Below are 72,089 nucleotides of genomic sequence, written 5' to 3'. Positions count from 1 at the left end.
ATTTGCATAGCAAAGCCTTCTTGCCCTGAGGTAGTGCAACCAAATCCCAAGTCATATTCTTGTGCAGAGAGTCTATCTCAAACTGCATAGCCCTCTCCCAAGAGTGACTATCATCCTTGTGCATAGCCTCATCATAGGTGTGAGGCTCTCCTGCATCTATAACCAAGACATAATGCATCGAGGGCACAAATCTATTAGGTGGACGTCTATCTCTAGTAGACCCGTCTCACGGCAAACTCTGCGATCGATCCAACACCCTAACCATGTGTACCAACTGCTGCTGCAAGCTGTCCAAGTGGCTGTGCAGAAGCACGTGGATCCTCTTGGAATATAACCCTACATATCTCTACCACCTTCTCAGGTTGCCTATGTATCTTGTCTTCAAGGAAGACTACATCATGGCTGCGAATGACTTTCTACACTTGCGGATCCCAGAGGCAGTAACCCATCTCGCCTGCATCCCCATAGCTAAGGAAAATACATTTGACACTCTTAGGATCCAACTTAGTACGGTTGTCTTTGGGCACATGGTAGAATGCCTCACATCCAAAGACACGTAGATGCGCATAAGATAGAGGTTTCCCACTCCATCTCTCCTCTGCAACCTGGAAATCCAAACCATTAGAAAGTGATCTATTTATGACATGCACAGCTGTACTGACTGCCTCATCCCAAAAGCTCTGTGGTAAGCCTACATGGCTAAGCGTACTGCATACACCCTCCTGGATGGTTCTATTCTTCCGCTTAGCCATGGGATGGGATATAGGGGATGGTCAATTGATGCTTAATACCCCTCTCGTCACATAGTTGCTCAAAAGCACATGACACATATTCTCCCCCATTGTCAGTCCTAAGGCTTTCATCCTATGCCCAGTCTGGTTTTCAACAAATACAAGCCATCTCTGAAATACATCCAAGACATTGAACTTAAGCTTAATGAGATAAGCCTAAACTTTACGCGAAAAATCGTTAATGAATGTCACAAAATACTTTGCACGACAGGGAACGAACCCACAGACATCGAATGTACCAATGTCAAGGGCTCACTCATGCATATCCTACCAGAATTCTTATGTGTATCCCTAGTCTATCTGCCATAAAGACAATACTCACATGAATTAAAACATGCGTATTCAAGGGGCGATAAGTACTACAAACCAAAAAACATTTTCATTCCCTCTAAGGACATATGGCCCAAACGGGCATACCAAAGAGATACATGTGGAATGGAACCCACTTACAAAACATGGTCAACAAAGGACCCATCAACTACAAGAGGATAGAGGCTGCCAGCTTTGGCACCTCTAGCAAGCACAAGTCCACAGGTGATCTTCTAGGAAAAATCCCAAAAAGAAACATAAAACCCAGCATCATCAAGCTGTCCTGCAGACATAAGACTGCATGTAAGCACAGATACATGACATACATCCTGTAACAAAAAAGTACTGCTATTAGAGAACTGCAGCGGTACATCCCCAATGCCAACCATAGCAAGTGACCTATTATCACCCAAGCAAACTGAACCAGAGATAGTACGATAGGAGTGGAACCACTCACGGCATGGTATAACATGAAATGAAGCACCAGAATCCAAAAGCAAGCACTGCGCATACATAATGTTTCAAGCCGAATGCTAATGGCTACCTCTCACATAGCCTACGCGCTCTCACTATTCTCGTCCATCATAGTATGGAGCCTAATGTATCTCATGTAAGAATCAAAGCAAGCATTTATCAATTTAGAAATACATTACTTATGACCGAAACCGCAATTGGATTGACAGTGATGCCTTCGCCCGAAGCTTCGTTGATGGTTGTAGGATTGCTATCATCCGCATGTGACATTCTTCACTTGGAGGCCATCGCCCGCAAGTAGACTCAAGAGATTAAGAAGGTGGAATAGATTCAAGATGGGAGAGCATAAGAGAAAATGGTTAAGTCGAGGATCGAGATAGAGGGAATTGTGCAACCTCTCAGGATAACTCTTATCTCTCTCTCTCTCTCTCTCTCTCTCTCTCTCTCTCTCTCTCTCTCTCTCTCTCTCTCTCTCTCTCTCTCTCTCTCAAGCTCTCTCTCACAATCTCTTGTAGGGGTATCCTTCTCTCTACCTCTCTCAGTCTCTCGGGATCTCCTTATGCTCCATTGTGTCTCCCCATGCCTCATATTTATAATGAACTAGAGAAGAGTGGCTCTTGGAAGAATCAGTGATCTGATGCTCAGATCATAAATCTGATGGTTGCATTGGCTCCAAAAGGGGGGTAAAACCCCAAGACACTTGATTAGAAAGCTTTCAAATCACTCATTCTTTCTCTCCTTGTTCAAAGTGTTGTCTACTACCTGTAGACTCCTATCACGGCACGCGTGATTTCGCCAATCACTTTTCTTTATTTTTTTTCTTTTTGTAAAATCTCCAAAACTAACTAAAAAATCACTTGTCTTTTCTTTTCAATGGCATCCAGTTCTATCTTTTTAGGATAATATCTAAAATATACTAATTTTTTACCCAAAAATCTAATATTTTTGAACTATCCAAACTATACACATTAATACTAGTGATTAATATGGCTCATAAGTCTCGTTCACGTTATAACTTTCATGAAGGGTAGCTACGGTCCTTGTCAATCCGAGAAAAATATCATATTTATGACTCTCGATTTTTTTAAAATATATTTTTAATTAAATAAAAAATTATTAGCTATTAACATTAGTTAGTGTTTACCTTAGTTAGTCTTTAGTTAGCAATCTTACTAACTTATTAACTTACTAACTTTCGAACTAACCAACTAACTTTTATTACGTGGAAATATTACACCTACAGAACCTCAATCCAACATCGTTGCCTCATATTGAGGTCAATCTGGGTAAAGATCCATTTAAGGCTCTTATGGTCTGTGAACAAAGAGAACTTGTTACCAAGCAAATAGTGTCGCCAAAGCTTGAGAGCATGAATAACTGCTAATAGCTCTAGGTCATGAATAGCATAATTCCTTTCATGGGTCTTTAGTTTTCTTGAAGAATATACTATGGGGGACCTCCTTGCATTAGTATACAGCCTAGTGCAAGTAAACTGGCATCCGTGATTGACAACTTCAAATTCCTTACTCAAGTCAAGGAGCTTTAGAATTGACGCTGTCACTAAGCTATGCTTGAGTTGATCAAAAATTGATTGTTCCATGGGCGTCCATGCTATGGCAATCTACTTCTTCAGCAAATTTGTAAGGGGAGCTGCGATTAAAACGTAGTCCTTAATGAAGATCATGTACCAACCTGTTAATCCAAGAAAGCTATGCACTTCTTTAACAGTAGTTGGTGGAAGCCACTCTTGGATATCCTTGACCTTTGTAGGATCTACAGAGATTCCCTCATTTGACACAATAAATCCAAGGTATTCAATCTGCCTCTTGAGAAAGGCACACTTTTTCTTCTTAGCATAGAGCTTATAATTTCTCATAGTCTCAAGGATGATGCAAACTTGGGATTCATGGTCCTCCCTTCCTTGGAATAAATCAAGATATCATCAAAGAAGACAAGCACAAAATCATCAAGATATGATCCAAAAATTTCTTGCATTAGCCTATTAAAGATGGCAGGGGCATTAGTCAATCTGAAAGATATTACTGTGAATTAGAAATGACCATATCTTGTGTTGAATGTTAACGAAGGAAATTCGATATGATAGCCTCTATATTATGTCAAACTCCCTTCTCCCACAAAGTGAATGAGGTAAGGGTACCACCTAGTCATGGAAGAGTGGACTAGGACGCTATGCAAGAGGGAGAAGAGCTTGTGAGAGAGGAGAGGAAAACTGAGAGAGAGAGAGAGAGAGCTACAGAAAATAGATGAATCAATAAGACTTAAGAGCGCACAAGAGATGGAGAACCCTTAAGACAACCAATATACACAATATCGACACCAATAGCATGGGCTTATTACACTGTAGAGCATGCATAAGCTATAGTAAGGGAATGAACTGCATGAGCTCATGAGAGAGAATGGGGAAGGCTCAATAGGGCTGAAGAAGGTCTCTTGGCTCTCTCTTGTAAATTACAAAGGAGAATGCCTCTTTAAATAGGCTTTGAGGGTGTTTAGGGAGGAGGTTAAGATAGAATAGGAATTAACACCACCAAAGCTGCATTAAGGCGGTTCCACAAATGTGGAAGCTCCATCTAGATGTTTTATTGACCAATTTTGTACTTAATCAAGTTCCATCATAGGTAAGTTGTCTCCGTTCTCCCCCTCATAGCTTGATTCTAAGAGCTCTCTTATAAAAAAAATATAGAGAATCTTCATAAAATAAGATCATATCTAGCAATAATGGAGAGAGAGTAGTGAGAATTCATACATTACTACTACAATTAAGGATGATTTGAGGGTGATTTAGGAGGGAAATTCTAATGGTTTATTAACTTGAGAGAGAGGAAAAAAGAGAGAAAAGGGTTGGGAGTCTAATGAATGATGTTTTATGGAAGTGTTAAGTGTGGAAAAGAAAGTGTGAGTGTGTTATAAAATTGGGAGGTGGTCTCCACCGCAGTTGGAAAAAGTTAGTGTTCACCATTTTGGCCATATCTTCCAACTCGTAGCTCCAAAAAATTATAAAAAAATACCAACTAAAACTTCAGCTCACGCGCTACAACTTTCATGTTGAAAAGTTTTTTTGGATCGAAGTGAAAGTATTTTTAAAAAATCTTACAAAATCATGTGCCTGATTTTTCTTCCACTAATGCTTCCAAGAAGGGTCCCATTTGTTTGAATTATCATAAGGCTCCAAAGCCATGACATTATGAGCCTCACATGCCCTTTGGATGGCTCCAAATCCATTTCATGTCTTTTCTTTTCACATTACACATTTTCCCTTCACTTTCCTCCATTGATCTTTACTCTTTACCCCCCCTTGGTAAATCGGTCCATGAAATATTTCCATCCAATGATTTCTTGGATTTCCCAAGAGCTTGTTCCCACCCTCTTCTTTATTTCAAACCTCCAAATGTACAAAATATCAACAAAATGTTAGACAAATATTTTTTTGTGATTTTCTCGGATCAAATGTCATCTTAGGAATATCTTCTTCTTTGACGCGGATCTGATAGTATCCTAACCTCAAATCGATCTTGGAGAAGATTTTTGCTCCATGCAATCGATCAAGTAACTCGTCTATCCTTGGGATATGATATTTATTTTTTATGGTTACTTGGTTCAGGCCTCTATAATCGATGCAAAGGCGAAGTCTACCATCCTTCTTCTTTTGGAACAAGACTGGAGCTCCCCAAGGAGAACTGATGGGTCGTATGTACCCTTGGTCCAATAGCTATTTGAGTTGTTCCTTTAAACTCAATAGCTTTCAAAATGGACATCTTGTAAGGCCTTTTTGCGACTAGTGTAGCTCTTGGCGTTAGCTTGATCTCATGATCCACTTCCCTAGGTAGTGGTAATTCAGTCAACTCTTCTGGGAACACATCCGTATACTCTTTTAGCCAAGATGGTTCTTCATTGGCGTCCTCTACTTGTTCGGCTTTGTTTAGCTTGATCATGTAGATGGGTAATCCTTTCCTTATTCCCTGAACTATTCGTATCACCTTAGCTAGTTGGGTTTTTGGTTTACCTGCTTCTCCCTGTGTTGTCACCGGCTCACCTTTAGGATTATGAAAGGAGACGTCCTTTTCCACAAAGAATATGGGCATCATTGGGGATTAGCCAATCCATCCCGAGTAGGCACTCATGGACTCCTGGACCCATTACCCTGAATTTAACATATGTGGGCTCATCTCCGAGTAGGAACTCCACCTTAGTAGTTTGTCTAATGCAAGTGATTTCTCGCCCATTTACCAGTTCAACAAGCAAGGTAGGTGCAGCTACAATGGCTATTCCTAACCTTTTAGCACAAGCTAGTGAGATGAAGGAATAAGTGTTGCCACAATCAATCAGGGTTTTGAATTTCTTACCTAGGTAATTTGATGGTGTTTGGATTACTGAGAACTGGCAGTTTGGTCCCTTTTTATGGAGAGCAGCATGAATGGATACCTCTCAATCTCAGCTTCCATGGATGGATCTTCTTCTTTGTCGATTCCCTTAGTGGAGATATTGGAAGTTTTTTCCCTTCCCATTGTTGCATAGTCATGGCCACGGGTAGCTCTGGCTTGGCTACTGAATTTCCCTTGGCTACGTTCTCCGCCAAGTTTGGGACATTCTCTTTTGAAGTGTCCATATTCATTACAGTGAAAACATCCCATGCTTTGATCACTTCTTTGAGTGGGGACAAAGTTACTGATTGCATTTGCCCTTGGCTTCTTCCGTTGGCCTTGTCTTTTTCCTTGAGCCCTCTTGAATTGAGCTTTCAACATTCCTGGATTCTGGTCAGACCACGGTCTATTATTCCTGGGCTTTGGTTGGACTTCTTGGGCAATAGATCCTGCTCTTATCAATGCGTCTTGCAAATCCGAAGGACGCATTGATTCCAACTGAGTATTCGATGGTGGGTTCAGCCCATCACAGAACTTGAAAATTTGTTGGGGAATGCTCATGATCGGAGCATATTTCAGCAAGAAGACAAATCTCGAGTATTACGCTTCCAGTGACAAGCCCAATTGTTTCAATTTGAAGAACTCATTCATCTTCTGAGTTCTGTATGCAAGTGGCATATATCTTCCCTGCACGGCTTCCTTTAGCTTATCCCAAGTTATTGTGTTTTCAAAAACTACTTGGTCCTTACGCCATTGCTTCCACCAGAACCTAGCTTCTCCAATAAGTTTGAGCTTGGCAATCATGGCCTGGTTCATAGGTGTTGTTCCTGCTGCACTAAAGTAATCTTCCATGGATTCAATCCATACTTCGGCATCAGCTTCAACGGTCTTCCCTTTTCCGTCGAATTGTGGTGGTTTAATCTGTTTGAGAAGAAACTTCTTCTCTTGTGCCTCCGCTAGGCTTAGTGCACACAAGACTCTGGTTCTACCCTTAGGGTTGTATCTGGTTTTGAATTAAAACCTTTGTGTTAAGATAACTTTTACATTTCTCTACACCTCTTGAATCCATGCACAAGGTTATTTTTCATCGATACTATACAACAATTCAAATGAACATAAAATTCTTATTTATTCATAAAGAAGCATAGGCCTCGAGTACAATTATTTGGGAATAGATAGAGATTGGCTGGGATGATTTTCTCTCCAATAGATACATCAATGCCAAGTTAATAATTCCCTGTTGGATTCAACTACAAGGAGAGAATAATAATATGGACTGGAAGAATGGATTCTCATAAAGCAATAACTCATGGGAAGCTCAAGAAGTCCCCGTTTGTGGAAACCATGCCGTTCGTTTCTCCCCATTACTTTAATTCTGCCAGTTGGCAAGACTTTGACGACCTCATCATAGATATAGCGGTTTTGTTCTACTTGCTAGCATCCAATGTGTAGGATCAAATTTAGACAAGCCTCATGGAAGATGAATAACTTGATGACCTTCAAGTCATCCAACCATTTTAGCCTCTTTAGATTATTTTGAAGATAGGCGAGTCAGTTGGCATCTATATAGCAATATCTTGTGCTCCAAGTCCAACGCCTTTCCACATACAGCGATGAAGGGTTGTAGAGTCGATCCAAGATCCCCATCATGTCGGATCATCGGTGATAACTTGAAGAGTTCGTAGCTATCTTGAACATGATGTGAAATACGAGAAACTGCTCCATGCCTCGTATGTCAAGAAGTTGCAACAATCCCCAAATGAGTAACAAATAAAATTATTTTTCCTAATGAATACATCACTTCTCCCTTTCCAATTTATCCTTGCCCGGATTGTTTTATTCATTGGTTTGCTCTAATACCAACTGTAACATGCCACCTATCAGCTGTCCAAGCACGTTTTAGCGATCCATCGAGAAACGAATCTAAGCGTCGCTGCCCAGCACTCCTAGGGAATGTTCCGAAATTTATCACTTGGGGTTTCCGGAGTACACCTCGTAATAGAACGCTCAATGTCAAACCCACTAGGATCGACCTAAAATCTAGGTTCCTAGGACCAAGGTCTCCTAACAGCATTCTAATGTTAGGTTTTGGACATCCTACTTTACACAAAGTTACCCAATCCGAAGCAGATTCATACTGCACTTGGTTCAAAGAGAATGGAAACAAGAGGGATGCACCACTCAACCTCTCTGCCCGTAGAGCACAGTCCCATTCCGATCCCCTAAAACGGCATGAATCAAGTTCTAACTTAACAATGTCTAAAGGTCGAATGCCAGTAGAGACCTGTGAGAAGCCTCCCAATTCTCTGGGATCACCCTACCATAGGAAGAATCTATCAGGGTTCCATCCACCCACTTCCCTCAATGGGCGTTCTTTAGTTACCTAATTAGATCCTATCACATTTATGTGGAACATTTAAAAACAACTTCCTTAATTAAGCCTTCTAGGAAAAATGGTTCGTTTGCGTAACTTATGACACTCATACAAAAAAAATCCATGCAAGTTCTTTGGAAGTAAACCTTATATTATCATCTTAACTGAAATACAAGTCTCGTCCAAAAAGGACGAATTCCGCAATCCATGGGGATACGTCTTATTTCCTCCAAGTTTCCACCCTTGCATTAGTAACACGACCTCAAGCATCTATCTCGAGTCACGTAGATCATTTGAGTAGGACCCGGAGACACGGAATTCACAGCCAGAGCCCCCCCTGGCATCCAAGTATCCTCCTACATTCAAGCTAATCCACGGAGAGACCTCTCGTGGCGGGTTCGATCCAATTCCCGTCACAGTTATTTAGAACCCCCTTGGCTAGGGTTGGCGGCTAACTGGGGGTAGCTTCGCCCACCCTCCTTGAATTCAATCTGATTCATTATTCAATTTTCTGTTGTGAGCTTGGGTCATTCATTTCTTTCACAGATATTGAATCTAGATTTACAAGCACAAACAAACAATGAAGGCAAGTGCTCTCAAGACATCTGTTAAGGTGGAGTCCTCATCTCTGATGCTAATGTCGCCTTTCTTGATCATTCCCGCCTAAGCGTCATTATTTTTCGGGGGATAGCGAATACCCTCTCCTTGGCCTCACTACTATGTATTAGGATAGAGCAACTACACTATAGTTTCATATGATGGCTCCCTTGGGTTACTATCCTTTGGTCCCCCTATCTTAAGATCTTGGTCTAGGGTTTTGTTGGGTCAATCAGTAATCATCTTTTCCATCTTAGAACTCTATCGCGTTCTAAGTTCACCCTAAGGTCTCCTCATCTTCAAGATAATGGAAACTTGTATTTACTCCTCTTGAAAGACAAACGTAAACCAAGTATATTTACCATTCTGAAATAGTTATGAGCATTGAATGTAGCTTGGTGAGTAGTCATTCTCCTTGTGGGTACTACATTCAAGCTTCCTTGTGTTAGCTTTAGGATGTTTCATATTCTGAAAATGATATACCTAACCGTGTTTTGGGTTCATCACGGTTGGCTATTGGGGTAGAGACCAAAGAGCGTGTTGACTCCAAGTCAAAATATGGTCGTAAGGACAAACCGATTTATCTGCAACTAAGGTCCTGGTTGGGTTGAGCTAAATCTTGGCTTTGCTTATTGGCCAAACCTCATTTACCAAACTATTCCTTTCAAATAAGCTCAACATTTTACATACGCATCCTAATCTACCTTTTTAGATGCATACCCCATTATGTGGTGCAATTGAAGATATTCATGATGCCACGCAAGTCCCAATGCAAGTCTTCCCTGAGTTATCGATGCGATGCGAGGTCCCTACTCATAAAAATCCCTTCTAGTACATTTATGCAACTCAGAAGGCATGACCTAATTACTCAAATGCGAGTGTACATGCATTCATTGTAAATGCAAGTTAATTCTCTACGATGGTCTATGGAGTACAGTTGACCTATATGGAATATTTATGTACCCTGACAATCTATGATGCATCTGCGGAAGTTAGATCCTAATACTTGACTTGTCGCCACTATAATCGTAGATACTCAATCTATCTCCGACAACCCATGATTATTAAACCCTTTTCGGCTATCTTTCAAGTATGCAAATTACCCGATGCAAGGTACGACTTTTTTCCTAATGATACCTATGCTTAAATATTCGATTTTAGTTTTTCTAGACACGGTAGCAGTACCTGGTTTTGGAGAGTTGAGTTAGCGTTTCCACCTGATACACCATTCATGTTGATAGTGGCATCTTTGCTTGATCCTTCTCCCATGGTCACGACTTTTCCGGTCACTTGGGAGAGCTTACGCTTTGGGGCCAATTTGGAGTTGGAGGTGACCTTCACTTTTTATAAAGGTCTCCTTGGTGCCGAGGTTCTCTGCACTCGCCTTGACTCTCGCGGTCGCTGGAGGCTATTGATGGAGTGACTACGGGACTTGCAGCAAGGAGAAGCAGTTCTCGATCCTTTGCTCAATAAGGGAGTTATTCTTGAACCACTTCTCTCCCTCTCTTACTCTTCTCTACTCTGGATTTCCCTTCCCTCTCCTCTCTCTCTCATTCTCTCCTTCACCACCTCTCCCTCTCCTCTTTCTCAAAAGTTTTGTGACAAAAGGGGGGGAAAAAGAGGAATAATGGGCCTCCAGAAAGAAAAAGGGGAGAAAAATGAGTTATAATGGATGGGCGGGTGTTGGTTAAGGGGGACGAATAAAGAAGACTACCCCCCTTGTCCAGGGGGGGATTTTATAGAGAGGGGGAGAAGGGTATTACGGGGAGGCGGTGTGATACGAGGCCCCCTTCCTCTTCCTCTATTCAGATGGCCCAAATGGCCTTTCCACCATGGAACCATTAGTTTTTTTCAGCTCTCCCCCTCATCTCATAGTTCGACTTCTCCTCCATCCCGCGGTTCAACTCCTCCTGCCCTCGTCGACCTGTGTAGTTGAACTCCCTCTCCCTCTGCCACATAGATGGCGTCAACAGAGAGAGGTAATGAAGGAAAATTTTAATTTTTAATTTTATTTATTTTTCTAATAAAATGGGGGATTTACGAGGATGCAACGGAAGATAAGAAAAAGGGGGGGTGTCATCATCACAGCAGTGTGACGGTGACATATTACACCTTCTTTGAAGATTTGTTCTTGCCTTTTTAGATTAGCATACGCCTTTCGTCGATCCTTGGAAGCTTGAATATCTTGTCTAATAATCTTGATTTGTACCTTGAGTAGGATCGGAAAAATTAAGTGAAATATGGCAATCTTGACCATATAGTTCCTAAAATGGAGTCATCTGAATACTTCGATGATAGGAGACATCATAAGGAAATTTTACTAAGGGTAGATATACAATCCACCTTTTAGGTTCCTTACTACAATATGCGCACAAAATATCCTCAATTGCCTGGTTAACTCATTTTGTCCGCCCGTTAGTTTGTGGATGATAAACTGTTGAAACAAAGTTGGGTTCCAATGGCTTCAAATAAACTTTTCCAGAAATGTGATGTGAAAAGTGAATCACAATCACTGATGATACTTTTAGGTAACCCATGTAACTTTAAAATCTCTTTTACAAAAATTCTTGCAATATTTAAAGCTTTGTAATTGGTTTTTGTTGGAATAAGATAAGCGACCTTTGTTACCATATCTACTATTACCATTATTGAGTTATATCCTCCTTGCACAAAAGATAACCCAACTACAAAGTCCATGCTAATAAACTCCCATTTCATCTGGAAAATATCAAGTGGTTGGAGTTTTCCTAGTAACTTAACAGATTCAAATTTTACTCTTTGAAAATTTAGACACTCAATAATATACTTAAGTACATCACCCTTGAGTCTTTGCCAGTAATAGCTTATCCTGACAGCATTAAGAGTTTTTGCATACCCTAGGTGTCCTGAAAAAGAAGAGTCATGTGCTTCCTAAAGTATTCTTCTCTTGAGAGTCTGACTTGAAGGAATGCATAGTCTCATTCTAAAATAAGCAAGTCCTTCGTCTTTATCTATAGAAAATTATTGATACTTAGTTTTGAATTTGGGATCTTGTTCCTTATTCTAAACTTCCCAAAATAATTGTTTATAGTCTGGGTCCTTATTTGCTTCATCCCTAGTCAACTCGATGATAGGATTAGTTGGCATTAATAACATTGTAGCCAAATTTTCTGCTAGATGTTTCTTCAGTGATTGATAAGAGCATTAAGGAAGGCTTTATGACTAAGGGAATTCACTACTACATTTTCTTTACCAGGTCTAAACTTAATTTCAAAGTCATATTCCTGCAAAATTTCAATCCACCGTCGTTGCCTCATATTAAGATCAGGCTGAGTAAAAATCCACTTAAGACTATTATGATCTGTGACTAAGAAAAACTTATTTCCAAGCAAATAATGGCTCCATAATTGAGAGAGTGAATCACAGCTAATAATTCCAAGTCGTGAGTAGCATATCTCTTTTTATGGGGTTTTAACTTTCTCGAAGAGTAAGCTATAGGATGACCTTTCTACATTAGTACGCATCCCAATGCAAGAGAGCTAGCATCTGTGACAACTTCAAATTCCTTACTTAAGTTAGGTAGCCTTAAGATAGTAGTAGTTATTGAACTATGCTTTATTTGCTCAAACCTAGATTGTTCAATTGGCATCTAGATAATGGCAACTTGCTTTTTGAGTAAGTCTGTAAGAGATGCTATAATTTTGGCATAGTTTCTGATGAATATCATATACCATCATGTTAGACCTACAAAACTTCTCACTTCCTTGATAGTGGTTAGGGCGACCAATCTTGAACATCTTTGACCTTGGTAGGATCTACTAATATACCTTTAGTAGACACTAAGAATCCCAAGTATTCAATCTTCCATTTGAAAAATGTATACTTCTTTTTCTTGGCATATAATTTGTGTGTTATCATTGTCTCCAGGACAATGCAAAGATGTGGTTCATGATCTTCTTCCTTAGAATAAGTTAGAACATCATTAAAGATTACAAGAACAAAATCATCGAGATGATGCTTGAAAATGTCTTGCATTAACCTGTTGAAGGTAGCTGGGGCATTTGTCAACCTAAATGGCATCACGATGAATTCGAAATGACCGTATCTTGTGTTGAAGGCAATTTTAGGAATATCTTCATTCTTGATTCTAATCCGATAATATCCTGACCAAAGATCAGTCTTAGAAAATATCCTTGCTCCTTATAGATGATCAGGAAGCTCATCTATCCTCGAGATACTTAGATTAATTTTTTTAACGTTAGTTTCTTTAACGTTACTTTTTTAATCATTAGTTAGTTAGTTATTAGTAAGGTTAGTTACTTACTAACTTAACCTAACTTACTTACTTAACTAACTTATTATATTACTAACTTACTTACTTACTAACTCTTAATTAACTTTACTAACTTACTTTTAATTGTGCAAAAATATTACAATAAGCGTGCATCGCTTCAACATCTTTGGTGAACCTACCATAAAAGCCAAGGTGAAGAGTCAGGTATGGATGCAGGTATAGATGTAGAGGTATAGATGTAGATGCGCAAATACTTCTTGGGCAATATATAGTACAGGTCATGGAGTACATTAACCAACTGCTTGAGCATAGATACATAGATGATGCAATTGGGATGCAACTTTTGGTCATATGTCTGATGCTCATTGAAGCTTATAAGTCCATGGTGACAGAAGACAATTCTAGGGATGAACAAATCTTTGTATACAAAAGGTAAAATAAGTGTTGGATGCCAGTGTACAGATGGGTGAGCTTGGATATGTAACTTGTGTCATTTATGAATTTTGGAAGAAATTTGAAAATTTATACAGGAGGCTTGCTACAGCAAATAAGGATCAACAACAGCAATGGGAGAAATAGAAAGAGAAAGAACAAAGGAGGTGGAAAGAGGAAGAAGCAAGAAGACAAATAGAAAAAGCATTTCAGATGTGCAAAGAGGAGAAACTAAGAATGAAAATGTAGCCAAAGGATGATGAATGTATCAAGGAAGCACAAGCCTTTGCCCATGCTTCATCACTTGCTACTGAGGTTGAGCATTGACCTGCTACAAATGTTTTTGATATGCCTACTGAAGAGTTGAGGACTCATGTAGTGACTGCCTATGCTAAAAGTATGGAGGTTGTGATTCACCCTACAAAGGATGCTTATGCCATGACAAGCGATGCTTTGGCCTCCCTATGCTGAAAGTATAGAGGTTGTGATTCACCCTATAGAGGATGCTTATGCCATGACAAGTGATGCTTCGACCTACCATATTGATGATATTTCTACAGTTACTATGGATTATTTGAGTCACCACATATTATGTTTATTTAGATACTATTGCTATTGTGAGTACCCATACAAATGCTACCTTACAAGAGTCGAAAGTGGATGGTATAGACCATGTATATACAGATTTTCTGAATGATTATGAGGAAGCCTATGAGAATCATGTACTATTGGATGTAGAAACACAAAAAGAGATTATAGAGACTATTAATGCATTGACTAGCCTATCCACAAATGCCTTGGAAGACCCATAGTGGAGGAGTTAGCCTATGAGAATTGTTGAGATGGCAAGCTCAACACGCACAAACATTGATGATGGACCGCCTAGCTAGATGGGTCTGCATGTTTACACTTAGCACGTTGGTGGTCATTATGATACTCACATGGCCACTGACTTATCACTTATTATATTTAGTTTGGTACACCTACCTACAGTTGGCAAAGACATAGCACCAGCCAATTAGTGCAGTCGGTTATGCACTGTTTGACTTAGTAGGCCACTTTCCTTTATGTTGTATCTTATCTATACTTTGTGTACATTGTATAGTGTGTGAAAGAAGAAGAAACCAACAAGAAAACGTTTTGGCCTCCATCTCTCTTCTTGTGTTCTTGAGTAAGCTTCCTCTTGTGTATACAGTGTGTGTTTGGCGCAGCAGCTCAAGCAAGTCCCCCACCACACAATTCTTGACAAGAATCATGTACTATTGGATGCAAAAACACAAAAAGAGATTATAGAGACTATTTGTGCATTGACTAGCCTATCCACAAATGCCTTGGAAGACCCATAGTGGAGGAGTTAGCCATTGCACTTAATGTGGGGACTCAGAGGGAGATTGGTACATTGCTAGATGCACATGACTTGCACGATATAGTTACAATCTCTAAGACGGTTCATGAGCTTGAGGATACTCCTCTAAAGGATGCTAGATATGATGCTCTACAAGTGGAGAATGTTTTAAGTGCTTTGTATGATGCCTTGCAAGGAAAGACAAAGATGCTTGAGGATTTGGTATGCTTCGATGTTTTGAGTGATGGTCAGAGTATGTTTGATGCACATGATGCTCCAATTATGTTAGATGTGGATCAAAAAGGGAAACAGAAGCAACTTCGCATGTGCTAGTTTTAGAAAGAGTAGGCATGGTGCTAGGTATTTGTTGATAGGTGCATTTTGAGCATGTTTATGGAGGTTCAAAATCCTGGAGTATATAAGAGTCACCCACAGACCTATGATCCTAGAGGGGGTGCTTGTATGGTGCTAGAGTTGTGCAACGAAGTGTGATTTTGATATATGATCCAAGTGGTTTGCTACTTTTTCTCATGTGCAGAGAGAAGGTTGTTATTTGGGCATTTGACCTGGGTGGATGCATTGTTGGCACATCTAGATGATATTCAAATTAGGAGGGGGAGGATGCCATGCAGATTCTTGCCCTCTATGAGAATCCTTAGAATGCATCAACTGATGGGTTACTTTCAAGATGTTTGAGAGAACATGACATTGGCACTTTAGAGGCGGCTCTAAATACCAAGGAGAGGAGCTTTGAGAACCTAAGATGGTGAGCATGAGACCACAATGGCTAATACCATCAAGAAGAGTTCTATGGTGTGATATATCCTTGCTCATCTTGTCTCCTTGTGAGTGGTAGGAATAATTAATCGAAATCTCGAAATCTTGGAAAAAAAGAGCTAGGCCATGAATTGTCATCTCTAACTATTGATCCAAGGACGCTTGGGTGTGATGAACCTTAGGCTTATGTGAAAATAAAAGAGTGGAGAGGAGAAGAAAAGTAACTCTTAATGTATGTTAATAGGCCTTGGTGTTTTATATTTGGCTAGCTTTTTATGGCTTCCATGGAGTCAAAAAGAAGAGGTAAAAACATGGCGGCATGTCATCATCTCGGGGACCATGAGCAGTCGGCATGGACAAAGAACTCAGAGAGGATGGTGCAAGGTTGGTAATCGTGACTGAAGCTCTTTAGCTTGCCTACAACATCAACAATTCAAAAGTTTGCGAAAGAGGCAATCGACACATTGTGCAACGAAGGGCAAGGAGAGGATCCTTCTAAATCATAGCTAATACAATGTACAATTGCCACATCGACACATTTACATATACATGTAAACTTTACAAATATGGTAAGTAAAGCCGTAACTAAACTACAAATAGACCTTTAATAGTTTAAAACTTAGGGTTTTTAAGGTGGAGCTACTTTTACTCATGTTTCTTTGTTTCATTTCACACATTCTCTCTTCACATCTGCATATCCACCATATCCCTTCTCCTTATTGTTTTGATGGATACTTGCATACTCTTTGACACATGGATTCATGAGACTCTCTTTGCCAACTAAGGTGAGAAGATCTTCAATCTTTAATGCATGATCTCACTGCTAAATCTCCCCTTCGAGTGTGTTGGAAGACTTTGTGACCACCATCACGACTTGCACATGCTCCATTGAGGGATCTAACATGACTTGGTGCCTCTGGAACAGCTCATGGTATTTCAAGCACAAAATAACCACAAAAAGTGATGAATAGGTGTTTGGCCCACGTGGATCCTTCACATAGAGTATGCATTATTCCTATGGGCAATGCACGAGATACAACACCTTTGGAGCTCTTGAAGCGTGATTGTTCATTGATGATTTACCTCATTGCATTGGATACATTTATAAAGGAGGAGAGAGATGAAGATAGAACTCCACAAGTTGTTGCTATCACATACATAGGAGAAGAGCCAATTGAAGAGCCGATACATGTTCAAGACACCCATTGAAGTAGATGGTGTGCAGCACTTACTTCTATCGGATGTGCTAAAATACTTGGAAATGAAGGAAGAAGAGTTACTATTTGTCCTATCAAAGATTCTACGAAAGACCTCATTGATTATGATTATGTGGATGTCCATCCAATTATGATGGCAAAGGCTGGAAGATATAATGGCACAAGCTTAGATACAACGAGTGCCATCATAGCAGTATAGGAGCAGATTACCTTGGCTTAAGAAGCTTACCTTGTGATGAATACTGAGTTTGAAGTATTACAATTCGATCTATTTGGACCAAGGCCCTAACTTCCTACCAAGAAGTTTGTGGATCCCTCTACCCAAAGAGCTAAGTTGTTGACATAGGAGGAAACGAAGATATAAGATAATCTAGCAAATGTGATATTTCTAACTATCATACATCTTTATGCAATGAAACTTGACCGTAAGGTACATTGAGTAAAATCTTGGTAAAAAATGATGCATACATCTGCAAAGTTTGGCATCTGGGGCCATTACCCTTGCCAAGATTTCATGGATGGACTCCAAGGGATCGAATACACCCTAAGGTTAAGTTTTGTTGTGTTTCGATAACTCTAAATCAATTACTAATCATGTTGTTTTATTTTACTATATCCTTCAAGATATACTATATATAGATGAGTTTACATCGAAACAAGGAGGATCTCAAGAAGTGCTCACCATGAGGAGAGGAAACAATCATGAAAATTCAAGCTCACATTTTGGTGCAATACTTTTGACAACTAGCTTGGAGAAGGTGGTGCTAGTGAAAAGATCAAAGCTTCTCTACCTCTTTGACCAAGCGCGTGGTGGAGCAATGCATGTGCTCAATACATTAGGTGACCTCACAAAAATGTCAAATCCACTTCTCCTTGAGGAAGAGCTAAAGGAAAAGCGTATCATTTCAAAGCAAAGAATGAACTTATACTTTCATCGAAAGTTGGACTCTGCTCTCCACGATGAAAAAGCCAAGGAACGAATGAGAGTTCTTGTTGGTTATCAGCTCTTTGTATTTGTCATCATTATCAAATATCACATTTATTTTTCTTGATGAATAAAAAATATTTTGCTTTGTCTTTATAAATAAATATTCATTGAATAAATGTGTGATTTGTGTAAGTTCGATAATGATGTCTGATACGTTAATAATGTACATGCATACATTAATATAATTTGACTTAATTATATCAATGTAGTATGTATACTCGTATCACGAACAGACGATAATGTAACTCGTATTCATATCTAATACTACTTTTGATGCACGTGTACAATAAACACAAAAAAAGTGCTTACATTTCAAGAAACAAAAAAAAGCAACTTTACTTAAACTAATTGAATTGTGTACACATCGCATTTTATTTATTTGTTTATTTATTTATTTATGTATGTATGTGTGTTTGTGTGTGTTACATAATATACAAATTTTTTTGGCTTTTCAAGTATAATAATTTTGTAGCACTCGCATGGCAAACCCTACGAAGCCCCTTGTCATGTCAAAGCCAAAACAATGAAGTTCATGTCTTTATCTATGATTGTGAAGCGCTTTGCATGGATGCCTGCTAGTTATATCTTATTGAATATATTGATGAGAAATCCTTCTACAACTATTTGCAAGGCCTCCATGACTATAACAGACTACTTGCATGGCAATGGGCCATTGGCCACTTGCATCCAAAGCCTTCCCAGCTCTTTCAGCCACATGTCCTGTAATATTTCTCAAATGACATTTTGAAAGAAACTTTTGGAATAAGAAGCTTATACCCACACTGAATTCTCCTTCTCTCTCAAAGGGAAATAGACCTTAGTCTCCATCTCCTCTTTTTTTATGGCGATCTTTGTGGTCAAGGGAGGGAAGCACATGCTATTGCACCAGAGAAAGATCCACCTCGTGCTCTAGGCAGGGCTATGGCGACCTCTTTGCCAAGGCAAAACAAGCGGCTTGCTTGGTGCATGCCATGCAAGCTTAAGAAGGGTGGATGGAGGAGAGACAAAGGTTGAGGATGTGAGAATTGAGGAAATAATGAAAGCAAGATGTAAAAATGAGAAAAAGAATGAACTTTTAACTCACTTAAACCTAAAGATTGGGTCAATATACCTTCATACATATGGTCCATCGTGTGATCATAAATCCATAACCTTTTATCAAAATGCAATGAAACTTTGCATACACACCCGTTGGATGGTCAAGAGTCATTTTTTTAAAACAAAAAAATACCAAAAGATCCCTTATCCAAAGTCTAACATCTAGAGCCACTTTTCATGGATAAATCCATAATCGAGAAATGAATATTGTGATTGCAAGCCCTTAGAGACTTCACACCACATAGACTATATGGAGGTATCAAGAGTAAAGTCTGCAATGAGAAATGGCAAAATTTTCAATGTTTTTTCTATTGAAATTGACCTTGCTAGTAAAAACCACAATAAAGATGCACATTGAAGTTGAAAGTAAAGGATGAGAGCAAAAACTTAATTCATATTTTTAGGTGAGTACAACAATTTTGCACTGGGACATAATCACATATCTAATGCACAATGAAAACACTATTCCAAAAAAGATAGCATTACAAACTATATTCATTCCATTGGAACGAACACATCCTTCACTGTTTGAAGGTTTCTTACAAGTTGAAAGTTTTAAGGAGTTATAATGATACACTTCACATGTATTACACAATGTTAAGCATCATTTCGTATCAAGTCTACCAAAAAGGTCTTTGTAGCACACTACAAAGCATGAAGACATTCTTTTGTGAAGCAATCGAGTCTATCCTAACCCTATGTCAAAAACCACCTCCTACTTTTTGTGTAATAGAGGTCGTGCACAATCTCATAAACAAGTCTTGAGAAACTCGCCTTTAAAATTATGAGATCAAAAGAGCCTGATATATCTTGATTTCTCTCAAGGCCATTGTCATTGGCTTCCACTTGCATTTCTTATAGAGGTGTTAACAAAGACCTCTCAAGACCGCTTGAGGAAGTTAGGTTAGGTTGAGAAGAGGGTGGTCCCTTCATAGGGTATGAAGTACCGTCGTCCAAGACTATATATGAGCTAGTAGATACTCCATAAAGTTGAATACGATAGGGGGCTCTAAGAAAAAGCTTCTTCGTGGCAACCGTAGATCTAGCCATCTTTCCAACATAACAAGAGATTTGGAATCTTAATGAATAAGATAGAAAGTGACTCTCTTATCTACTACCTAAACTTTAACTCATTCGCATAAACGCACTCTCTATTTCTCTCTTAAATAATGAATTGCATTCACACTAAACACATTGTTCATCTTACTATCCTAGTTCTTTTCGAACCCATTTACTATCTTCTTGAAGCTGTATTTCTAACCACTTGGCATGGTTCTCTTTGGCACTTGAGCCATCATAACACACTTTTTTAGTGGCTTGCAGTGATTCACTCACGTCTACAATTGATTTATCAGCATTTTCATTTGCTCTCTTCTACAAGAGTTGAGCTTTATCTACTACTATAATCCTATACCACCAAGATAGCAATTGGATCATTGTATTGCTGCCATTCACCCCTCCACCATGATTGGTTTTTCTTTGGTACCATCTCTCTTGCATGGACCAAACTCTAATGCTTCTCTTTTATGTAAAGTATGGCCCATGTGCCTCAAGGATATGCTACAAAGGCACATATTATACACGTAAAAATATGCATAATAATTTATACAAGTCATACACTTTTACATTATTGACGTAGTACGCACCATATAATGTGATAGAATTTTTACCCCATACTTCCACCTGTTTTCCTAGAAGCTATACATATCATCAATAAACTCTTGCTTATCTCCATTATTAAACACCACCTTTTAAAGCAAGGGTGCTAATTTATTGAGACTAATCTAAACCTTGGCTTTGGCCACAACCTTGTTTTACCGTTACTTCAATCAAGAACTGCAATATGCAACTTTTTCCATCCATTGCAATCTCACGGCCTACGAAGTGTGACATTCCCTTCCTCACTAATAGGTGCTAAAAGAAACTTCCTGGCCTTTGCTACTCTCAAACATTTTTTCTTTTGCAAGATACTATTTTTGCTTATCTTTTCTCATCTTTTTCAATCATTACTTGATGCTTATGTAGCCCAAGCCTTAATAACACTCGCTCCACATTCCTGCATATTGCAATAGCTTTTTTTTTCAATTGCGTCCTGTAAGCAAAGTAAATATACTTATACAAAATTTTCTCCATCAATGTATATCCTCATAGTGGGGCTGAAGAAAATGTTGAAACAAGAGTGCTTTCAAGAGTGAAAACTAGAAAGTTAAAACATGATAAATCTAAAGTTTCCAATCCCAAGGGGGAGATTGTAGACACATTTGAATTTGATAGGAGTAAAAATAGGTTTGCATGCTCTTATGATTGGAAGTAGCGAAAAAAGCACAAGGAATCCAAAGAACAATGACTTACAAAGGCAATGAAGCTACAAATGGAAATTACAAATCCTCAAAAAGGCCAAGAAGTAGCCATGAAGCATACATGGAGTGTTGATCTTAGTTGTACATTTAGAGAAAATGTATATGCTGATCCAAAAATTAAGAAGTAAAGCATCAAGCAAGAGAAGTAGCATCAACTAAAAAGCTCAAAGAACTGGTTAGAAAGGAAAATTTCCATAAAACAGGTGATGGAGGCAAAACAACAAATCTGTTCAGGGCACATAAAGGAGATAAATACCATGAAAGAAAAAAAGTAAAATGGCCAAGAGGGAAATGAAGCTAACACAACTTGGATTTGAAGACCAAAGGGACGCTTTCATCTATAACACTCTTGAAGCTTTCCATGTTGCAACAACACGGGAACGGGGGACTAGACCACTTTTTCTAATGAGTTCGAAAAGATGAGAATCCACAAAAAAGAAACTTACGAAAAGCAAAACGTTTTTTAAAAAAAGCTTAATGCTTTTCTTAAAAGAAACATAAAATGTTAAGGAGAGCTTTATACATTTTAAAAACACTCATCATGTGTATGAGAGGAGAGAACCTATAAAAGGGGGGAGAGTGAGGAAATAAGGACCCATCTCGAAGTTTGGTTTTTTATTCCCGATGTGAGAAGAGACGAGGGTCTCAAGCATGTGGACACTCGTTTGAGTTCGTTGGACTTTAAAAACTCCATGCTTTACGGTTTCATGTATTATCACAACTCCAAAGAGATATGAAGACTTTATGCAAACATTTCTTTCGAAACTCACATTCTACACATTATTCAAGGTCTTAGAAGCTCTACATTGAGCGTGTTCTTGTTGTAATCAAGTCTACAAGAGACATAATTGTTTATTTGTGCTTGTGTTTTGGATGTGTTTGTTGTTGTAAAGAATCAAAAATTTTCATTCTGTGATGTACTTAGACAAAGTCGATTCAATAACTAGCATTCCTTTTCATTTGTTTTTGGATTGTGTGAGAGGGTTATCTTTGCATATCGCTCATGAAACAATGTTGGTGCAACACTTATCACCCTTTGTTAGTTCTTCCTATCTTTTCCTTCCACCCTCTCTGTCAAGCAATGTAGGAATGGATGCTTTGCATTTGCACCATTAGATATTCCACGCATGCATTTTAAAGTTTTTAAGTCTCCTACAAGATGCCATTCCACCAAGTAAGAACCATCCTCTTCAACTGAGAGTATCTCACTATGTTCCTAATTATGAATGATTTTTGGAATGCTTGTATGTGTTAAAAAAAGCTATACCACCTCAAATGTTTCGTTAGGAACCTTAAATGCAACGAACCACTACACATGGTGTTCTAATTGAGTACTAAAGTTACCTTGGTTGCTCTTATCAAATTGTCAAGCTCTTTTCTTCAAAGTTACACTAACTCTTTTAAGCTTTACTCCTTTGACGACCTCACTTTCGTCTAGTTTTATGACAAACTACAATTTCCCATTACATTCTTCAATAGACATATTGTAGTAAATTACTATTATTGTCTACTCATTGTATAGATCTAGATAATAATTGTCCAATTCAATGAACATCATATCATATGCATTTTTTGCCTTCAAATAATAACATTTTTTTAGTTTGAGCTTGTGGAGATGACCCTTAAGATCTTGAGGGATGGGGTCCTCTTTAAATGGATCGCTAATTTCAACCCAAACAATCCAAAGGCAATGAAGAGACCTATCTCAATTGAATTTGCAGTCGTCAATGCACCTACAACCATGTCTTAAATCTAAAAGTAGTAGTTGCACCATTAGATAGAATTCTTGGAAAAAGATCCCATTAATCTAACCAATCCACGCTATCACTCCAAATCATGATTGAGATTGATTTGGACCAAGATCTCCCTAAAATCCTAGAGATCTCTAACAAATATGGAGTGCATGTTCTCAACTATCCATTAATGTATTAAAATTTTCTACTTCTTACTTCAAAAGTTTAAAACAAGGTCATTACCTAAGGATTGACAAAAAATAATACTAAATTTAACAATAAAAGCATTGATCATAATAAAGAACAAAATAATGGTGTTTTCCAATAGGTAAATAACAAAAAGGACAAAAGTATTAACAATGCTATGAGTATATCAAACAAATCCAAAACCCAAAATAAGTTTACCCCACTCTCACTTAAATTTGCAAGCTCTAAATATATAATCAAGCAAGCTAAACCTTAAACCCAAAATAAGTTTACCCTACTCTTACCTAAATTAGCAAGCCATAAAGATATAATCGAGCAAGCTTGAACCTTCTAATGAGTGAAGTCGAGAGTATTGAAGATAATAGAAAAGATGATCAAACAATCATATACTCCGATGACAAAGAAAGATTTATTGACAACTCACAACAATCTACTAAAGAAGAGGAACCTAATTCTGAAAAAAGTTTGAAGGATTGTAATCTTCTTCATTGTTTTTAGAATATATATATATCCTAAGCAAATTAAGAATCAAGACTTGGAACTAATGCAAATCGGATACTTCCTTTTATCCCTAAAAGGAATAGCACTTCCAAAAGAATATTTTCAAAAGTAGGGCACACTCCCCCAACTAAAAGTGAAAAGTAACAAAAGGAAGTATTGACTAACTCACTAAAGGTTGTCTCTAACAATACTAAGGGGTTTTCAAACCTCAACAAAGCCAATGCAATTAAAAATTACAGGTAACACAACAACCTATCACCTAACCTCCCTTGTTTGCAAGAGATTAGAGCTATGGATACAACACTATAAAGAAACCTCAAAAGCCTCTCAACTAGTATGTATAGCATTCATTATTCTAACCGCTTGGGCTGGAATGGTGGAACAGCTATAGCGGTTCACACATGGTGGGACCTCTATTGGGGTTCACCCAAGGATTGTATGTATGTTCAAATAGGTACTTAAATATAGTAACATTCAATAATCAATACTTGTTATCTTGAAAGGTGAAGAAGAAATTGCTATTCCTTCTACATATACAATTTGATGTTTTCTAAGCAAATATAAAATTTAGGAGTATATGTAGATTATTAAGTAGGCCATCATTTTAATTGGATGCTTTAATACGATTGAAAATATCCACACACAAAATTTTGAATGAGGAAGTTGTTTCAAGAAAAGAAGAAAATGTATGGTTAGACTTAAAATCTCCTTCTAAATTGGTAGAGTTAGATGTTGAAAAACTTTTTGCATGGTCTAATAAACATATACATTGCATGGTCTAATAAACATATACAAAATGCCCTTAAGAAAGTGGATTGGATAAGGATTATGTTTCAACAAGCATCCTATCCTACTTTTCTCTTTTCAACTCTATAAAGGCATTATCATGTTTGACCACTCCTTACCAACAATGAGCACATCGTAAGGGTTGGTTGGTTCTATTCTAATTGCATATTATTTAAGTTGGAGTGTGTCAAGAACAACATTCAAGGCATCTGGACCTTCAGGTTTTTGAACTTTCCCTCCCCAATTGCTTCATGTTCTCATGAAGTAAAACAAATTAAATATGCTCAAGGAAGTCAAAGTAGGTCATCAAATGAAAATAAATGCCCATACCCAAAAATATACCCATTATGCTCAAGCTATCAAGGAGGGAAACACCTCTACACAAAATGAACTCCTAAGAGTAAAGTTTGAAGTAGAGCAGAGTGAGGAAATATAAGCTAGGTAGATCTCACTTTACACCAGGGTGAGGAAATATAAGGTAGGTAGATGTCACTTTACACTAGGGATGGTGGCAAGAAGGATTCATAAACCTACCAAGGAATTGTTTAACCTACTTTAAAAGGAGGAGAAAAGCTACTTTCCCTATTCAAGGATATGATATTGGGACTATAGTAAAAGACCAAATCCACAACTTGTCCATACTGCACAAATATTTTAGCTTACCACTCTCTATTGTAGAGACAAAACTAGGGCAAGAGCTAAGATGTATATAGTAAGGGATGAAATATGCCCAAGAGACAATGAAACTTATTTATCTTCTTTCAAACAGAGTTTGACAAGGCCTATCATAAGCTGGAATGGAACTTCATCTTCCAATCCCTGAAGACATGGAATTTAACAAGAGATTTATCAAAAGTGTCATGGCTCTATTTGGAGATGCATCCTCAAGAGTGGTAGTTAATGGAGCCCTCACCCCGCCTTTCCCCTTGAGAAAATCCAAAAGGCAAGGTTGTATGTTAGCCCTCTTACTATTTGCAATATAACGACAGATGCCCTAAGATGGCTAATTGAAGCAAAATTTTAGGGAATACAATTTAAAGGGCATTACTCTCCATGAGAATCAAAAGCAAAAGGTGCTTTACCAATTTATTGATGACACAAATGGTCCTGAACAATGATCAAAAGGTGTTAAATACATTCAAAGGCTGTGTTTCAAACTTTTGTTTAAATCCTACATTAGTACAATCATGAAAAGGCATGTATTAAGAGTGTCATCAAACTATCTCTTCAAATGGTTACTAAAAACATATGTAGTATCATATCGGATGGTAAATTGTTCAAACTTCTAGAATCCCCATGGTGTTTATGGTCACGCAAACCAAAGGTGGCGCTAAATGATAGCCAAATTCCAAAAAAAGCCAAAATTTTGGATGTGTTTTTAGGTTAGCCTCTTAGAAGGAGCCATTATACTCAATTGTATCCTCATTGCCTACACTTTTTACTACCTATCTTGAAAAGGCCACACAAATCGACACTAAAAGAGCTAGAAACTCCATGCAAATCCTTCCTATGGGGGGAAGATGGGTAGATACTAAGAAACACCTTAAAAAGTGGCATGGTCAATATGTACCCTACAAGAGGGTAAAGTACGTTCAAATATCTGAAATCTACAAACCACGGCTAATAGCCTACCAAAAAAGTAGGTCATGAAAAGGACCTCTCAACCCCTTAGAGAATTGGGTCATTTTACTCTATAGAAGTGTGAATTGGGTCATTTTACTCTATAGAAGTGTGGAGCAATTCTAGCTCAAAGTCTTGAGAACTTGGAAAAATCTCAAAGTTATTAATTTGCCTTCTTTAACTATCAATTTTATGTGGGAGAGGCCTCTTCCCTAGCAAACCATCTCTAGTACTCATGGTTTTTACTCAAAAACACAACCACCATGAGTGAAAAGGTTAATTTCGCTCTTCCATGGACATTCAAAGATTGTTTGTCCGATTTCGTTTTTCCAATGATTGTATTTCCTAGCACCTCCTTTAGCATGCCCATTAAATTTCAAGAAAGAGCTACAACAATCGAAGTATATTTTGGAGATTCAATGAGCAAGCTGGATGAGTGCAAATGAAAACAAACAAAAATTTCAACTCAAGATTATTAAGTTTACAAAAACCCAATCTAGTTGAAGCCACTCAAATAAAGGGACGATTTATTCCTAGATCTTTGGAGGGAAAATCAAGCCAACACAACTTGTGAAAAATAAAAGAATTATTCAAGAAAATGAGAAACAACATTAGAGAGGATGCAAGACAAACAGGAATGTAGGTTCAAAGACCTTCAGTCCCCCATGTCCCTACAAAAATCTCATCACTCCTTTGACTAATCATGCACAAAGCAATGTGAACAAGTGTAGGGCATCAAAAATAGAGGCTGGAAAAGGGGTTGTACCCTACATGTAAGGTGTTTCTTGAGACAGCTGCCCATTTTTTCATGTCTTCATATCTTGTAGGTACGATGAGGATTCCTAGAACTTTCTCAACTACACCAATAGGCATTCGCACACCTCCTCTCATCACCTCGGAAGAACTGCTCTTGCGGAATGCAGAACGCTATTTGCAAGTAAAAATGTATTTCTTCTAACTCCCCACACTAAAATGGTCGTTTTCGTGGCAAGAGGGATCTATAGAAAGGGGACTCATCAAGCATGGCATGAAACTAAGAGAGCAGCATCAAGATCAACCACAAGGCTGAAATGGAACAGGGAATGGGGCCTCAAACTACTAGGTTTCCCGGTTTCGACATCCATGTTCACACGGAACATAAGATTTTCCAGCTTAGAAGTTATCTGTGTGATTTCCTGTACATGGAATGATAGGTTTAGGACTGCTCGCTCATGAAAAAAGATCTATGGCATTTTCTGAGCAGTGACCATGTAAAATCTTCTTCTACCTTCTGTAAATACTAGTTCAGGCATTTTCCCAACCAAGAGAACAAGAAAGAAGCTTCGAGAGTTTTCGGAGGAGTTATTCACACCTGCATCTCTGGTGGGTTTCACCGACCCTGCAATGCGTAAAAGAGCCAATCCATCAGCCTGCATCTGGCGGGACGATTCGGTAGCTGAGAGGCCATGTGCTTGTTTGGATGTAGGAGGCTGGTAGGGAGGGGCATGAGGTGGAAGCAATGCCATGAAAGAAGAGCTCCTCCTCCTCCTCTCAATCCACCACGGCATTGCTTCTAATTCATGCCCCTCCCTCGCAGTAGAACAACCTCGAGCTTCAGACTTGTCAGGGCCGAAAAGATGCTCCTGCGAGGGACAGAGACCAGCTCGATCGCACGCAGGCCGCGACTGGAGATAAGGCATCGGGAACTGCGATCTTCGAATGGGCATCGTTGGTTTAGGGATTTAAGGAAGAAGTGGGGGTTGCTTTATACTGGTTGCTGTGTAGGGGGCTTAGGGTTGGGGAGTTTAGGGTTATTAGGTGCATTGTTAGGTGCGGAGGAAGAGACTTGTTGCTTTGGGGAACCCAAAGATTACAACTTAGGATTTGGGGATCCCCACGATTAGAACTTACGACATAAGGCGTTAGACGACCGGAAAAGGGGAGCACAAAGAGTTCAGGGGTGCTATCTCTCTCTCTCTCTCTCTCTCTCTCTCTCTCATAAGTCCATATAGCCATCATATTTTTTGTGTGTGCACTCACATACAAATAAATATATACACATACGTATGTATATACATACGTGCACGATCACTCTTGCACACACACATGCTCAAAGGGGTTATTCATCAAAGTAATAAAGTCAAGAGTAGGTGCACTTTCCGTGGCTTCACATGCATGTGTGTGTGTAATATGATTAAAAATATCCAAAACAAATTTTTGAATGAACATCAAGTTCTTTTCAAGAAAAGAAAAGAATGCATGGTTAGACTAAAATTTTCCTTATAATTTAGTAGCATTAGATGTTGAGATATTTTTTTCATGGTCTATAAAACATAAAGGGAATGCCCTTAAGAAAGCTAGGATGGACACAACTTATGTTTCGACAAGCATCGTGTCCTAAGTAGCTCTTTTAAGGTCTATAAAGACATAAGCACAATATATCACTTCCCCATCCAACTAATCCTGCCAACAATGAGCACATCATAAGGGCTAGTTGGTTCTACTGTAACCTTGGATTATTTAAATTGGATTGTGTCAAGAATAACATTCAAGGCATCTATGGCTTGGCCTTTTTGAACTTCCCCTCCCCAAATGCTACTACATGGTCTCATGTAGTGAAGTAAACTTCAAAGACGCTCACGAAAGTCCAGAGTAGGGCCACCAAATAGAAAAGAGAAATCCATAACCAAAAATATGCCCACAGTGCTCAAGCTATCAATGAGGGTAACACCTCTACACAAGAGGAACTCCTAAGAGTTAAATTGAAGTTAAGTTGAGAAAATACATGCTAGGTAGATCTTGCCTTAAACTAGGGATGGTGGATAAGAAGGATTCATACACCTACTAAGGAGATGTTTATCCTATTGAAAGGGGAGAAGGAGAAAAGCTCCTCCCTCTCTACTATGTAGAAAGAACTAATGCAAAAGCTAAAATCACAAAATATAGACATAATGCTATCCCCTCCCCTACGATTGCCCTACTAGAACAGAACCATCTTTTATTATGTTATAATTTGAGGGCCAACTTTTCTTGATTGGTGGCCTATTTTTTGCCCTAGTCTCTCTCCTCAAACCATTCATCACTTGCAACTTCCTAAGCATGTCCCATTGAAGAGAGGAAGCCACAGTCTCTCGCCACATAGCCAATCAGTCACAATTATATTCGACCGTCTCATCTCTTGGTACATGATTTGCATTTTCTCAACATTCATTTGAGTTCTTCTTTGCAATATTCTTCTTTTCTTTTGCAAACTTTTTTCTTTCTTGTATTGTGTAGTCTATTAAACTAAATTCTCATGCTTCCATCACTCCATCCACTCTTGACAAATCTCTCCCCTTTAGAGCTTAATAACACCATAGATGACCTCAAGAGAGGCAAGTCCCCAAGTCCTAGTGATCTTCCCGATGAGTTTTTTTGCACATTTAAGGAAGTCCCAATCCTCCTACTATTGGTTGTATGGAAAGCACCACTCTCTCATGAGGCTATCCCTCCAAAGCATGAATGCAAGGGTTATTGTGTAGTCTATCAAAACAAATTCTCATGCTTCCCCATTGTTGCACCCACTTCTAACAAATCTCTTCCCTCTAGAGCTTAATGACACCATAAATGACCTACAAAGAGGCAAGTCACCAAGTCTTGATGATATTCCTAATGAGTTATTTTGAACATTTAAGGAAGTCCTCGTCCCCCCATTATTCTTTGTTTGGAAAGAATCACTCTCTCATGAGGCTCTCTCTCCATAGCATGAATGCAAGGGTTATTAAGCTTATACAAGAACATGATAATATATCTCAACTCAGCAACAACTAGAGACCCAATAAAAGGGAGATTCATCCAAGACTTTTAAATAGCTCTTTGAAAAGGGATGAAATATGCCCAAGAGACAAGGCACAATCTTTTCTTCCTTAAAATAGAGTTTGACAAGGGCTATCATAAGCTAAAATGGGACTTCATCTTCCAATCCCTGTAGGACATGAGATTGAATAAGAAATTTATTTTATGTATCATGGCTCTATTTGGGAATGCATCTTCAAGAGTGGTTGTTAATGGGGCCCTCACTCCTTCTTTCCCCTTAAGAAAATCCATAAGGCAAGGTTGTACATTAGCCCTCTTACTATTTGCAATATAGCTACTAATGCCCTAGGATGGCTAATTAAAGCAAAAATTAGGGCATACAATTTAAAAGGCATTACCCTTTGAAAAAATCAAAAGTAAAAGGTACTCGTTGACGACATGAATGACACTAAACAATGATGGGAAATCCCTGAATACATTCTAAGACTATACTTCAAACTCTTGTTTGTTGCTAGATCAGTATGAATCATAACTAGGTTAACAAGTGCAGCTCAGTAAAGGAGTATGAAGTTCTATATGCAATTCTTGCATGTTTGTTATCGATGGTGTTTAGACATGTGTCATGTTTCGAAGTGAAGTATGTTTGTAGATAAGTTTTTGCATTGTTTAAATACATGGAGGATGTCGAAAGGAGAATATGTATGCATATGTAATTCGAGTCACTGATCATGATTTTGAATGTTTACATTTCTTTTGGTATGTTAAATGAGGTTTCTTCTCTTCAAAAAAAAAAACTTTTTACATCTTGCTAGGTGTCCGTATAGGTTGTTGTACCCTGTCATGGTTGCATTTTTCTTACAAATGGTGGTCTGCTCAAAATTCCTAGCTTTGTTTATGCTATCAATTGTTGCTTCTATGTTAACCTCGAAGGTATCCTCAAATGGCTAGAGTGTTTCTATGTCTTTCTTCATTTTCTTGACGGGATTTCTTTGGTGTTGTTAGATTCTTTTCTTGATGTCCGTCATCTATCCTATGTACTCCTTTCCATTTTCTAACATCTTATGTTGTAGATGAAGTACTTGCTTTTGTATCTATGCATTGGCGCTTCAGGATTGGCTCGTGGGACTTGGTTTATGGACGATGCGTTTCTTCTTGATTTGCTTCTATCTACATTTCTATGAGATAAGTTGATATTGTTAGTTTTTTTTTAAAGTTTGAGAACAAGTCATGTTTTAGAACTTGCCTGTTACGTAGGTTATATCACTGAACGGATTGAAGTTGGAACCATTTTTCTGGGTGTAGACCTCTGTACTCAGTAGGTATGTGACCTTCTCTATCGTTATTGCAACATTGTCACGACCGTGAGTGTAATGGTTATTTCTCATGTAATCTTCTAATGTGTAATTGCCTTCCTTTTTCGTGACTTCTACCCAACTGGTTGAGCGAGATGTTAAATTTGCAATGCAACAGCTCAATTGGGTACGTTGCGATCCCATTCGTTCTTGTGTCGAGTAGCACTTGGGCTATGCTTGTTCGTAGTGGATTGTCAACCACCATGTCTTCGTACTCAAGTTCGAGTCTGTCAAGTATGTATTTCAGGAATCCTACATGCTAAGTGCATGTGAGTTAGCATTATTGTTTGTAGTAAAAATTAAGGTTGTCAAGTTTTAGGAGGTTGTGTACCAGTTGCGAGCTTGTCGTTTAATGCAAGTCGTTGTTCGTTGTTGTTGAGAATTTGAGTGCATGTGGCCATTAGTTTTTGGAGGTCATTGTACATTGCAAAGTTGTTGATGTATGTTGATGGCTTTTGCCCAGTGACATTTGCCACCTCATCCGAAGTCATCTTTGCCTTGATGAATGTTGTGTATCTATAAAGGAGAAAATGAGGAAAACACATTTATTTGTTAATAAATCTATTAGTTGGAGATGAGAATTTGGAGAACACATTGGTCTATTAACAAACAACATTTGAAAGAAGGTATAAAAGTTTGATTTATTACTTGCTACAAGAATCGTATGAGATTGTTGTGTGATAGAATCTGTTGTGTTTAATCTTTTCTTTTTTTTGAACTATGTTGTTTCTTCACTTGAGTCATGGTATCAAGAAAGGTGTCAAAGCAAATGCAGATGGATTTGGAAGGCCGACAATACACAAATTTCCTATAGAGGTTCACCCAAGATTTCTAAGTATAGTCAAATAGGCACTTAAAGATAGTAATAATCAATAATCAATGGCCTATCATTTTCTTCAAAGGTGAAGATGAAATTGAGATTGTTTTTATAGTTACAAATTGTCTTGTTTTTTGTAAATATAAAATTTCGAGGGTCTATGCAGGTTATTAAGTGCCCCACCATTGTAATTGAGGACTTTAATATGATAAAAAATATACAAAACAAATTTTTGGATGAAGGTTAAGTTCTTTCAAGAAAATAAAAAATGCATGGTTAGACTAAAAAATCTCCTTATGATTTAGTAGAGTTAGATGTTGATAAATTTTTTACATGGTCTAATAAACATAAAGGGAATGCCCTTAAGAAAGCTAGGATGGACACAACTTATGTTTCAACAAGCATCGTGTCCTAGGTAGCTCTTTTAAGCTCTATAAATACATAAGCATGTTAGACCACTTCCCCAACTAGCTAACCCTACCAACAATGAGCACATCATAAGGGATAGTTGGTTCTATTGTAACCTTGGATTCTTTAAATTGGATTGTGCCAAGAACAACATTCAAGGCATCTATGGCTTGTTGGCCTTTTTGAACTTCCCCTCCCCAAATGCTACATGGTCTCATGTGGGAAAACAAACTTCTAAGATGCTCACGAAAGTGAAGAGTAGGGCCAACAAATGGAAAAGAGAAACCCATAACCAAAAATATGCCCCCTATGCTCAAGCTATCAATGCAACACGTCTACACGCAAGAGGAACTCCCAAGAGTTAAATTTGAAGTTGAGCAAGGTGAGAAAATACATGCTAGATAGATCTTACTTTTATACTAGGGATGGTGGATAAGAACGATTCATACACCTACCAAGGAGATGTTTATTCTACTGGAAAGGAAAATTGAGAAAAGCTACTTTCCCCACTTGTGGATGATGGGTGATACTTGGAGTAAAGTAGAAGACAAATCTCACAACTTGTCCACACTACACAAATACTCCTTAGAAATTTTTAGCCCCTCCCTCTCAACTATGTACAAAGAACTAGAGCAAGAGCTAAAATCACAATATATAGACCTAATGTTATCCCCTCCCCTACAATTGCCCTACCAAAAGAGGACCATCTTTTATTATGTTATAATTTGAGGGCCAAATTTTCTTGATTGGTGGCCTATTTAATGCCCTAGGCTCTCTCCTCCAACCATTCATCACTTGCAACTTCCTAAGCATGTCTCATTGAAGAGAGGAAGCCATTGTCTGGCCACATAGCCAATCACTCACAATTATATTCAACCGTCTCATGTCTTGGTATATGATTTGCATTTCCTCAACATTCATTTGAGTTCTTCTTTTCAATATTCTTCTTTTCTTTTACAATCTTTTTTATTTCTTGTATTGTGTAATTTATTGAAATAAATTCTCATGCTTCCATCACTCCACCCACTTTTGACAAATCTCTCCCCTTTAGAGCTTGAGCTTAATAACACAATATATGAGCTCAAGAGACGCAAGTCCCAAGTCCTGGTGATCTTCTCAATGAGTTTTTTTGAGCATTTAAGGAAGTACCGAGCCTCGTACTATTGGCTACATGGAAAGAACCACTCTCTCATGAGGCTCTCTCTCCATAATGTAAGTGTAGGGAACAACGTGAGAATGACAATACTTTGAACTTAACCAACTTGATCAATTTGTCACCATGAAAAATTAGGGGAGAGAGAGAGAGAGAGAGAGAGAGAGAGAGAGAGAGAGAAAGTAGAGTCGACACCATGTTGGGAAGGGAACCAATCCCTCCCCTTTTCATTAGGAATTTATTGAAAACAAACCCATAGGTAACAAGCGCCTGAACCATATACAAAAGGGCTGATTTGCTGCAATTTTGAAAAGTAGGGTTTTTGAAACCCTAATTTTTGCAAACTCCGAGAAACAAGTTGATTTTCTTCTTTAGTGCTTGGATTAGACCAAGCTAAGTAGAAAGTGTTTCTTCAATGAGAGATAGATAGGAGAGTACAAGGCATGCAATGGAAATTTCAGCATGAGAGCTTGTTTCAAATGAAGAGAGAGTCCTCCAATATATAGGTGTGGGGCTTGGGTGCTCAAAAGTGGAAAGTAGAGCTACAACTGACAAAGCAATTGCTAAAAATGACGTGTAGGGACACTTGTCTCTTCAAAATGACACATGTCCTCTTCTAGATGCCACATATCACTTTTCTAGAGAAAGAAGCTTCCAAACCTTCTACTCTTCTCAAATGGTTAAGAATTTGAGATCACTGCTAAAGACAAAATTGTTTCTTGCCAAATTTTAGAGCCTTTTGACCTGAATAGAATTTCCATTTGAGCAACTTCCAAAAATAGTAACCTCCTAAATTTTAAGAGTTACCAAGTTTAGCCTTTGAAGAGCTTCATTATATAGGTTCACTAGTTTATGGTTTGTTTCTTTGATCATGGGCATCTGATTTCACTTTCTGAAACTATTCATTATATAGGCTTCTAATCAATGTGAATATTTGAGTGTAAAAGTCTTAGTTATCTAAGCTTTCTAGTCAAATTGACTACCTGACTAAAACTTTGTCATATTTTGAAACTCTTAAATAATAAAAATTGCCTTTCAAAGTACATGAGCATAAAAGTAAATTTGGAATTATTGAACCAATATGTCTTGGTAATAATTGATATACAAAAGGTTTGTTACACATCACATGAATGCAAGGGATATTGTTTAGTCTATCACAACAAATTCTCATGCTTCCACCATTGCACCCGCTTCTAACAAATCTATTCCCTCTAGAGATTAATGACACCATAGATGACCTACAAAGAGGCAAGGCCCCAAGTCTTGATGATCTACCCAATGAGTTTCTTTGAGCATTTAAGGAAGTCCTTGTCTCCCCACTATTAGTTGTATGGAAAGTATCACTCTCTCTTGAGGCTCTCTCTCCATAGCATGAATGCAAGGGTTGTTAAGCTTATATACAAGTATAAAATATTAGATAATAGATCTTAGCTCAACAACTAGAGACCCAACAAAAGGGAGATTCATCCAAGACTCTAGAATAGCTCTTTGAAAAGTGATGGAATATGCACAAGAGACAAGGCATGATCTTTACTTTCTCAAATTAGAGTTTGGCAAGGGCTATCATAAACTAGAATGGGACTTCATCTTCTAATCCTTATAGGACATGATATTGAACAAGAAATTTATTAGATGTGTCATGGCTCTATTTGGGAATGTATCTTCAAGAGTGGCTATTGATGGGGCCCTCATCCCTTCTTTTCCCTTATGAAAATCCATAAGGAAAGGTTGTACATTAACCCTCTTATTGTTTTCAATAAAGCTACTATTACCCTAGGATGGCTAGTCAAAGCAAAAATTAGGGCATACAGTTTAAAAGGTGTTACTCTCTGACACAATCAAAAGCAAATGGTACTTGTTGATGACACGAATGACACTACAATGATGAGAAGTCCTTAAATACATTCTAAGACTATACTTCAAACTATTGTTGCTTTTAGGTTAGTATGAATCATTGAAAGACATGCAACAAGAGTATCATCAAACAAAAATATTCTCATGGCCTCCATAATCTACTACCTCTCTTGTAGAGACTACTCAAAGGACACCGAAGGAGCTAGAAAGCCGATGCAAGTACTTTCTATGGGGGGGAAAGTTGAGTATACTAAGAAACACCAAAAAAGTTGCATGGTATCTATGTACCCTACCCAATGGTAAAGGAGATTTGGGCATCCAAGTTTTGCAAACCATGGCTGGTAGGCCAACAACAAAGTGGGTGGCCCAAAACATTCTCAACCCCCTAGAGAATTGGCCCATTTTACTTTATAGAAGTGTTGGGTAGTTTTACTTCAAAGTCTTGAAAAGTTGAAAAAACTTCAATTATATTATTTTACCTTGTCTAACTACTAGTTTTATGTGGGTAAAGCCTCTCCCCTAGAAAATAATCTTTAGACCTCATGGTTTTCGGTTGAGAACAAAACAACCATGGTCTTTCAAAGACTCTAGTTCATTTTTTTCTATGACCCTATTTCCTAACACATCTTTCAGTTGTTGTGGCTAGAGTACAATAACGAAGTGCGAGACATGAATCCCAAGACGAGTGTACCAGTTAGTGTTATGGTACACAAAGAATAAAATGTATTTATATGTCAGGGTACAAATAAGGGTGTGTTCACAACCGTAAGTTTATACACATGGAGATTAATAGGACTTTACACCCAAAGGGATTTTACACCCAATAACCTCCCACTTAAAGGGCCAAAGTGGTAACTTTAAGCAGCCAAATCCCATAAATTGAATACAATGCTCATGCTAAGCCTTTGAAATACTTTTACTGAGAACATCTTCAGGGTTATCTTGGGTTTTGACCTTAGTCAGTGTGACAAGACCATCATCCAAGACTTGTCGAATAATGAAGTGATACCGAACATATATGTGCTTGGTACATGCATGAAACATGGCATTCTTGGCCAGACGACATACATCACTCTGGCTACCACAACCAAGCACTAGAGTATGTGAAGAAAGACCAAAATCCTTAACCAAACAGCCAAGCCAAATAGCTTCCTAGAAGCTTCTCTGGCTAAAATATATTTAGTCTCTATAGTACTCATGCTTCAATTTTATGCAACGGTCTTGAACACCAAGAAATAGCCCCACCAACCAAAGTAAAGACATACCCATTGGTAGATTTTCTACTGTCAATATCTCCTACCATGTCTAAATCACAAAGTCCCTACAACTCTAGTGTACCCTTTCCATAGCATATACACTTGTTTTGTGTACATTTTAAGTATCTAAAGATACATTTCACTGCTTTCTAATGTGGTTTGCTAGGGTTAGACATGAATCTACTAACAACTCCCACTACACGAGCAATGTCAGGACGATGAGTTTTAACCATGGCATACATCAAAGAACCACAAGTTGATCCATAAGGTATGCCTTTCATAACATCTTTTGGGCAATCAGCTTTGCTAAGCTTTGTATATGGCAGTAAAGGCACACCAAGAGGCGTAGCGTCAGCCATATTAAATCCATCAAGTACTTTGCTGATGTACTTGTCCTATGAGAGAAACAACAAGTGTTGCTTTCTATCTCTTTTAATGTGCATGCCCAAAATTTGTTCAGATTCTCCCAAGTCTTTCATTGAGAAGGCTGAATTCAGCTGTCTTAGCATGTTGTCCACATATAAGACTAGCACAATAAGGCTTCCATCATCAGCTTTTTAAGTGTATAAGTAGTGATCTGCATGGCTATGTTTGAATCCATGGTTGAGCATAAAAGTATCAAACTTTTTATACCATTATCGAGTGGCTTGTTTCAGCCCCTTATAAACTGCATTTCAACTTACAAACTAAATGCCCTTTTCTTGGAGCAACAAAATCTTTGGGCTATTTCATGTATAGCTCTTCATCCAAGTCACCATGAAGAAAAGCAATATTCACATCCATCTGATCTAACTCTAAATCCAAGGATGCCGTGAGAGCAAACAAAACACGGAGCATAGTCATCTTCACCACTAGTGAGAAAACCTCTTGGAAGTCTATGCCTTCCTTTTTGTGTATAGCCCTTAGCAACCAAACATGCATTGTACTTGGGCTTCCAATCAATACATTTCACCTTGTAAACCCATTTATTAGGAATTGCTTTCCTATCCTTGGGAAAAGGTACAAGCTCCCATGTGTTATTCGCATACATAGACTTCATCTCTTCCTGTATAGCAAGCTCCCACTTTCACTTGTTTTCACATGATTGTGCCTCTTTAAATGTCAAAGGCTCACCTTCATTAGTCAATAAAATGCAATCCAAAGATGGTTGAAACCTCTGTGGCTACCTTTTGACCGTGTAGACCTTCTTACCCAATGATCTGTATTGATAGGCAATGGACCTATATCCTCAGGTATGTGCACAACATCGCCTAGTGGTGGTCGATTTTCAGAATTTTCTTGCTGCTGATAACCTATTTTCAGCATGTTCTTCTTGCTATCCTATTCCATCATGTGCATCTATTTGTTGTCTATTATCTTTCGGGTATAACACAATAGGTTGCTGCTCATTTTCAGCATCAAAAGGGACATAATCTTTAGCTAATGATTGCTGAATGGCTGGCTATTCATGCTAAAATTTGACCTTCTTTTTGTCAAGATCACCATGTCTAACATTTTTTAGCAACTTTGCCTCATCAAATACTATGTCTTGGCTGAGTACTATCTTCCTATCATGAGGAAGCCAAACTCTATAACCCATCTCTCCCTCTCCATATCCCATGAAGATGCCCTTGATGGATTTCATGTCTAGTTTAGTTCTGTGATTTACAAGAATATGCACAAAGGCATTACAACCAAAGGCATGCAAATGGCCATATGAAGCAAGTTTGCCAGACCAAACCTCTTCAAGAATGATATTTTCCAATGCATGATTAGGAGAGCAATTGCATACATGGACTACAGTTTTAAGAGCCTCTCCCCAGAAACTGCTACGGGAGATTAGCTGTGGATAACATGCATTTGACTCTCTCACAAAGTGTGTGATTAAATCTTTTAGCCATGTCATTTGATGCAGGATTGTAATGGGTTGTCAACTCCCTCTTAATGTTATGCATCTTGCAAAACTTTTTGAACTCATTATAGAAACATATTTGCTCCCATTATCTATTCTTATAGCTTTTAACTTAAGCCCTATCTATTCTCTCCCATTATCTATTCTTATAGCTTTTAACTTGAGCCCTACCTATGTGATAACAAAAGCATGAAACCTTCTAAAGGCATCCAAACTTCATTTTTGCTCTTTAACACATACACCCATGACTTTCTACTAAAATCATCAATAAAAGTGACAAAGTATCGTGCACCCCCATGTGAATTATTAGGCATAGTGTAGACATCAGAGTTTACTAGTTCAAGAGCATTGAACTTCTTAATGACACTAAAGTAATAAGGAGACTTCACATGTTTTCCGTATATGCAATAATTACAAAAGTCGAGACCAAAGCATTTTACATCAAATCTCCCTAAAGAGGAGAGAACTTGAAGGCCTTTCTTGCTCATATGGCCTAGTCTTTTGTGCCAAAGTTCCATTTGTGAATGAACTTCAGCTATAGCCAAAAACTTGCTAGGTAATGCTTTACAATGCAAATAATACAAAGTCCCATTTTTGTTGCCTTTAATAATCTACATAGAGCCCTTATGGACTTTCCAAGATCCATCACCAAAGGTAGTAAAATATCCTCTTGCATTAAGCTACTTGACTAACAATAAAATTTTCTTTATGTCAGGTACATATCTGAAAATTAGCTCTTGGCCATTTTCAAGGGCCAAGTGAATCAGACCTACACCCTGTATTTCACATGCATAATTGTCTCCAAGTAAACCTTGCCTAGGCAACCTGTAGTGTGTTTAGAAAATGACTCCAAAGAGGGAGGAACATGACAAGAGGCATCACTATCCACTATCCATGATTGGGACATCCCATCATGAGCTAAAAATAAGGCATAAATTACCTCCTTTTTAGTGATCTGCATATCACTTGTTGCTGCCACAACATCTACATCATTACATGAGGCTGCAACAAGTATCTCTTCAGTGTCAAAGAGCTCTTCAATGACCACACTAGATGCAAAATTTTCCTTCGCAACTTCTTTTGCGGGATGTTGTCATCGTCTTTCTTGTCATCCCTCTTTTTCTTTCCTTGCTATTTCTTTCTTTCTTTCTCTTTCTTGTAGTATTGACAATAAGGCTTTTTATGCCCTTAATGTCCACATTGATAGCAAGTAACATCCTATTGTTTTCCCTTGCTTTTACTCACACTTTTGCCTTTATTTCTTGCATTACCCCTCTTTTTTGACATGCCTCTAAGATGATAGGTTGAACTACTGCTTTCTCCACTAGACTTTCTTCTAATCTCCTCATTGAGAATAGAGCCCATAACACCATCAAAGGTTAAAGCATGGTAGATGCTTATTGAAACAACCAAAGACTCCTAGTTATCAGGCAAAGTCATCAATAAGAAAATAGCCTTCAATTTATCATTGAAGGGCTACAAACCAGAGTCTTACAAAACTAACTCAAAATCCCTGTGAAAGCACTCAAATGCTCAGATGATGTTGGCTTAGACTCATCCAACTCCATGTTTACAATATTGTGCATGAGATGCACGTGATTTATTGGACTTTTATTTGCATAAGTTTCCATCAACTTATTCCATATGGCATGAGTTGTACCAAGACACTTAATGTCTGTAAGTACAACATCAAATACAACCATCTTAATGTATGTAATGGCCTTCTTGTTGAGTCTAGCCCAATCCTCATCTATCATAGATGTCAGCTTGATTTCCAAGAGAGCATCATCACAATCCTTGAGAAATAAAATGCCTTGCATACTTCCTTCCACAAGTCAAAGCCAGTGCCATCAAACCTCCTAATTTCAAGAAGGGATTTAGTATCAATGTTGCTAGAAACATTAGTGGCTATTATTTAGCAAAGTGTCAAGTACCAATGCTGTATTTTATGATAGTAAATATTAGACTGAATATTCAACTAATTTTAGCTGATCACTAAGACTGATGCACCATGAATATTCAATAATATATCAACTCAATAGGAGCTACCAAACATGTGCACTTCATACACATGTGCTCAAAAGCACTTTTGATACACAAAAAAAACCAGAATTCTTTGTAATTTCTTCAAAATCTCACAAGTGAGAGATAATAAGCTCAAATTTCACTAGTACAGCACCAAGATTGCTTTAACAATGTCCCCAATGTACATTTCAGATATCAATTTTGCCAAAATTCTCAAATTTCAGCAAAAGCCTACAAATTTAGCCAATTTTGCAGAATTTTGCAAAAACCCCAAAAGTGCACCATCTTCTTCCAAAAAGTTTGTCATATAGCATCAAAATTTAGATGACCATAACAAGCATGCCAAAGCAGCCCAAGTTCATGGAAGGACCTCATGTCTAAGGATGTGAACATGTAAAGTCCACCCTCCTAGGATCCTATCCAAATAATGACACTTGTAGAAGCATCCTCTGCTATCACCGCATCCTGTGTAAATACCACATGGGTACTAAGCCATGTAAGACCATGAACAGACCTAAATCCGGTACATAGAGAACTTTGGTTGAAGAAGATTTCCCATTCGGCAATAAAGAATTAGTCCTCACTCCGCAAATAGGAACAATAGAATTGTCACTAATGTTGATGGTGCCCCCTTTGGCACTCAGGTCCACAAGGCTTCTCCCGAGTGGAAGAAGAAAGACCCATGTCCTCCTTAGCAAATAAATGTTGTGGTCAGGGGCGCAACCTTAGTATCCTTTGAATTCTTCTCCTTTGGCTTCGAATGGGGGTACTTTGCCAACACTTCTCCTCAGGACAAGTGCCCTTTCCATAGTGTGGGCACTTGGGCTTCTTCTCATCCTTATTGTCCTCCTTGGTGGAGCTAGAACCACTAGTCCCAGCCTCTTTGAGTTGCTCATCATGATCCAAGACAAGCAGTGAAAGCTCCTGCCATAAGAGTGTCTCACAAGTCCTCAATGTGATAAGGCTAGTGTAGAAGACATTGAAGTGAGGAGATGGCATCTAAGTGAAAAGGATCATAGCCATGTCTTCGGAGAATATCATCTGACCAAGAGATGCAAGTTCACCCCTCATGTCTTCCATCTTCGTGATGTGCTCCTTCAAAGAGGAGTCATCAAGACTAAGCATCCACAACTTCTTCTCAAGGGAAATCTTGTGGGAAAATATCTTATACTAATATTGAAGGGAGCTTTTAGGGTGAGAGCATGTACAATTGTAGATATATCAAAGCACTAGGAGGGTAAAATTTTAGCTCTCAGACAAAGGAAAGTTGATTCTCACCTTGTAATAACAGAGGAGCTGATACAATATGTATTCATGCAAAAACAAATACATATTGCACCCACTATAACCCTTTCAATGAAATATTGCAAGGAGTTAGTCTTTGCAGCACATTGAGAATGAGCAATTGGAAGTGGTTGACAAGGTCAAGAAGTGGGTGAGAGAGGCCCAAGAGCACCTAAAGGATGCAGAGCCCATCCTAGAAGATGAGATTGACAAGTTCTCTAGTGTGAGCACACATGTCTCACTTACTGGCATAGAATCTAGAGAAGCATCTGCACCCCATGTAGCACCACAAAGAAAAAGCCTAGGTGCCACAAGTGGGTAGACTACCCAAAAATAGTGGGAAAAGAGTGTAGAACATAATGAAAGGCAAGCAATTAGTAGCCTACTTACAACATTGGTATTGACCCCCTATGACTCTACCAATGGGGGATTTGCTTAGGCAAAGTTCCTCATTATGGTGAGAGTTAAAGTAGTGGATAGAGGGATCTAACGAGCCAAGAGCAGCCAATTTGCAAGACCACAATGCATCTATACAGATATCAAGCCTAACACTGAATTCAATGCCTAAGTCCTTGCATGTAAATGCTTTCTGTGAGGGCACAGAGATGCATGTAGACCTACCAGTGGTAGCATTAGGAGGCATCTCACACGAAAGGGGATCATAAACATAGGAATGGGAGTCAGTGTGCTTAGCCATACAGTCCTACAGGGATGGGGTAACCCGTCAGTGGAGATCGCAAGGTTTAATGTCATGATCACTAATGGCATGAAAGTTAGGCCATGCAGAGTGGTGAAGGACTGATCCTTGAAAAGTGTCTAGTTCTCAATGAAATTCATAGTTATGAAGAGAGTAGACTATGACATTCTGCTAGGCCGACCCTGGATGCGAAATGCATGAGTGATATAAGATTGGGGTAATGGCCTTATATTCCTAGGTAATAGGTTGGAGGCAATAAGAGTCAAGATAGAAAGGTGGATGACCATGCCAGTTGACTTGGAGGCCATCTCCTCTACTACCTTAAAGGGAGACTCATAGGCTAGGAATTCGTATAGGCCATTAACGAAGTATATTTCCTATCATGAAGATGAGGGAGATTGGATGCATGTGCTAGACCTAGACAATGACGAGCAATCAAAAGGCGATTCAGATGACAAGGACAAGGGTTGCTATTCCTTGAATAAGAAAAGTGAAGAACAGGCCAAGACTATAGAGTACGACATAGATGGCCGAGTGATCAAACAAATAAGAGTAGACTCCAAGTTTTAGGGATTCAATACTTTTAGAATTGAAAGAGGAGTCTTCAGAATTGAATGTGATTGCACTTGGTTGGATCACTTAGGCATGATAGATGATGAGCAAGCAGGGCTAGTCCAGCCTAGTGTTGCGCCTCTCTTTAGAATAGAATTGAAAGGTGAGAAGGATCGAAGCTTGCATGCGAGCTATGGCGGGAGAGCAAGAGCAAGAAAGAGAGAGACAAGAAATGGGAACTCCAACAGTCACAATGTGTGACCGGGCCTTCCTTTATTCAAACTGTCACTAAAAGAATAAAGAATAAAGTGACGTGATGGGTGCCCGCCACCTGCAGTGTGCAGTGGCGGGTACTGTCAGTGTAGTAATACACGGGGCGGCACGGCGGAGGCGCCTTTACCCCCAACAACCTCCCACTTAAAGGCGAATCCGCCCTAGTGAGAGAGAAAAGAAAAAGAAAAGACAGTACAAATGTACATAGGTGAGGAAAGGTGACATCTCATCCAACGCCCATCAACCTCCTGAGGAAGGCAAAGCGCTCAGTAGTGAGGCTCTTCGTGAGCAAATCTGCAGGATTCTCGTCAGTGGAGATCTTGACAAGGTCAACAGACCTGTCCTCCACGACACCACGTATGAAGTGATACCTCACCTCAATGTGTTTCGTCTTCGCATGGAAGACCGGATTCTTAGCCAACTGAATGGCACTCATAGAATCCGAATGCAGTGTAGGTGTAGCATCAATCCCAAGGTCAGCAACTAGACGGCCTAACCATATGGCCTCCTTGCAAGCCTCAGTGGCTGCAACATACTCGGCCTCAGTGGTAGACAAAGCCGTACACTTCTGAACCCTGGACATCCAAGAGATAGCCCCTCCAGCATAGGTGAATACATAGCCAGAAGTGGACTTCCTACTATCTGCATGTCCTGCATAATCGGAGTCAGTGTACCCCACGACCCCTGTATCCTGGCTGCCATAGCAAATACACATATCTGCTGTGCCCTTCAGGTACCTCATGATACCCTTCACGGCATCCCAATGTCTGCTGCCAGGTGTAGCCATATAGCGTGCCACAACACCAACTGCATGTGCAATATCTGGACGAGTGGCTATCATGGCATACATCAAACTGCCCACGGCTGATGCATAAGGGATCTTGGCCATCTCGGCCCTCTGCTCATCTGTCTGCGGACAATCGGCCTGTGATACCTTCACATAAGAAGGTAATGGACAGCCAATAGGCTTTACGTCCTGCATGCGGAAGCGCTCAAGGACTTTATGAATGTACTCCCGCTGTGAGAGATACAAAAGTCCCTGATGCCTATCACGCTTAATGCGCATCCCAAGTATATGTGAGGCCTGTCCCAAATCCTTCATCTCAAAGCTCTTCTTTAGCTGAGATTTAAGAGCATCTAGCTCATCATGAGCTTTCCCTACTATCAGCATATCATCAACATAGAGTACCAAGATAAGCAAACTGCCATCACGGGCTTTCTTCGTGTAAAGACACGGATCCATAGCACTCCTGCTGTAGCCCTGTGACTGCATAAAGGCATCAAACTTATGATACCATTCCCTAGGTGCCTGCTTCAAGCCATACAAGCTCTTCTTCAACTTGCACACTAGGTGCTCCCTGCCAGGTTCTGCAAAGCCCTTAGGCTGATCCATATAGATCTCATCATGCAAGTCCCCATGTAGAAAAGCCGTCTTGACATCCATCTGATATAGATCTAAGTCAAGCTGTGCAACCAAAGCCAAGACTAAGCGCAGGGTGGTCATCTTAACCACAGGAGAGAAGACCTCATCAAAGTCCACACCATGTTCCTGCTTAAAACCCTTTGCTACCAATCTAGCCTTGTATGCCGGCTTGGGGTGTCCAGGGGTACTTTTCAGCTTGTACACCCACTTGCATGGCAAAGCCTTCTTGCCCTTAGGCAAGGCAACCAAATCCCAAGTTTCATTCTTATGCAGGGAGTCTATCTCAGACTGCATAGCCCTCTCCCAGGAGTGACTGTCACCCCTGCGCATAGCCTCATCATAAGTGAAAGGCTCTCCTGCATCTGTAACCAAAACAGAATGCATAGAGGGCTGAAATCTGTCAGGTGGACGTCTATCTCTAGCAGACCGTCTCACCGCAGGCTCTGCTGCCTGTCTAACTACCTGTCCAACATCCTGGCCCTGTGGAGGAACTGCTGCAGGCTGTACTACTGGCCGTGCTGGAGCTTTAGGCTCCTCCTGAAAGATCACTCTGCGGATCTCAACCACCTTCTCAGGCTGCCTGTGCATCTTGTCTTCATGGAAGACGACATCATGGCTGCGTACTATTTTCCGCGCCTGCGGATCCCATAGGCGATAGCCCATCTCTCCTGACTCACCATAGCCAAGGAATATGCATTTAATGCTCTTTGGATCCAATTTACTCCTCTTGTCCTTGGGCACATGGCAGAATGCCTCACATCCAAAGACACGGAGATGCGCATAAGAGGGTGGCTTACCAGCCCAAACTTCCTCTGCAACCTGGAAATCCAATCCACTGGAAGGCGATCGGTTTATGACATGCACTGACGTACTAACTGCCTCAGCCCAAAAACTCGGGGGTAGGCCTGCATGGCTAAGCATAGAGCGCACACGCTCCTGAATAGTCCTGTTCATGCGCTCAGCCAAACCATTCTGGGGTGGGGTGTAAGGGGCGGTCAACTGACGCTTAATACCCCTGTCATCACAAAACTGCTCAAAAGCATGCGAGACATATTCTCCCCCATTATCTGTCCTAAGGCATTTCAGCCTATACCCAGTCTGGTTCTCAACAAGAGCAAGCCATCTCTGAAAAACTGCCAAGACATCGGACTTCTGCTTTATGGGATAAGCCCACACTTTCCTAGAAAAATCATCAATGAAGGTAATAAAGTACTTCGCGCCACCCATAGACATGCAAGTCATAGGCCCACAAACATCGGAATGCACCAATGCTAAGGGCTCACTCATGCGTGGCCTACCCGATTTCTTATGCGTATACCTATTCTGCTTACCATAAAGACAATGATCACACGAGTCAAAATGTGCATAGTCCAAAGGCGGAAGATACTGCAAACCAGATAACATTTTCATTCCCTTCAAAGACATATGCCCCAAACGGGCATGCCAAAGTGATACATGTGGGATAGAGCCCACTGGCAAAACATGGTCTACAGAAGACCCAGATACAACAAGAGGATAGAGGCTGCCAGCCTTGGCGCCTCTAGTAAGCACAAGTCTGCCTTTGGTAATCTTCCAGGCAGAATCCCCAAAACAGACATGAAGTCCTGCATCATCCAACTGTCCTGCAGACATAAGACTACGCGTAAGCGCAGGTACATGACGTACATCCCTGAGCAAAAAGGAACTGCCAGTGGAAAACTGCAACTGAATATCTCCACAGCCCACAATATCAAGAGACCTGTCATCTCCAAGTCTGACTGATCCAGATACAGTACGGTAAGAGTGAAACCACTCACGGTAAGGCGTCACATGGAAGGACGCACCTGAATCCAATAACCAGCACTGTGCATACATACTAGGTGTCTCAGTCAAGTGTGAAGCATCAGAAGAACTAGCTGCAAGTATAAACTCATCACCACCATCGGACTCTTCAGTCTGCGTGACATTAATTTCCTCAATCTTGACGTTGGACTTCGCAGGTACTATGCTGCGATCAGAGGACTTCTCCTGCACTTTATCTTTCCCCTTATCCTTGCGCTTCTCATTGCGCAACTCATGACACTGTGGTCTAATATGGCCCTTTTTCCCACAATGATGACAAGTGACATTTGCATTGCGTCCACGCGACTTACTACGCGACTTGCCACCACGAGATTTAGACCGACCCTTCTGCGAGTCACGGCCTCGGCCATTACCACGGTCATACCTGTCATTCCTGCCTCTAACTGTCAAAGCATGACTACCACGAGAGGCATCCAAGTTTTTGCGATTCACCTCTTCCTGAAGAAGAGCACTCTCAACATCTGCCAATTTTAGAGTAGCACTAGAGGCACAAAGAGCAGTGCGGAATACATCCCATGACTCATTCAGAGTTCCAAGCAAGAAAAGAGGAGTTACTTCCTCTCCAAAGGTGATATCCTGCGAAGTCAGGTTCTTCAGTATAGCATGGAACTGGCTCAAGTGAGCAGACATAGTCGCATTATCCTTCATGCGCAGATCCATAAGCTGCTTCAACCAGTACATCTGACTCGCCGGACTTTTCTTATCATAAAGATTCTTGATCTTATTCCATAGATCCCATGCACTCTGTGCTTCCTCAAATACATTATAATGTACCTGTTCAGTGAGAGACAATACAATCGTGGACTTGCATAGCTCATCAAGTTCAAGCCAGTCGTCAATGTCCATAGTTTCAGGCTGCTCCCCACTCAACCGAAGTGGCTTAATCTGAGATTTCTGCACCAAAACCTGCCATATTTGACTCTTCCAGTAAGAGTAGTTGGTACCATCCAACTTTGTAATGTTAAAGATGGCACTATCATGCGAAGATGAAGCCATTATGCAGGCTGGAAATGCCCAAACAGTCCAAAACTGCTTGCTGTTTTACTACAGAAACTGCCCAAAAATGACCAAAACGGGGTCCAAAGGGTGAGCAAAGTGTGCCAAAAGTTGCTGCCCACTTAGTACTAGGTGCGGTACACCAAATCAGGATATTTCAGCATGAAAAGTACACCTCAGTCCACCAATAACTGCTTGCTGTAATAAATTGCAGGTATGCAGTCTAGAGAGCAAACTGTCCCAAAATAGGATCCAATGTCAAGCAAACAATGCTAGGTCCAAAGCCGGCATGAAACGGACATAAGCAAGGCCAATGACAGTGAAAAGAACATGAGCTCAACACCAAGCATGTCAAAATAACATCTGCCAGTGAAAGGCACACCCCCAGACACTCTTGGCAAAGTGTTCCTGTAACTGCCAAAACCTGACACAAATAGGTATCTGCTCAAAGAGAAAGATCCAAATATGAGACTCAGCTCATAAGCATCCTGTGAACCAAGAGTACATCAATGCATATCCATAAAGATCGGAGTATGATCCCAAAGTCTCAATGTGTATGTAGCTGCTCAAGACATAAACTGCTTCAAATACATGTAAGTGCTCCAATAGCATGCAACTGTCAAAGGTCAAGAAAGCATGTAAAATGCTCCCACTGACACAAAAGGCGTACAAAGCGAGCTCAGAAGCTCAAACAACCCAAGAGAAAGCACCAGTGATAAGTGACCCTGTCAATGCATCAAGCGCATCCGAGAGAGCATGACATACATGAAGCACCGGTCGTATTAACCATGAAGCAATACATAAGACCAAATAAGCTCTTGGTCAACTCAATGACATCCAAATAGCAACCAAGATCAGTGATCAAGTAAGCCGGGAATGCTCAAATGCATCCAAATCCAAGCTCCAAATGTCGGTATGGCATACACGAACCAAATAGCATATGTCACGAACCAAAGCATGTAATGCAAAAGCCTAACTGTCAAGCAGAGACATGAGGCATAGGCGGTCCACGAGCATGCCGAGTCGGTCCAAATGCCAGTGAAGACGGAGCTAATGCGAAGCTCAAAAGCATCCCATAATCTCATACATATGCTCCAAGTCGTCCCCAAATGTCAGAGATATCATGCCAAAGCTCAAAGCATACATCCGGTATCGGTAGGTAAGTGCCAAAGCATGTAAAGTACCTTCAGCCCACTGTTATTCCAGCATGTATTTACTGTTCTAAATAGTAGATTTCAGCCCCAAATTCAAGCCAAAATCATGGTCAAACCAAATGCATACATCCCCAATACATCCGGGTAGGAAGTAGACCGCATACGGGCATCAAACAAGGTAACCGGAGTAGAGTATAAGCATTAAATGCCAATGCCAAGTGTGGCTGCCCTATTTCCAGCACTGTATAACAGTAAATAACAGTCCCAAATCAGCCAATATTTCAAGCCAAAATCATGGCATAATCATGTGCATACATTCCCAAGGCACTAGGCATCATGTAGACCGCATACGGGCATCAAATAGCACAACCGGAATGGAGTATAAGCAACAAATGCTAATGCCAATGGTGCTGCCCTGTTTTCAGCCTGTTATGACAGTTTATGACAGTCCCAAATCTGAAGAAATCAGCCCCGAAAGATCAAGACCAATACCCAAAGCTTGAATGACATCAAACATGAAGTCTATAGCCCTCTTGATCAAGGTAGAGAGCAAGAAGCAATGGCCAAGTGTGGAGCTGAAGTAGATGAGTGCTCACAGCCTGGAAAAAATGATGCAATCTACCCTGTTGGTGCTGAACTTGCTGTTGCTCCACATGGGCTGAAAAGGGGGTAATGGGGGGCTCAATGATGGCCCAAGGTAGGCACATACCAAGCCATGAAGGCCCAATGCAAAGGGGAGGGAAGATATGAGCTATGGAGCTCAAGAAGAGTGGCTGCCCTTTGTTCCTGCCCTGTTTCAATCTGAGAATACACTCAAATGCCTGCAAATGCTGAAGCAATACCTCAAGGGCAAGGCCCTGATGAAGCTCAAGAAGGCCAGGATGGAGCTCGGGAAGCCGGGGAGAGTCGGGAGCTCAAGAGGTCGGCTATGGCTGCCGGGATGGAGACCCAATGCGTGAAGCGAGTCGATGAGAAGGTCGGGAAGCACCGAGTCGAGCTCGAGCAAGAGAATGCCAAGCTCTGATACCAGTTGAAAGGTGAGAAGGATCGAAGCTTGCACGCGAGCTATGGCGGGAGAGCAAGAGCAAGAAAGAGAGAGACAAGAAATGGGAACTCCAACAGTCACAATGTGTGACCGGGCCTTCCTTTATTCAAACTGTCACTAAAAGAATAAAGAATAAAGTGACGTGATGGGTGCCCGCCACCTGCAGTGTGCAGTGGCGGGTACTGTCAGTGTAGTAATACACGGGGCGGCACGGCGGAGGCGCCTTTACCCCCAACAAGAATTAGCCTCAAAGCTGACTGCTAGGGGAGACTCCCTCCTCTCTAGTGACGGTTGTGAGTTTAACTTAGAGTCGAAAGTAAGCTCTAAGAGCGATCTAGAGATACCCCAACCCCCTAAAACTAGACAAACCAAGGGGGACTTACTAGTCCATCTAAGGCATAGATGGTTGGAGGAAAAGAGAGGACAACCAAAGGGGTTAGAGGCCAAACAACAAAGGAAGCCCCAGGACCTACCAAAGTGCTTCGCTAAATTGAAGGGAGATAGGGTAGCGATCTTGTTGGGAGCAAAGAGGTAGAGAGAGACAAACAAATTGATAGAAGGGCCTGCCAAAGTCAAGGAAGTCAACTTAGTAGGGGAAGGGGAGAAGCCTTGACTCGTGTTTATAGCTAATGACCTGATCAAGCGAGAGGAGGCGGTTCTCATTGCTCTCTTGCAAGAGTACATAGACGTGTTTTCCTGACTCAAAGGAGTCGATCCAAGAGTCGTGGCACATAACATTCTAATGACTCCTAATGCAGCACCATGAAGCAATGACCTTACCCGACGAATTTGAAGCATGATCATGCTGTCAAGGAAGAGATTGATAAACTATTCAAGGTTAGATTCATCTATGAGATTGAACACACGGACTAGGTATCACCCATCATAATTGTCCTAAAAAAGAATGAAAACATCTAAGTGTGTATAAACTAAAAAAAATTCAATGTTGTAACCAAGAGAGACAATTATCCATTTCCCTACATGGAGCACATGCTCGAAAGAGTAACTGGAAAATAAGCCTACAATTTCCTAGATGACTTCTCAGGCTATAACCAAGTTCAAATGCACCTTGAGATAGACACACGATGACATTCCTCATGGAATGGGGCATTATTTTCTTATATAGTCATGCAATTTGGGTTGACTAATGGGCCTACCATCTTTTAGCATCTAATGTATGCCATCTTCAAGGACATGCTTAGGCAAGAACTAGAGGTATTCATTGATGACCTATGTGTACACTCTAGTTGGACGGAACACCTAGATAAGCTTCACATAGTCTTTGAACGGTGTAGATTGTAGTCTCTCTTTGAACCCTTTAAAGTGTAGTTTTGGATCAAACACAATATATCCTAGGGCATGTGGTATCCTAGAATGGCATTTCCACCCCACTGACTTCTCCAAAATTAGGGTTATTGTCAACTTGCCACCACCAACAAACTATAAGGGAGTTCAGTGCTTCCTGGGACACATAGGGTACTATCGGTGCTTCATCTTGAACTATGCATTGATTGCTAGACCACTTCAATAGTTGCTAATCGTATTTGAGTGGACCAAAGAGTGCCAACACTCTTATGAGGAATTGAAAAAGGCTCTCACTTTCACACCAATTCTACGAGCCCCAGATTGGAGCATAACATTCCATGTGCACATTGATGCATCAAAGTTTGCCGTGGGAGTTGTTTTGTGCCAGAGCTTGGTGAACACAATCTTGACTATCTAGTGAGCTTTGCTAGCACACAACTCACATATATGGAGATGAACAACTCCACAATGGAGAGGGAAGGCCTAGCCATGGTATTTGATGTAAGAAGTTTCAACATTATCTTTTGGCTATGCCTTTCACCTTCTTTGTGGATCATCAAGCTTTGCTTTATCTTGTAAATAAAACCTACGCTACTATAGGATGAATAGCGAGATGGCTACTTGTGATTTTAGATTTTGACTTCTCTTTGGTTGTATGCAAGGATAAGCAACATTACATGGTTGATCACATGTCCCGTATAACCATAGGAGAAGCCATTGTTGGATAGGGGATTGTAGATGACCTACCCCCAATGCCACTTGTTCACCATGTCCAATGAAAAAGACTTGTTCTCAGGGCAGACTTAATGCCATATTGGGCAGTTCACATAGTCTAGATCTTAGAGCATGAATTACCTAAGAGACCTATCAAAAGGGCTAGACTAAAGCACCTTATCCTTAAGATTCATTCCTATCAGCTAATTGCCTGCTAGCTCTATAGATTGGGACATGATGGCTTATTGCGAAGATGCATGTATGAGCATGAAATACATGATGTGCTGACTGAAGCACATGCTGGAATCTCTAGAGGGCACTTCAACGAAGATACCACAACCTGCAAGGTGCTATAATCTCAAGTGTGATGGCCCACCCTATTCTGCGATGCTGCCAAATTTGTAAAGCATTGTGATGAGTGCCAAAGGGCCAAAGTCCTTGTTCATAAAGATAATATGGAGTTGACATCGATCATAGCACAAAAACCCTTTGAAAAATGAGAAAAATACTTTATTGGGCTGATCAGTCCCATGACATAGGACTCATAGTAGCCACCATTGACTCACAAAATGGGCTGAAGCTCGAGCCACCAGGAAGAATGATGCTAGGACTATGACTAAGTTCCTTTTTTGGGAGCAAGTGATCTCACAATTCGGTTGCCCCATCATCGAGCTAGATAGCAACCAAGGCACACACTTCATTAACGAAGTGATTACTCATTTTCTATCCACATTCCTCATCATCCATAGAAAATCATCACCTTAATACCCTCAAGCCAATGGTGAGGTAGAATCCACGAATAAAATCCTAGTGAATGTTCTAACTAAAGTGGTCTTTGCCTCATGCAACTATTGGGATAACAAGCTCATGGTAGCACTACGAGCTTATAGAACAAGCTCATGGTAGCACTACGAGCCTATAGAACAACCTACAAGATAGCAATGGGATAAACACCCTTCAAGATGACCTACAGGACCGAAGCAATTTTGCCAATCGAGTTTTTCGTTCCAAGCTTGAGAGTAGTAGTACAAGAGAGATGGGATGGAAAGGAGGCATGGACGAAATGCCTAGTAGAGCTAGAACATCTTTATGAGATCCCCATGTGCTAACCAAAGAGTTGGTTTGGTGACAAGCATGTGAAACATCATGACTTTGAGCAAGGTGACCTCATATTGCTATACTCTGTGAAGGGCCATAAGCAAAAAATGAAGTTAAGAGGATTAGGGCCTTTCAAAGCCCGCAACATTAGTCGAAGCAATAATGTCAAGTTCGAGACCTTAGAGGGTGAGAGCATAGGCTTCTTCAATGGTATTTGCCTCAAGGAGTATTATCCTCCAACCCATTCATTGCATGAGTTGCCCCCAATGCTTCAACCCTTGTAAACATAAGAGTAGCCACTATCATACAGATCGAGGATACGAATGAGGAAGTAGTAGCACCTGCTTATTTGCAAATAATAGTCACTGCTCAAAGAATACACATATTTGATGTGCTTATCGATGAGGGAGCCAACTTCAACATCCTTACCCATGAGCATTGGATTCTCATTGGTTAGCCCCAATTGTAGCCCATGAATGCTAAGCTCAACCCATTTAGGGGGCAGTACTACCCACTACTAGGAAAGTGCAAAGTAGCGGTCTCTATTGAGACTGAAAGCCTCCTTATGATCTTCTATGTGTTACCTAGCACTAAGGCCACTGGTAGGGAATCATTGTTGGATCGTGCATTCAAGAAACAAGCCCATTGCAATGTTGACTATACGACTTGCAGCTAAGCCCATAGAGCCACATGTAGGGGAACCTTGTACAAAGTTTAAGGAGGGAGGTCGTGACTTGTCCCACCCCAACTCTAGCTCCTACAAAGCCTACTCTAATACCATGCCAAAGGAGAGGGAGAGAGAAAGACATAGGATAGATCAATCATCTCTCTTCTCTTCATTATTTCATTATGTAGAAGAAGAAGACTCATAGTCTAACACTATTGTGAAAACTAACATAGGTCTAACTAAACACACACACAAAACCATGGTTGAGTCAGACCAACTCATTTATTATATCACACATGACCAATGCCAATTAGGCTACAGACGTATATTCTTTGAGCTTGATTCTCATCACTCACTAGGTTTGCAATCCAAGCGCGTGCTTCTTCTCCTTCAATATCTCATTCTTATCACCATGATAGAGATAAGACACTCATAATGAGCTCTTGGAGATAATGAGAAGAAGATGGGCTTCTCATTTCACATCCCTCACTCTCGACTCACACACTCTTGCTTGATTATGAGGACACTTAGCATGAGGGGATGGAGAAGAGAAGATAGTATGAAAAGAGCTTCATAATAAATTTTACAAAACTATTTCTTTTTTTTTAATTTTGAATGTCCTTTTCTATTTCTTGTTAACTCTTTGATTCCTCTTCTTCTTCTTCATGGAACAAGTGTAGCAATCAAAGCTATAGAGTTGGAGCTTGCTTGAAGAGCATCACTTAATTTTTGGAGCCATAGAGGCTATGTCAAAGGTAGCCATAGCCAAGTCGAGAGAAAATGGTTGAGTCAACAAGTGTACAATGGTTATGTCAGAGTTGAGTTGTGGGAGCTCACGCTTGACCGCCAAGACCCAGGAACTGCTTATTGTTTCAAGCATTTCAATCCAAGTGCAATTGCTACCTCTCACATAGCCGTACACGCTTTCACACCTACAAGTGTAGTGAGCTTATTCCATGCTCTACTGAGTTGCCTCCTCCCTCAAGTGTACAATGGCTATGTCAGAGTTGAGTTGTGGGAGCTCACGCTCAACCACCAAGACCCACGAACTGCTTATTGTTTCAAGCGTTTCAAGCCAAGTGCAATTGCTAACTCTCACATAGCTGTACACGCTTTCACACCTACAAGTGTAGTGAGATTATTCCATGATCTACTGAGTTGTCTCCTCCCTTAGGCACCTTGGTAGCTCCATGATCCAAGTACAAGCTTCAAGCGAGACATGTAGCATTTTTTGGTCACAGTCTTGCAGGATAGTCACAAAAATCCTATTATAGAAAGTTTTGTTTTGGGAGAAAACTCTATAGCTTACCTCAAAGAGGGCTTTGTCTCCGGTTTGAATCAAAAACCTCCCCAATCAAAGCTACGGTTTGGAAGTTATGCCCATTTTTGTGCACTAGGGTCACCTTGGATAGGGTGGAGATCAGGCACAATAATTTCATTACAGAAAATTCTGATCATTTTCTATCACAAAGCTTAATAGCTCATCTTGAAGAGGACTTTATCCCCTCCAACTTGAATACAAAAATCTCACCAACCAGAGTTTCCTACAAAAAGTTACGTCCCATTTATTGACAGCAGGTCTTGAGGACTGCATATAGATGGCTGACCAGAAAGGCAAAATCAAGGCCCATGAGGAACTCCATAGAGAGATTAGAGACTCCAAAACCTCCATAAATGATGAATTAATATTGACGCAAGATTACCATGGTGATATGTAGGAGGAAATGCCCCAACATGGACCCATACACCCTATTCAATCACACCCTATGTTAGCATGAGCTTCATCACATGGAACAACATAATGATATGGTCACCAACCATAGCCAAATGACGTCCAAGTTTGATGAAGCGATCGAGCATATGGACCTCTCAAACTCAAGGACTCAAAAAACTTTGGAGTAGCTCACTACTCTTGTTGCTTAATTAGCTACCGCTTCATCCCAAGAGAAGGTCAATGACTCTAGGCATGAATCTGGATGTCCTCCACATTAGGAGCCATTGCATGGTCCACAGGGTATACTTGGTGCTAAGGGACTTCTCCCTTCTACCTAAGAGAGTGTGAACCCTCTCATGTGCATGATGAGCCCTTGTTGAACTCCTTTGTCAACCATGTAGCCAACACCCCACTGAGGCCCTCTCTCGCCCTTGGTCAAAATTCCCTCACTCTCCCTAGGAGCCCCCATGCACCCTATGTGAATCAGCCCCATCATGGACAATATGGTACCAATGGCGAGCATGGAAATCATGGGCAGCCTGTAATGGACAGCATAGGATAAATGCACCACATGGGATGTATGGATAGCAAGGTATATATGGCCACCACAGGATGTATGGGCAGCAAGGGTTTCATGGGTAGAATGGTCCTTATGATCTGCATGACAATATCATCCTAATAATGAAGTACAATGGGCAATCTCCCTCACCATCTGACTTGGACCAAGTTGGAGTCCTACTTCAATATCTACCCCCACACTAATAAGCACAAAATACTTTTTGCTTCTCTCCACTTGGAAGGATTTGCCCACATATGGTGGCGCTATATCAATCGTGAGAAGGCCAAACCTAAACTACATAGTTGGTTTGGAGATTCAATTTATACAACTTCCACAGAAGCCACATTTAGATGTAGTGCAATGTACATTGCACCATGTCAAGTCCACATTGGACTACACCTTATTCTATGGTGCATGTGTATCATTGGACTTGCATGGTTAAACCGATGTAGATTGGGCTAGTAGTATTTCAAATAAGAGATCTTCATGTAGTTTTATGTTTTCCTTTGGTAGTACTGTTGTTACTTAGAGTAGCAAGAAATAGTTGATAGTTGCCTTATCTAGTATACAGAGGCAAAGTACAAAGGTGTTGCGATTGCAACATGTAAGTTAGCTTAGTTACGCAAGCTACTTGGTGATTTGGGGATGCAATTGGACAAGATAGTTATCATTTATTGTGATAACTAGTTCATTGACTGGGAAGATTTTAAAATGCATATGGTCCAAGTGTTTGTGTCTCCTATGGAACAAGAGCAGTTGGCAAGAATGTGGTACACTCTTGACCAATGTAACCTCACTGTACATGAGTACACAAATCAGTTCATGAACTTGACCATATATGTGGAGAGGATTAGTGATGATACTAAATTGCACAAGTATATCTATGGGTTGGAACCAAGCCTATCAGCAGATGTAATGGCCCAAAAACCTACCACTTTGTTTGATGCAATTGAATTAGCTAAGAGATATGCAAGAAACTACCATAAGAATGAACATTTTCAGCAAGGTTCTGGATAGGCCCACATCCCTTCACAATCAGCCCCATATGGAGGTGGTTTTTGAGGCACTTCTATGCCTAGTAACAGCCCCAAAGTACCCACTTACCCTACCTTCCTTGCTAAAAGAAAAACGGGCACTTTTGGGACAACATTTGGCTCTAATGCTGAGAATGAGTATGCTGAAAATAAACAGTCCACTGCATCACCTTCCCATGCATCCAGTGGCCAACACTTCATTTCTCTAGATGTTGTGAAGGAACGGAAGGAAAAAGACCTATGCTTTAAATGCGGGGATAAGTACACAGCTGATCATGCCTCCAAGTGCTTGTACAAGACAACTAAGGTCAAGGTTCATAGTATGTATGTCATGGAAGATTGACACATTGATGAGGATGACCTACCCACTGAGTAGGCTGAGCTTGCAAAGGATGTTGATCAGGAGCATTTCTATAACTTGAGGATCGGTTTCCTTTTGACTCGAGTGGTGATCCATCACAGATACTTGATTTGACATCCCACCCACCTACCACTTCCCTCTACTCTATCTCCTTGGACACTTGGATGGATTCGTGAAGCCCCAATACCCTATGTATTCAAGGAAGTATCTATGAAAACCATGTCTTCACTTTTATGAACAGTGGTAGCACTCATAGTTTTGTCAATAAATCAGTCATTGATCGGTTGAAATACACCCCTATGAAATTACAACACCCCTTAAAGGTCCAAGTAGCAAATGGAGAAGGAGAAATCAGCACACATGTATGTTCCGCAGTCCCCTTATGCTTGTTTGAAAATTTTGTGGCATTGGCTAACCTAATTGCCCTCAATATGGCCCCCATTGATGTTGTATTGGGTTGTCATTGGCTAAAAAAATTGGGAAAATTTGATGTGGACTTCTCTCAGCTCTACATGGAGTTTATAATGCATGGAAAGCCCATCCGCCTAGAGGGAGTTCAAGATCATACTAATTTTCAGCTCATTACAACAAAGCAACTCAAACGGCAGTTCAATAAATGCTTAAAAATCTTTGTTTTGCAATTGAATAAGGATAATTCCGGTCAACCCTCTGTAGTATCTAATGATTCAGCCTTGCAGGCCTTACTTGAGGAGTACAATGACATATTTTAGATGCCTACAACTCTTCCCCCCTAAGAGACAAGTGGACCACCCACTTGATTTAGAGCCCCATTCCAAGACAATAAATAAGTCCCCCTCACAGACTCTCCAAGTGTGAGCATGAAGAGGTTGCAAAGCAAGTCAAGGAGTTGTTGGAGATGGGTTTCATTGAATTGAGTTCTTCCCCCTATGCATCCCCTGTCCTATTAGTCAAGAAGAAAGATGGCTCCTTTAGCATGTGCATTGACTACAGAGACTTGAATAAAATCACGGTGAAGAACCGCTACCCCATCCCATGGATTGATGACTTGCTGGATGAGTTGAAAGGGGCATGATTTTTCACTAAGATTGACTTGTGCTCTCGCTACCATCAGATTCGTACGGGGGAGGGAGATGAGGCCAAAATAGCCTTCAGGACACTGATCATGGACTTCATCATTTTCTAATGATGCCTTTTGGGTTGACTAATGCCCCTGCTACATTTCAAAGCCTCATGAACAAAATCGTTCAACCCTTTTTGTTCAAGTTTGTGCTTTTTTCCTTTGATGACATCCTCATTTACATCAAGTCATCAAAGGAGCACTTGACACATGTCTGAAGGGTGTTTGACATATTCAGAGAGCATTGAATCTTTGCTAAGGAGAGCAAATGTACTTTCATGCAGACATTTGTGGAGTACTTGGGACATATTGTGAGTAAAAATGGCATACAGGTTGATCCGAGAAGAAGGTGTAGTGTGTTAGGGACTGGCCCACTCCTTCCACCACCAATTCTTTGAATGGCTTCCTTGGCCACTCTTCATTCTATAGACACTTCATTAAGCACTATGCCACCATTGCAGCACCTTTGATTGATCGATTAAAAACGGAGTCATTCTTTTGGGATGCCACTACTGATCATAGCTTCAAACAGTTAAAGGACATGCTTACTTCCACCCTCATCCTTGTCTACCCTGACTTCTCTAAGCTATTTACCATTCATTGTGATGCCAATGGCATGAGTATTGGTGCAGTATTGTTGCAAGAGAATGGTGTGATTGTATTTGATAGCCGCAAGCTTGATAAAAAGGAGATGCAAATGAATGTATATGACCAGTAGATGTTGGCCATCCTCCATGCCATTAAGAAATGGCACCACTATTTGTATGGCAGCCACTTCCAAGTAAAAAGTGATTCACTAAGTCCTCCAGTACTTCTTAACTCAGTCCACTTTGACTCCTAAGCAAAGGCAATGGGTGGCAACCTTACAAAACTATGACTTTGAAATTTTGCACACTCGAGGCAAGGATAATATTGTGGCTGATTCGCTCTCTCAGATGTGGGCATGCAAAGTATCCTCTATTTCAGAATTGCATAGTGATTGGGTTGAAGAACTTCAAGAGGCTTACTTGTTAGATGATCACTTTAGCCACATATTCCAGAAATTACAGCATGGGGTCATGGTTGAAAACTCCCAAATCAACTCAAGCATGGCCTTATTTGGTCCCATGGCAAGATTGTCATCCCACACACTTCCCCCTTCACGTAAAAGATCGTGAAAGAGATGCATTCTTGCCTCGTTGTTGGTCACTTGGGTGTTTTTAAAACATATGATAGGATTTCCAAGAGCTTTCATTGGAAAGGCTTATGGAGGGATGTCAAGGACTTTGTGACCAAATGTGTTCCATGCCCAAAAAAATAAGGACAGTACACTTAGTCCCGCTGGCCTCTTGCAGCCCCTCCCTATCCCTAAAGGGAAATGGACTCATATCACAATGGACTTCATCACTAGCCTTCCTGTGACCAAGAAAGGGTGTAATAGTATCTATGTGGTATTTGATTGCCTCACCAAAGCTGCCCACTTTATCCCCACTAAGATCCAATACACTACCTCTCATGTGGCCACTCAATTTATAGAAAATGTCTTGAAGTTGCATGGCTTACCATAAGTCATAGTACATGATCAGGATGCAAAGTTTATGAGCAAATTCTAGCAGATAATTTTCACATCCATGGGGACTAAGCTTGCTCCATCCACTATGTACCACCCTCAGATTGATGGCCAGACTGAAAGAGTGAACAAATGGCTTGAGAGATATTTGACACACTTTTGCCATGATGTACAACATAGTTGGGATATGTGGCTCCACTTGGCCGAGTTTGCATATAATAACTCCGCAAACTCTAGCATCGGAGTTTCCCCTTTTGAGGCCTTATATGGGTATAAGGTTCCCCTCTCCACAGTCTTATTTAATGATAAGATAATCCCTCAGAGTCAGATTGAGTTGGATCGCATGCAAGCCTTACTTCAGCAATGTAAAGTGAACCTTTAAAAGGCCCAAACACACATGAAACTCTATGCTAATGAGAAAAGAAGGCATTTGGAATTCCAAGAAGGGGAATTGGTCCTTTTGAAAATGCCTAAATCCCGCTACTCTACTCTCAAAGAGGGCAGCAGTAACAAGGCCACTGCTTCTATGGCCCATACTGGATTCTAAAGAGAGTTGGTGACTTGACCTACCACTTAGAACTTTCCCCTACCACCAAAATCCACAACGTGTTTTATGTCAGCTAGCTGAAACCCTTCATGGGCTCCTTAGTGGACTGTGCGGAAGAACTTCTCCCCATAGATGAAGAAGGCATCACTTAATATATCCCTAAGGCAATCATTGGGTAGTGAGATAAGCACTTAAGGTCTTGATCCATTAAAGAATACCTCATCAAATGGCAAGGCCTACCCTTGGAAGAAGCCTCTTGGTACCCGGCAACCATTGTCAATGAATTCCCCCACCTCCAAGAGGCCCAACGACTAGCCATTTATGCCCCATTTGACCAACCTCTGCCTATAGATTGCACACTATTTTAGAAAAAATTTGTACTTATCCAAATCTCAGGCATGTGCATCCTACATAGGGTGAAAGTACTCATCATAAGCTCCGTTTTGACATGTTGCACGCCCCATTTCGAGCAGCCTATCAAAAGTTATGACCCATCTACCTTAACATGCCCCATTTCTCTCTCTCTCTCTCTCTCTCTCTCTCTCTCCTCTTTTAGTCTTCTTTTCTCTTCTTCTTGCTTTCCTTCTCTCTCTTTAGCTCTTCTCCTTTCTCCTCTCAGCTTCATTCATTACAATTGTATGCCACCATGTTTGCTATTGTAGATTCCTTTAATGCTTTGTAATACTTTTATGGCTCAATCTTCCACAATTCTTGCAGTGATACTTTGTGAAGCAAAACTTTGACTTGTGGCTCATTTTCTTTCAATGTTTGGAATGGTCCTAGCTTTCTCATTTTGATAGCATGGGCTAGCTCTCCTACAAAGGGTGTCAATCCCATACTCTTCTTAGTTTATCACACTTTCTAAGCTTGGAATTGGTTCTTTCTCTTTTAAGATTTTAGATCTTTGGTCAAAGTTTAATGGCATACTCTCTTTAGTATCATTGCTATAGCATCTATGTCATTGACAAGTTCTCCAACATTGAAAAGTTGAGTCATCACTGCTTTTCATTTTGTTGACTATAGAGACAATAGTTTCTCCATCTTCTATTTTAAAACTACTTAGATCGATCTTAAGACTAGTAATACATTTTTTACCTTTGGCTCCAAATATAGTCTCCAATATATGTCATGCTTCAAATGAAATCTTTGCCCCATCTACACGATGGATAAGCTCATCTACAAGGCTAGTCACAATGATTCCTAGTACTTGTTCATCTTTCTTCTTTTACTCAGGGGCCAATTAAGTTGCTTGAGATTGAGCCATATATCTTGTAGTGATTCACAAAAAGAACTTGATGCAACTCTAGATTGTTGACTTTGAGTAGAGGATATAACATGCCACAACTTCTTCTTCATGAGTTATCTTTTTATCTTAGCTTGTTAAGTGTATGGATGGTAATTCCATCAAACTTGGTTGCCTTTGAATCCATGACGAGGCTTATGAAAAGGCAAAAAGAGTGAAAAATAATTGGAAAATCCTTTTGGAGAATCTCTAACTCATTGGGAAAGCACAACAAGTGAGAAAAAGAAAAGAAAGTGAGTTTTTGATGAAATTGGTTATGACTGCCAGTAGAGATACCCCAAGAGAATTGCTTATTTCTCATTATTGGAGTAAAATTTATGGGAGACCTTTTGGGTGGAGTTGTCCGACTATATGAGGAATAAAATCCCTAACATAGCTTAGGGAATACTACTTTGTGTGGAGAGAGAGATTTGATCAACTCAATGTTGATGAAAACCACACCTGATAATGTCAAGTAGATGGCACAATGTTGGCAGTTGATGTGATAGGGAGGAGCTGCTTGAGTTGGATCCTTCTCAATTTATAGCTCGAGCTAATATGCCCTCAATCAAGGTTGGGTAGGTAGCTGGTTGCCTACATTCATGGAGTGATTTAAAGGAAGTAGATAGATCCAACTTATGCTAGATGCTCTCCGTTGGTTGTGGGATTAACTAAATACAATGAGAGATAGCTGAAGAAGTTGCCTAATGGACTACTCTTACTCTGATACTATGTTGGAAACATGGACATTAATCACAACAATGCCAAGTGAGATATGGAGAAAAGTAATGGAACATTGTCATGACAAAATGCACATGAGAGTTCATAACAATTAGAATAGACTAAATGAGAATCATATTAAGTAGGAGTTGATACAATGTGTTTTGTGTTTTGAGATTGATTAATACAATTGAAGTTCAATGGCCTCTTTATAGGTTGAGGCAAATGACTAGGTAGGTGAACAATGACATCATATGTGATTTCATAATTTATTCTCTTTTAAGAAAATGTTGGTTCTCATGAGCCTGGATGAAGGGCCAATTTTCAACACAACTAATGTGTTAGATATTAATATCAATTGTGATGTGCCCACCCCTAGCCAAGATAGCTTGGACCATAGGAGGTGATGTAATTGTGATTGGGGGGGGGGGGGGGGGATAGAGATGATATGTGCCTGCTCCTTACAATGACATAGAAAGGAATTTAATTTACTATAAATCTTACTTTGTTCAATCTATCTTACTAACTTACATTAACTAATTCTAATTTATTATTGATACTAATTAGATACCTATTTTACCTAACTAAATTATTGTGATTGATATTACTAACACTATTCATTAACTTAAAATTTGATAACTTTGGGTGTTGGGTAAATTTTTATTGTTAAAATTTTAATATTTGGTATGAATACTACAATGCTAACCAGTTAGGTAAACTCCATGTTATTTTAGTTACCTAAGTAGATAATATTACTTAATATTAACCTTTATGTCTTTGCTTGTGTGTGTCTTTGTGGTATTGTAATATCCCCATGTTCTTTTCCTGCCCCGTGACTCCCCCCCCATAGGAACCCCTCCCCCTTTTTTTTAAATTACAAGGAAAAAAAAATTTCACCGGTTCAAAAATTTTTAGTCCCCCCTCTCTCTCCCCGCCGATAGCATGTCGGGGAGAGAGAGTGAGTGAGTGATGGTGCTGGGGGGCATGCATCCCCCTAGGTGGGAGGGGTGGCCATGCCACCTACCTCCCCTCGAGGCTTCTCCCCTCCCCCGGTTAGAGGCACAGGAGACTGCGCCCCCTTCCCAAGGTCGCTACCTCCATTAGCTACTATGCGGGCCCTAGGCCACCGAGTTTCAACCACCCCCTCCTCGCTAGTACGGTAGCTGTGTCCCCCCTGGCCGTCCGATAGAATTTTCCCCCCTGCACCTTGCTGCAATGGCAGCCTTGATCCAACGTGCTAGCCAATTGTGCCGCCACCCAGGCTGACAACTCAACCCACTTTTCCCCCCCGTAATAGCTGGAGGCGACACCTCTTCTACCGTGATCTGCATGCCCAACATGTGAAGGAGAAGGAGTGAGGAGAGGGAAGAAGGAGGAGTGGGAAGAGAAAGAAGGAGGGAGAGAGAGAAGAGAAGGAGGAGTGAAGGAGAAGGGTTGAGGAGAGGGAAGAAGGAGGAGTGGAAAGAGAAAGAAGGAGGGAGAGAGAGAAGAGAAGGAGAAGAAGAGAAGGAGTAGGAGGGAAGTAGAGGAAGAAGAAGAAGAGGGAGAGAAGGGGAAGGAGAGAAGGAGAAGGAGAGAAGAGAAGGAGAAGGAGAGAAAAGAAGGAGTGGGAGAAAGAAAAAGGTTAGAAGAGAGGAGAGAGAGAAGAGAAGGAGAAGAAGAGAAGGAGTAGGAGGGAAGTAGAGGAAGAAGAAGAAGAGGGAGAGAAGGGGAAGGAGAGAAGGAGAAGGAGAGAAAAGGAGTGGGAGAAAAAAAAAGGTTAGAAGAGAGGAGAGGAGAAGAAGAAGGAGAAGGAGAGATGTAGAAAAAGAAGAAGAACTTGTTAAGGTCCGGACTGCCCAATCTCTGCGATGCGAATGGCTCCCAAGAAGAAAGTCGCGGGAAGCATAGGTGCCCAAGCTATTGGGAATGCTGGAGAGGCCAACAGAGTGACCAATGTAACAAACACAAATCGAACCTAGGATCTAAGCTTTAAAATTAATTAGGTATTGTTTCTCGTGGAAGAGATGAAATGGTTTGTGACGTGCATGGAACAAGAACGAGTCTTAGGGTTTTGTTTACTCTAAGTACTAAGTTGCATGCGTAAAACGGTAGAGTTTGGAATTCGCATAAGATTATATGCAAGAAATGATAGCTTTTACACACATAAAATGATAAGGTTATCACCTTACTTCACATAAAATGATAGCTTTTTAACCAGTTCAGTGCATGAATAGTCATTTAGAATTCACGTTTCGCAATCATGGTTAAAAGAAACACATGAAATGTTAATTTCTGTTCATGAGATACACTTGCATCGTTAGACAAAACCCTAGACTTTCATATACACAAGTCACATGTGATCCGGTGCATTAGAAATAAGTACTCATTGCCAGGAATAAAGAGAGATAAAAATCGTTTAGGAGGTACAACTATACTAAACACACAATGTGCATGATGGTTAAGGTTGATTGGGAAATCTTGCATGGAACAGCACCAAGAGAATTGGAAGGATTGCATGCATGTAGACTGCATCTTGAAGGTCTAAATGAAGAGTCATGTGTTGCCATGTGTGTTAATTGAGCTTGGTTGGAATTAGAGATTAAAAGACCCTTGGTTGGGTTGCGAATAAGGCATGTCCGTTGCCTTGACTGGCCCGCTAATGCTTGAGTTAGGGATTAAGATACCCTAAGGTAAAACCCAAGGGAAAAGGGCAAGTCAAAAATAAGTTAACTTACCAAGACCATTTGCTTGCCTAACCTTGTTTGAATTATTGGGATCTCGCAAGTCGCGAAAAGACCCAAGATAGGATGCTAGGAGCATCCGGGAAAAAAGGAGTCACACCTTAGCAACCGGTCATGCAAACGACCTCCGAAATGTTCGTGCTTGTACTTAGGTACATTATTTGATCTCTTTGCTCAAGGAACTAATTCAAGGGAAACACTTAATGCTTCAGGTTGAAAGCCTGGAGGGAGAGGCAGGAACAATTACCTCCGACTGTCTGCCTGGCCCTATCCAAGGGGGCTGTTAGCCGCGCCAGGTACATGGACCTAACCTGCCGCGAGAGGTCTCTCCATGGGTGCTGCTTGGAGCGAGAGGACGCTTGGGTGCCAGGGGAGGCTTTGGCTGTAAATCCCTTGTCTCCGGATCCCGCACAAGAGGCCAATGTGACTCGAGATGGGATCTCGAGGTCCATGTACTAGTCAACAGGCGGAACTTGGAGCAGCAATCATGTAGATTGCTGGGATAGCCTTCGGGTGTGATATTGGATGTACTCCAGGATTTTTATGAATAAAGAGTAGTTATCGGAGAAAAAGGAACTTGGTTGGCATTGTTTTTGTGTCGATGCCTAAGTTACGTGAAGGAACCTGTGATTAATTTAATTAATCAAGGAAGTTGCTTTTGCATGTCAAAACATAATGTGGTAGGTAATTAGAAAACTAAAGCAAATTGAGGAAAGTGCGGTGGATGTGACTTAGGTCTGTCCTACAGAAGGGTGGTCCCACTTAGCTAGGAACTTTTCTCAAATGATGAGATAATAAGACAATGAAGACCTAGTGTCAATAGATGTAGAATTCTCGGTTTATTTTGTTTTAGGGGAAAGGAATGGGACTATGCCGTATGGTAGAGAGGTTGAGCTTCACATCCCTCTTGTTTCCCATTCTCTATGAACCAAGTGCAGCATGAAACCACTTCGACTCTGTTGTTCCTACGAAAGGAGGTATAATTGGAGCTTGATGCTAGCTTCTTCCTAGAGACCTTGCTGATAGGAAAGGAACCCTGACCTCAAGTCGATCCCAAGTGGGAATGGCCGGAAACTTTTGCTTAGGGCAGACTCGAGAAGACCTAGATTGCCAACCCTGTGTCATTCCTTGCGAGTGCCAAGCGAAGCCTTCTAGACGCTCCTCTCGATGGGCTACTAAGAAGCGGACAAGTGGACACGTTTCAAGTATTGTGTGATGTGAGCATTGCAAGATTTCAAGTAAGAAAGGGACTTGCAAACTTGACACTCGAGGGACAAGAACTAAAAAATTGTTTTTGAATCCCAATTTGATCCAATCAAGTTGTGTTATAGGTTCCTTGACTGAGGGTTAATTATATTAACCAGTTCATTATTATCAGGTTTTTCTTTGATATTATGTGTGAAATAGCCATCTCTAGTCAAGATAGCTAGAGTAGATAAGGTGATAGAATCGTGATAGAGTAGATACAGATGACATGAGCTCACATATTAAATGGGATAGAAAGGGATTTCATTTGCTCTAAGTTTTATCAAACTATACATTATTGAACCTATCATACTAAGTTGCTTACGTGATACTAATCTAGTGATACTAATTGACTATCAAACTTAGCTAACTAATGTATTTTGATTAATACCAATAATCCTATCAATTAACCAATCTATTTTGATTAATGTCATTGGTTATATTAAGTAGCTTAATCTTTGATAGTTGGAAGTATTGGGCAAACTCTTACTAACTAAACTTTTAATTTTTGATATAAATACTACACTATTAATAACTAGCCAACTAACCTCTACATTATCTTTATATTTTGGTTCTTTGATGTCTTTATATTATTGTGTATTGATACAATCATGATGAGATTCTAAGTTAGAAAGGATCTTGTAGACTTGATACTTAAAGGAAAACCTAGATACATTATATCAACAATGTAAGAAATAACATAATAAAACTACAAAAAGAAGACTTAGACTAAAGTTGAAAGTAAAGTTTGAAAGAAAAAACTTACATGATTCAAACTTTTGAGCTAGCACAACAATTTCATAGCAGAAAAAAGTCACATGTCCTATGTATGTGTGGAAATTTTGTCAAAGAAAGATAACATTACAAACAATATTCATTTTATTAGAATGAATGTATCTATCAGTGTTGCTTGAAGATTCCTTACATATTCAAAATCCCTGGGAATTATAGTAATGAGCTTTGCATGTATTATGTAATGTTGAGTATCACTCATTTGAGCTAACCAAAAAATTATTTGTAGCCTCGTTGAGAGTGTGAATATATTATTTTGTCAAGCAAGCATGTTTATCTTAACTTGGTGATAGAAACCTGGTCCTACTTTCTATTTGATAGAGGTCCTACACGAACTTGGTTACAATTCTTGAGAAGCTACCCTTTGGAATGGTAAAATAAAAAGATCATATGTACTTCCTAATTCCTCTCAAGGCCATCGTGCTTGGCCTCCATCTAGATTTTTTGAAGGGATGTTGGAGAGGAACCTTTGGTGGAGGCTAGCTTGAAGATGATAAGCTAGGTTACGAAGCAATTCATTTACTAGTAGGGTGAGGAATAGCACTATCAAAGGCTACATTTACGATAGTAATTTCTTATTTTCAAGTTCACTATGTGTATATCCCCTATATAAAATGCATTCAAGGCACCAATCTATAAATAACCCATTTATATGACACCCTTTTGTATATACAAAATGTGTAAAAGTGGTATTTGCAAAGTTCCTTATATTGAACCCATGTGTATCTTCAATTTGGTACATGTGATATGGGACTCTAAGTGGAAGCTTCTTTGCAACTACCTTAGATCTAGCTATCTATTCAACACAAGGGAGATTCGAAAACTTGCTAAGCAAGATAGAGAGTGAAATCATAAAATTTAGTGCTTGAAATTTCTCACACACACACACACACACACACACACACACACACACACACACACACACACACACACACACACACACACACACACACACACACACACACACACACACACACACACACACACACACACACACACACACACACACACACACACACACACACACACACACACACACACACACACACACACACACACACACACACACACAAAGCTTGAATACCGTATGCCTACACCTCTATAAAACTTGTTGATTGGAATGAAAAAACACACTCACCATCTCTCTTAATGTGCAACTCCTTTCATCTTATTCATATTTTTGATTGACTATGAGCTTAAATATGAGAGATGTCATTAGAGTTACAAAACTTAGCTAAATGAATTTTAGTTTTACTAAATGAAAAAAGAAGAATAATAGAAGAGAGTTTAAAGAAAATGGGCTACTTCACTATGAGAAAGAAAACTCAATAGACATAAAGAAGAGCGCTAGACATGCAGAAGCACTGACAACTTAGGCTCTTGCTTGGCAATGCTATAGGTGCATTATTTCTATCCTTCTTGAGGCTTTCCTTTTAGTTCAAGTAGCATCAATCGAGGGAGGTTGCTTCATGGTCTCTAATCTTGTTGATGGATTTTTAGAAGCCAAAAAAAGGGCTACTTCACTATGAGAAAGAAAGCTGGGTAGACATAGATAAGAGCGTTGAACATGCAGAACTACTTGCAAATTCCTTAGGCTCTAGCTTGGTAGTACTAGGTTGATTATTTGGCTCCTTCTTGGGGATTTCCTTTTAGTTCGTGCAACATCACTAGAGGGAGGCTCCTTCATGGTCTCAAATCATGTTGATAGCTTTTCAAAAGCCATTGGCTTCTCTTATGGGCTGTCAATTGCCTTAGGTTGTTGCAACCTAATCAAGGAAGGCTCAAGCATCTTTTGTGGATTGATAAGACTTGGATCCATGATCGCTAGCCTAATTGGCTCAGTCTCCATAATACTTTTGGTCCTAGACTTATTTTTTAACTTTAGAATAGGTTAATTAGATGAGAATTAGAATTTACTAGGACAAAAGCATGCCATTTGAATGAAGAAAGCAATAGGCTCAAAAAGGATAATTTTCATGTATTTTTAGTGTAAGAAAAGCTATAGTAATACAAATCCATATATACATGCATGAGAGAGATGCTCACTCATGCATGGCAGAGATTGCATCCATTCTTCTTGTTGTGCATTCTTGTCTCCATCTTCTCTTTGTTGAAAACTATGTGCTCTCTCAATTTTAAGTTAATTATTGCTATTTTATGGTGAAGGGGAACAACAGAGGATGAGCAAATGAGTGCTTGCATGGACTAGGATGAGGATCTCAATGGATAGAAAATAGAGCTTTCTCTTGGAGGAGAGTTACATATAGATCTTGACATTCTTAATTGTTTATTCCAAGGTGAAATGGAGAACAAACTCTTAGAAAAATTTTGAACTCCAAAGAGGCCTTGTTAGGAAGACATTAGAAGAAGATTACTTTTTCTAAACGTGGAGGATGGTGGAGCTACCATGCAATGATGAAGGCTTTTCTTCTAAAATAATAGTGATTTTGATATTAAGAAGGGGAAAAAAAATCACAATTTTAGTTTTCCAATATATTTGATACACATCATTTCACAAGGGGCTTATTGTACTAGTGGTGGGTAGGGTAGAGAGCCCATAAAGGGGAGGCATGTGATTCTATTCCCAGGTGCATCAAGAGTTTTAAATTGGGAATGAAAGGGATTTAACTATAGCATTCAAGGGTGAAGGATAAGTGGCACATGTGTTGGTGGATCAGTGCATTTTGGATGTGCAAGTTGTTAGCTTTTTTATTTAAATTACATCCACAAGGAGATAATTCAAATTTGAATTGAAAGCTCCTTCCAATCACATTTCCATGTGTCAAGCTACAAGTCATTCTATAAAGAAAATATATTTTTAAGATAAAAGCTCTCCACTTGTTAATTTCAAAACCATTCAACTTTTGGATAAACCACCTTTGTGGGCTAGAGTGGAAAAGTGAGAGTGAATAACATGTACATATCACCCCTTTGTTATTAGTCCATCTCAAATGTTATTAGAGGATGGAGTAAACACTAATCTAAAGGGAGATGTTTGAGTCCATATTCTCCCTAATAGGTTGTAAAATCCTAAAGTCTTATAGATAAAATAGAACCTAGAAAGATATGCATTTCAAATATGTTGTAGATTTTCATCTAATAATTCAAACTATATGATTCTATAAGTTTCTCAAGTCATGTATGAGTCAAGTCTACAATCCTTTATTGCAACAATGACATGTCTTAATTGACAATTGACAATTGAGATTGAGAAAGGGAATTGGAAGAGCAAGAGATGGAAAAGATGAGAGGAAGAGAGGGAAGGAGAGAGGGAGAGAGGAAGGACATTACATTTTGATTTGTTTGTTTTTCATAGTTTGCTTCTACACTTGTCAACATGAATAGACACTCCTCAAGTTCTTGTAACTATAGTTGCTATAACCCTTAGGAAGGTAGTGATGCTATCTCACCACCTCAATGATGCTTAACTTAGTGCACTTCCTCCCCTTGACCTTGTAGGCTGAAAGGCAACCATGTTGGTAGATGACTAACAACCCTCAAGCTAATAGCATAGGAGAAAAACCAAGGATCTCCTTATTGGCAAACAATACAAGTCGACCTAGTAGAAAACATGTGTCAATCCATATATTGCTTCATATAAAAATAAAAGAATTAGTAGACCAAACATTAAGTGTCGAAAGCATTACTATCTTCATATAATGATAATTGTCAACACAATAAATAGTGTGAGAACAACAAGCATACTAGCTTTCATCCTTTTTGCAACAAAGGGTCAACGACATTAAAGATAGTATAAACATGTGAGAGTCGTCATAGGGTATCTAGAGTTCATGCTGGTTGTAAGTATCTCTAACACTTAGTTCACTAAATCCTCACACTTCACATTGAAACTCATCAATGTGAAACTCATGGTTCTTTGCATCCAATAGCACAAAACTAGTAATTGTTGAACTTTTCCTTGAGATAGACTATGATGATCTCTCTACCAAAAATTCTTCCATGTTATGCATCCCTTGACTAATTATAGCCAACTTTAATCTAAATTATTTATCATGAATAAAAACATCTAGTAGGTATGATGACAAAGATCATAGTCTTCCTAATCAAATATAAGCCTTTTTTTAGACTTTTGTGTACTCTAATTGATCGCAACCACCATTTTTAGACATAAGCTTGGTCTCTTTTTTCCAAAATACTTGAGTCATGGCTCTCATGTACAAAGGATTAGTCAACCTTCCTAACTTCTTATTGAAAGATGGGAATAGCTATATTGTGATATGACAACCATTATCTTGTTGGTGCATCTAAAACTCTTGACAAAAGAATAGTGATAGTGATAAACTATCTAAAGCTTGTGATGATGACATTGACAAGCACCACTCACCATAGCAACTTGTTCTTTTAGAAAATATTAGACTTCTTTCTAATTGATTAGTGGAATATTATAGTTGTAATCCCATGACCAACTTCTCAATTTTCCTTGGATTTTCACACAAATGATCTACCCCCATTGCCTTCATGGCATAGAACATGGCCTATTTCCTGAGTTGTATATACATGTTTCTACCTATGTCTTGTTGTAATACATAAAAAGATGCATGGATATATCCAGTCTTAAAGTGAAAACTTTATTGTAGACCATGGCTAGATCAATAAGCT

At 39.8% G+C, this 72,089-nt stretch overlaps 1 protein-coding gene across 3 annotated transcripts; it reads right to left on the bottom strand.

Annotated features, from left to right (window-relative positions):
- Positions 1-18,388: 18,388 nt before the first annotated feature.
- LOC148012995 (uncharacterized) lies at positions 18,389-28,061 on the bottom strand. Of its 3 annotated transcripts, none has more exons than XM_087668356.1 (2): positions 27,616-28,058; positions 18,389-19,329 (listed from the first exon to the last, which is right to left on the bottom strand). In XM_087668356.1, exons 1-2 carry the CDS (start codon positions 27,968-27,970, stop codon positions 19,304-19,306), a joined length of 381 nt encoding a protein of 126 aa, XP_087524482.1. In that variant the 5' UTR covers positions 27,971-28,058; the 3' UTR covers positions 18,389-19,303. The 3 variants fall into 3 exon arrangements, with proteins under 3 accessions (XP_087524482.1, XP_087524484.1, XP_087524483.1); XM_087668358.1 differs by lacking the exon at positions 18,389-19,329 and adding an exon at positions 19,351-21,113 and having other exon boundaries at positions 27,616-28,061; XM_087668357.1 differs by lacking the exon at positions 18,389-19,329 and adding an exon at positions 25,610-27,439 and having other exon boundaries at positions 27,616-28,060.
- Positions 28,062-72,089: the final 44,028 nt, after the last annotated feature.

This window comes from Lygodium microphyllum, chromosome 26, assembly GCF_053477565.2.
Source record: "Lygodium microphyllum isolate KBCC chromosome 26, Lygodium_microphyllum_v1.1.10, whole genome shotgun sequence".
NCBI classification, from domain to species: Eukaryota; Viridiplantae; Streptophyta; class Polypodiopsida; order Schizaeales; family Lygodiaceae; genus Lygodium; species Lygodium microphyllum.
This window is presented reverse-complemented; position numbering and strand designations above follow the sequence as displayed.

Excerpts from the sequence above, each read along its gene's own strand:
- LOC148012995 (XM_087668356.1), bottom strand. The coding sequence starts at position 27,970 with ATGCCCATTCGAAGATCGCAGTTCCCGATGCCTTATCTCCAGTCGCGG. Across the intron at positions 19,330-27,615 it reads GAAACCCACCAGAGATGCAG|ACTTTACTCTTGATACCTCC; the intron begins GTGTGAATAACT and ends TTCTCATTGCAG.